This window comes from Euphorbia lathyris, chromosome 7 (genome assembly GCF_963576675.1).
Source record: "Euphorbia lathyris chromosome 7, ddEupLath1.1, whole genome shotgun sequence".
Classification (NCBI taxonomy): Eukaryota; Viridiplantae; Streptophyta; class Magnoliopsida; order Malpighiales; family Euphorbiaceae; genus Euphorbia; species Euphorbia lathyris.
In genome coordinates, this window is record NC_088916.1 from 53471605 (window position 1) to 53533465 (window position 61861).

The 61861-nt window shown below is 40.3% G+C and overlaps 3 protein-coding genes across 3 annotated transcripts; 2 read left to right on the plus strand and 1 right to left on the minus strand.

Annotated features, from left to right (window-relative positions):
- The first annotated feature begins 14758 nt into the window (after positions 1–14758).
- LOC136200403 (cytochrome P450 CYP82D47-like) lies at positions 14759–16553 on the plus strand. The gene is made up of 3 exons (XM_065990785.1): positions 14759–15676; positions 15774–16026; positions 16183–16553. The coding sequence occupies exons 1-3, from the start codon at positions 14759–14761 to the stop codon at positions 16551–16553; spliced, it is 1542 nt and encodes a 513-aa protein (XP_065846857.1).
- Positions 16554–38832: 22279 nt separating this feature from the next.
- LOC136234738 (inactive protein kinase SELMODRAFT_444075-like) lies at positions 38833–44558 on the plus strand. The gene is made up of 8 exons (XM_066024213.1): positions 38833–39161; positions 39257–39390; positions 40809–40903; positions 41732–42774; positions 42933–43093; positions 43469–43545; positions 43673–43994; positions 44101–44558. The coding sequence occupies exons 1-8, from the start codon at positions 38870–38872 to the stop codon at positions 44248–44250; spliced, it is 2274 nt and encodes a 757-aa protein (XP_065880285.1). The 5' UTR covers positions 38833–38869; the 3' UTR covers positions 44251–44558.
- A 439-nt stretch (positions 44559–44997) lies between these two features.
- Positions 44998–46850, minus strand: LOC136200835 (protein JINGUBANG). The gene is made up of 2 exons (XM_065991311.1): positions 45324–46850; positions 44998–45215 (listed from the first exon to the last, which is right to left on the minus strand). The coding sequence occupies exon 1, from the start codon at positions 46744–46746 to the stop codon at positions 45364–45366; it is 1383 nt and encodes a 460-aa protein (XP_065847383.1). The 5' UTR covers positions 46747–46850; the 3' UTR covers positions 44998–45215; positions 45324–45363.
- Positions 46851–61861: the final 15011 nt, after the last annotated feature.

Here is a 61861-nt window from a genome sequence, read left to right on the forward strand (position 1 = left end):
GGGTGTTTTCATTACAAATGCAACCATCTAGCTTAAATAAAGCACCTGGCAAAGATACATTGAATTGTTTACTGCTCAGTTTATTAACCACTGTCACCAAAGCATGCCCTTTCGGGTTTTCACACTTCAGTTATTTTAACTCTCTCCTTTTACCCCGGAATTTTCAAATAAGCGCCCCGTGGGGTTTTCACTTATTGGGGTGTCCCTTATTGTTGCATAGGCCGTCCTTTGCGGATTTTCAACCTATCGGGATTTTCTTTCTTTTTTTTTATTTTCATGAGAAGGATTCCTCGGTTCCCTCGAGATTGATTAAAGTTCTGAACTTTGTTGCCGCCTTCGGCTTCACTTGACTACGCATTTGATCTTTCTTCGTTACAGTGAGCTTTTCTCGTACATTTGATTACACATTTGCTGGGTAATGTCAACCGCTTTTGCCACCTTGACGCCTCTTGGCTGATCACGTCAGCTTTTGATTTATTTTCTTTTACTTCCGATTGACTTGACTTTGCCCCAGGGCCTTTTTAGCATCATTTTTTTCTTTTTTCTTCTTCCTTTGTTTAACTTTGAGTCATCATAGGTCTAAACCCTTTCGTTGAAAATGGAACAAAATACTTTATCGCTGATAGGTTAGTTGCCCCCGCCTCGTTCTAAATGGCGCACTCCTGTACTTGTGTCCCCCTTTGGGGGGAGAAATCTTTATCAGTGCCTCAGTGTAAGTATGGCTCTGAGGGCTTGTTTCTTGCTCCATATTTTCTTTTCTTTTTCTCTCTTTTGGACTTTGTTGATTGTCGCTCAATCTTCTTTCTGCCAAAAGCCGATGAGAACCCTTCGTTTGATGGGTCTACGCCCGACTTATCATCGTAGAGTCAGGGAATCGTTTCTCATGATTTATTTTGCTTTTTTTTCTTTTTTTACTCTCTTAATTTTCTCTCTTCAGTGGTTAAGTATTGAGCAATAAGTATATTCTAGATCTTACGTCCGTGCTATGATAGAAGCGGGAATATCTCAATTGAGTAGATATCAAATGTAAGTACATATGTTTAGGATAAATTTGCGAAAACGAAATTTCATTGAATTCAAAAGGAGGTTAATAACATCTTGTGGAATAGAAGATAAAATAAAAGACAAGGATAAAGACTACAAGTGCAATCCTCTCTCTCATACTACTTCAGGAAGCTTCAAGTTCACCTGCTTCCTAAGTGTCCTCAATCTAGAGAACTTCTTCTCTCGCTTATCCTGATCCGTGATAGACCTCACCGTTCAAGGAACAAGTCGAAGACTTCATCCGCTGAGAAGGATCTGGATCACTTATCTTCCCAGCTTCGATGAGATCTTGGATTTCATGCTTCAACTTCATGCAAGTGCTTGTTTTGTGACCATATTTCTGGTGGAAGTGGCAGTAGCCCCTGCGTTTGACTAATTCAGTGGTGTGACCTCCCGTGGTTGGTAGAGGGTGAAGTAAGTCATGCATTCGTAGACCCTCCAACACTTCAAACAAGGGTTGAGTGAAAGTGGAGAATTCCCTTCCCTCCCTTCTATACTGAGTGGGCGACGGAGGGCGAACAACCCTGGTAATCTCATGTCCTTGGTGGTGTGGATCTTGTTGTGTTCGTGAAATATGGTGTGAGACTACCCTTGGTGGAGTGAATGTTTGTGGATTAACTTGTGACGCGAGCTGGAACATAGGTTTCTCCACAGCAGCTTTCGGGATCTCCACAACCAGTGACTCACTCAGGACCTCCCTGACCAACCTTTTCAGCTCTATCTTGAATTCATCTGCAGCAAGTATCTCGGGAAGAACTCGCTCGATTTCTGCTCTGAGATTGAAATCTCCTATCATCTCTTGGGAATTTTCAACCCCCTCATGCTTAGTATTCTCCGGATCATTAAGAGCACGTTTGAACTCATCAGAAAAGATGTATTTGGCTAAAGCCCTTTGCACACGGCTCTCAAGATTGTGGTTAGAATTGCTGGACTGGGCCATGAGTTGGGTCTCTAACAAGGAAAGAGAAAGGATCGGTGAGTGGAGCTTTTTAGGCATTATGAATTTTGATGATGCACGTGCGATGCGAATGCTAAAGCTATCTACTTGTGCCTCCTATAGATGGATGTATGATTTATGCATGATTCGTGGTCTGCGCTTTATTTCTTACAACATAAACACGATTTGACTGGAGCTAAACCCCTTTTTTTCTTTTTCTTTTTTTTACCAGAGCCGTCGGCAGTACCTCGATCGTTTGTGCTAACTTACCAGTTTGGAAGTGCCGATGTCTGAAACCATTTCGACTGTTATACACACACTAGTACGAACCCTACAAGTTAACCTTGCAATGCTTTACAAGATGTACAATGTTGAATGACGCTCGACACGACTGACACTTGTAAGATTGAGACGACCCTCATGATATGTAAAATCCCCTATGACACTAGGTAAATGAGAGTGTACCCCGATGATATCCGTGACGTGTAGATACATTGGAGGGGTAGCGATATGAGTGGTGGGAATGGCATATTTGGTACATCGATACGACTCACGATCTAAAAAGAACAACCTAAGCGATCATGCCTGAGGTGTATGTGAGGGATTGCCATCCTTGGTAGTAATGACGTACTTCGAAGATACGCGGTGTTACATGGACTGATTTGATGCTCATGGTATGTCCGAGACTCAAACAGACCATGACGGAGACATGCGGGGCACTTGTCCATAGTTTACTTGGTATTGATACTGATAACAGGGAACCGTCTTTCTGGGAAACACAAGTTTCCTGAAACAGGTCGACATAGAGGATGTGTCCTAAACTAGAAGCAAGCGGGACGAGACCACCGCATATGGGGTGTGGGTCAATGGTTAGTTTAAACCCAAGACACGAATACGTAGGCGTACCAACGGAACCTTGGCGTGTTATGCAGAAAGTGGTGATGCACGGGACATGCCCTAAATAGGTTAAGGCATAGGGGAGACTCGAGTGACATATGTCATGTGCGCCAATCGTCAGCTTCTCCTGGAAAGCAACTATTACGATGATGGGTATTATCTGACGGGATAACAAACACGGAATTCCCGACACTCGAGGTACGAATAGGATGCATATGTCAACGTACGAGGTACGTGCCAATTATTAACTCCTACTTGGCTCACTAGCATCTTGACATAGTGGTTTGAAACGTGGTGCGTTCAGGAAATACGATGACGTACGTGGTATGCCTTAGAGGTAGCCAAAAGGCATGATGGGAGTCCCACTTGATGTGCCCCCACGATTGACTTATACGTAACTCACGAACGATGGGATGGCTTGATTTTGGGATTTCGACCATTGTGGGGGAAATCCAACATGCTAGGTACGAGACACGAATAGGGTACGCATATGACACACGTATTATCTGACCAACTTTGGATATAGATGAAGCACAAAGATGACTCGAGAGGTACCTTCTAACAACATTGGAGGTGTAAGCTCGACACGATACCGACACGCAGGGTGTGGTTCAAGGATTAACTTAAGCTAGGGACCCAAATACCTCGATGGATTTGCGGACATCAGTGCGTCCGGAAGAATGAGAGGTGTCCTAATCCGATCGAGGTATCAATGAGACGGAAATGAAGACTTACCTGGTACGTGTCGAAGGTCAATTTGTTTCATAGCGCAAACCCAACGAAGATATGTTTTATGAGAATCACTAAAGATCTTACGCGGATATGTCTGACGTATTCGGTCCATCATTGATAGTTGAGATACCAACGATGACACACAGGGTGGACATCCATAGTTCGACGGGAACCTATTACTATGAACAACTCGAGGAGCAACGAGGACGCGAACCAAGACCTTCAAGGTAAGTGCCAAATGTTGGACTTAGCCGCGGTATGAACAACTCGATACTACTGATACGAGTGAGACTCAAATAGCGACACATAGGGCATATGTCTCAGACTCGTGAATAAGGCAATTCGGAGTTTGGGGGCACATGGACAGCGGTACCAATGATGTAGGGAGAGCGTGTCGAGGATTTGACGATAGAAACAAACCGATGTTTGAGACGTACTCCAGATATGAGTGACAATTTACAGGGCGTACGTCAAGAGTTTGATAGGAACCTCATGACATGAACGACTCAGTGTGTCAAGGTATGGGCGGGATGCCCGAGATGTCCCATAGGGTACGTGCCTAAGGGTGTGACTTGGACTCGATGACATGAATCACTCTATATGACAGGTACGGGCCAAAAGTTCAACTTGAACTTGTCGATACAAATGACTCGACATTGGGGGTGTAAGCAAGATGCACGTGATGACATATATGAACTTGCCCCAGATTCGACTGGAACTCAATGACATGAGTGACTCGACATTTGACATGCGAACAAGACGTACCGAACCGCGTATGTGGGTGTGTGCCACAAGCTTAACCTTGACTGGATGGTATAAACGACTCAGTTTTCGACATGTGAGTAAGGTGCGAGGGATGACCTATGGAACGCGCGTCAAAGGTCGGTCCAGAATTGGATAGCCTAATGACATACTCGTGGGCTACAAATATTGACAAGGCGACATGTGGGGCACATTTTGACAAGGCCCAACGTATGACTAAAGCGCAAGTGGTGACATACGAGATACGCACCGAAAGCTGATACGTGTTCGAAGGACTAGTGTCACATGTTTGGAATACTGATGTGTTACGATATATGATGACACACCTGGTATGTCTTATATCGATTTGCCCATTTTTGAAGATGCGACAGTGTGTCTCAAGAAGGCCGAGGATGCGCGGGTTACCTTAGTACAATGACGTATCGATATACAAAGTACGATCGAGAGTACCAATGGGGGCATGAGGATGACCTACTAGCTAAGAGTTTAGTGCAATGACGGATAGATTCATTAGATGTGACGAGGTGACCTATAAGGCGCTAGCTAAAGAGCGGATATGACGCCATGACTTCGTGTGAAGCGTGCATCAGAGGGTCAATGTGAACCTGGGATCAGGACAGTGGGATGACGCAAATACGAGGGGACGCTATGACGACCCACATGGCGCACCTAAAGGTACAAATTGGAAGCGTGGGTAACACACCAGTCAAGGGTTCGTTTCAAAGTTCAGGGTATTGCCCATAATTCTGAAATACGGAGGTGCTACGTATGGACTACCTCCCCAGATGCGAATGATGACAGGTAAACGAGATTCGTGTGAAACAGTTCACTCGACCCTAAGGTTTCGATCCTACAACCACGTAACTTTGGAGTATAGATGCACGGCGCACCGACACACATGGCATGTCTTAGCATGCGAAGGTCATGATGGCAACCTATGAGGTGAGGGGCATGGATAATGCAACAACATAATTTGGAATCACTTGGGCATTGTGTATAGCGTGGCGACATCCGGGGATATGTCTTGAGATACGAAAGGGAGGTGACGACGACCCATGAGATTATGGTTCTATTTGAGATCAAGGTGCCAGTCATAATCTTGAGATGAGTTGGCTAGGGCGTAGCGACACACATGGTATGTCTTGAGGCGTAAGTAGGACGTGTATGAGACATGTGGTGAATGGTTAATTCGAGTCTCAAGGGAACCGACGCCACGACAAAAAAAAATTTTTTGAACCATCGATAAGTTGCCCGCGACATGGTGACACACATAGTATGTCTCGAGTCGACCGTGTGGAGAGTGAACGGAATTTGCCCCACGATGCGAATGTTATGACAAACGAAGTATGACCACCAAGCAGTTTGGATCTGGCAAGGATGCATATCTAACGAATAGTATTCTCAACCATGATAGAGGGAGGCGGAGTACGTCGTGACACATGGGATATGTCTCCGGATAACTTAAGCATGGTGGCAAAGACGCATGTGATATGCCACGATGCACAGGGTATACCTCCTAACGGCATAAACAAGACGATAAAGATGGGCATGGCGTATCCCACACAAAGTATAACACGACGAAGACGTAGGGAGTACCTCGAGGTCTAAAGGTGCTCCTCTGGACTAATATGTAAGACACATCACACATGCGGGGTAGAACTTTTGACGGGCATGCGAGACATGGTAATGGCATGAGATACATTGCGATATACGGGATGTGTCTTCCGTTAGGCACCTAGCAAGGCGAGGACTCAGGTCATGCTATACAGTGTATGGCTCTAGACTAGCGTATCCGACATGAAAGACGCATATGCGACCTATCGCGATGTATAACCTTGACAATACCCGGATGTACGCGATGCACGGTGGCGCATTAAGTACATGCTGTGACTAGTGTATAGTTGACGCGATGGAGAAGTACGAGACAATTCATGATATGGAAGGCGGAACGAGGCAAGGACGTATGGGATACGTCACAACCCAACTGGTATGTCTCCGTCAAACGCATATAACATGGTGAAAAAGCGCCTGATACACCATGACATGCGGGACATGAATCTCATGCCTCTCGCTTGGCGTAAGGGAAGAGGCGAAGATGTACGGGAGGCATTATGTCACACATAGTATACCTTTTGAACGGTGTGTAATGACATGGTAGAGACACCAGGAATGAGTCCCAAGAAGCGGGGCTCAACAGGGAAAAGACATATGGAATATGTCGCGACATGACAGGTATGCCTCTTGATTGGTGCCCGGACGACTAATGGAAGATGCATGGGGCGCATTACGTCCTACGGGGTACAACAAAGTGAAGATACAAGGAATATGTCACCACACGACAGGTGGGACTCCTGACGGGTGGACACATGATGACACGACGCAGCCAGGCCATAGGGGATTTGTCATGAGAGAACGGTATGCCTCTTAACCGGGCAAGGATATACAGGAGATGACGCGACATACGGGGTAAGCCAAAACCAAGGCATAGGGGATACGCCATGACATAATGGTTGTACCTTCTGATCGGTGCCTACGATACTGGACAAATGTACGAGGTATGCTACTATACGCATAGTATGCTAAGGCGAAGACGCATAGGATACGTCATGACATAATGGACATGCCTCCTAGCTAGAATACAAACGACACGGTGAAGACGCATGAGATATGCCAAGGATGCATAGGATGCGTCCCAATACATAGGTATGACAAGGCAAAGACGTATGGGATACGTCACGACATAACTAGTATGCCTCCTGAATGACACACGACGCCGGGGTCGACTCTTTCTCACATTCCTAATAAATACGTCCTAAGTCTACGAAACCTAGAATGGCTGCACGCAATTTGGTTAGCATGCAACGCTCTACATGGTATGACTGCAATGATTTGTTAAGCATAGAATGTATTATAACTTAAATTTGACTTGACTGATGTACAACAATATATAAATCTATACAAACAAACTAGTTAGCGAAAAATCGTACATAACGCGTAAGTAGATCGCAATAAGAGAAAGAAAATGTTAGATAACAATCACATTCATCACATCATCTCTCTTCCATCCTTATTTCTCCACACACTCGTTGGTCCAAGTCTCTTTCCTAGGATTTTGGTATGGGCTCACATCGTGGTCCAGGGGACGCGTGATGCCGTCGATTATTGCAGAAAAGTAAATCATCCATCAGACAATACAGTTCGTTTTGACGCATCCACGTTTAGTGACTAAGAAATCGACCAAGTTGGATTGTTCTTTCAGAATAACTCGTCTTTTGTCCTTTTGTGAGACGCATTAATTCGGGTTTTGACTCCCTTTGAGCGCATCTCAGTTTTTAGACACGGTTCGAGTTACTCTTCTAGTTCAATCGTTCGTTATCGTCTATGATTCGTTCCCTTTTATTCACGTGGATTCGTGTCTCGATTTTTGGATTACAACGGGATCTTTTTGGATCTATCGAGAGACGTAACCACGCGTTTATTTAGTGATGGAATCATTTTTGAATTTAGGGAACGGACTCATCGCATAATGTGTTTGTTTTTAGCGTCGAGGATTCGTTTGCTCCTGAAAAGACGGCGAGTCTTATTTGAGCGTACGGTAATCTTTCGGCTAACAACAATCCTTCATTCTTTCCAATTCACGGGATATATCACCTTAGTGTGGTTATAGAAAATCAACGTTTCGTTGAATCGCATGTTTATTCGAGGCGAGGATATCACCGTTCTCTTTCCTTTAGACGCGAATTTAAGCAAACACGTACATCGGGCCATATTTCTTGCAGTTTTGGTAATGGTCGAAATGATCGAGTCGTTAGTCAAAACCCGCAGTCTCGTCCATATGGTGCAATTATATGGTTTGGCTCAATTCGGCTTCGAGATTTTAAACGGGGTATATATTCGTTCGAGACACGTATTCAACGGCATTGGTTTATTTCCTTTAACTACCCTCGGTATTGATATATATCGTAGACTCGGAATGATTTTGGTCGTTTAGTTTATTTTTCTTTTCTTTTGTTTTCCTAGTCACCTTTGCGGACACATCTATTTCTCTTAAGAACGACACGAGGCATAACGTAAAAGCTCGTCTTTTATTCCGAAGGGACGGGCTACTTGTGCGAAACTTTTCACGTTACGATAGGGTCATTCAAGACAGAAATGTTCTTTGTTTTCGTTTCGTCATGATCTCGTTTTATCCCAATTTATTTAACGAATGTGAATAACGGCTACTGTTAATACAGTCTTTTGCATCGAGATGTAATTATCCTTAATACCAAACCGATTCATACTAATACATGCTTACGTCATAACGCATTTCCTGAACACGTGCCTTCGTCGGGACACTGAAAGGGACAAGGCGGGTCGCACATGTTCATTCATATGAGATGACTAAGTCGTCTTTAGTTCAAATCGTTTCGATGTTTCAGGGTAATTAGTATGTCGATTCATGAGCATATATTAACGCATCGTCTCATTTTCTTTACATAACTTAGGATTAGACACGTATCATGGCGGTTTGAAAACACGAACTGATTCATTTATCATATCAAAAATGGTAATGGGTAATCCTATGGCAACTTCTAAGGCTACTATATGCTGACACGGCTGACCGTGGGACCTCACAGGACCGCACAGATTCGCCCTTAACGAATGGATGGGGACCCTCTGGCGCCTTACTGTAAGGGGGAACTTACGCTAGCCTCTTTCGAGCGACGAATGGACTCTCGCTAGAGGTTTCGCGGAAATTACCCAAAGGGTTTGCAATAATGCACATGTATGCATACGAAAAGAAGTAAAACGATCCGTCCCCGTTAAGGGCTTAGTGCACGCCTTCCGGAATCAAATTTCTCGCTTCCCCAGCAGAGTCGCCACTTGTTAGACGACGTGCCGCGGCCTAATCTCCCGGGCGGACCGGGGGGTGGACAACCTCATGGCGACATAAGCGGTGATTAGCGCCGAAAGCAACCAATCGCGGAATCAAGCTGCTCGGTAGGACCGGAGCTCGGAGATATGGAAGAGTCGCCACCCACGAATGGGAAAATGAACACCGATCCCTTGCGGGTGACCGGTGTGGGTTCGGGAAACTTAGGTACGAGCCGAGAAGGCTAGCTCCTTTCCGGAGAAAGGCTACTAGGCACCCCGACATCGCTCGGTTATGAACCACCGGCCTCCTACTCAGCATGTTAGGCGATAACTGACTAATCGTATACTTCTTTAAGTTTAAAATTCATTTGAAACCCTTTTCTTTCTCCTTTTGGAAACCATTTTGAGCATATGATATCGAAAAGCCACATCAGTAAAGAATCACCCATTTATGTTTATACATACACAGAGAGGGGGAAGAAAGAAGTGATTTATTTACAACCGTATTTAAATGTTATGTTGTGTGTCTATTCTACATTAACTTATTTCCCCAAAACGATGTTTATTACATGGTTCGCACCTTAATCGCCGTTGGAACGATTTAGGTGCGTTTTAAAACCCCGTTTGATGAAGCTTACCCGAATCGCCGTTGGAACGACTCGAATAATTGAAAACGTTAAAGTAAAAGCCTTTTAATAAGAAAACGTGGTTAAACATACAAGTCAATTTTATTTTGTACAAATTCATTAAGAAAGCGATTCAAAATCTCCATTATTAACAAAGAAAACGATTTTGATTACAATGTTCGCTTAATCCGTCGTTGGAACGGACTAAGGTTTTAAAACGTGGTGTTTTGAAGACGATTTGAAATATCAACCAAAATGACTCTATTTATCTACATTAGAGATCTAAGAAAGCTCATTAGCTTAAATAATTTAATTGAAAACTCTCTTTTTGTGACTTATTTTCCCCACTTATTTAATGGACTCTCTAACTATTATAATTACATCAATAAACACATTTAGGCCCAAAAATTAATTTTTCCAAGTGAAGCCCATTTGAAACATGGACTTATAAATGACCAAAAGAAATAAAGAAAATAATATAGATATATATTTACACATTTTAGCCCAAAAGACATAAAATAAGAGTAAAAGAAAATATACTATCTAATACATATATAAGAAAGAATAATGAAAATAATATATTTATACTTTAAACATAAGAAAGTAGTGAATGAAATTCATAAATAAGAAAATAGCATTTATCACTCAAAATAATTTTATTTAACAATAATTAAGATAACCCAAATATACCCCAAAACTATATATATATACATAACTAATATAATCCTAATGTCAAAAAGACTATATGTTCATCCCCCAATATCTACTAATTATCTCCCAAAATGCCCAAGTAAATAACATTTAAAATAGAATTTAATGTAATTTAAATGAATAATAATAAAAAAGAAAGTAATATGTACATATACAAAAAATTAGAATAAAAATGGAATACAAATCTCCTAAAATAATTATATATGTTAAAGTTTTAAAACAATTTGAAAAGAATATATTACATAATTATATATATATATATATATATACTAAGGATTAAAAGTCTAAAAGTTAAGAAAAAGGGACTGAAATGGCATTTTTTACATTTTGGCAGATTTACCGACGGAAAATCCGTCGGTAAACAGCATTTAGTGACAGAATTGGCAAATTACAGCAGTACTCCAATATTTTCCAGATTTATTCAAAAGCTTTAAATTAAATCTAATTCAATCGTTTTGGACTTCCGAACTACCAAAGATGGATCATAGTCGAACACGGAAGTTCCTAAAACGATGTTTTTATTTTAAAACGTTATTTGGAAACCTCTTTTAAATAAAAAAAAACTTATAATTACAACATTTTCGATACCCGAACTACCTTTTTATCGGATCACGGTTCGTATTGGGATATCCAAAACGAGGTTTTTATTTTAAAACAAAACCGAATTTTATTTAACACGAAACGAAAATTAAATAAATACGTTAATTAAATAAAACGTGACAAAATAAATAAATAACTAAAGGAATAAAAACTATAGCATAAAAAAAATAAATAGAAGGAGAGAATAAATTAAATAAAATAAAGAGTCTAGTCCTCGGATAATACCTTTAATTCGGTATCTGACAGTCGAAGCCGATTGATTCCACGAACCGCGAGCTCCCGTTTTTTATGAAAAATTTAGTAAAAATTGAACTTAGGAAATTTAGAGATTTTCAATTTTAGGAAAAAAAAATGTTTTTTTCCCAAAAAATCCACTTCCTCTCTCTAGAAAAATATCTAGTGTGAGAAAGCTCTCCCAAAAAATCCTCCTCCTTCACCTTGGGATCTGTGCCCTTATATAGGGAAACGGATCCCGGAACAATGGGCGACGCCCAAAAAAAAATTGGACGTCGCCCATTGTGGTTGGGCGGTCGCCCAACCTAGTGTTGGGCGATCGCCCAACGCGAGGTTGGGCGCCCGCGCCCAACCCTCGTCGGGCGTCCGCCCGACGCGTTGGGCGTTCGTCCGACGTGGTTGGGTGCCCGCCCGGCGACCCTCGGGGCGTGCCCCGCGCCGTCGTACGCGTGCACTCCGTGGCCGCCGAGCGCGCGCTCCGCGCAGCTAGACGCTCGCACGTCGCGGCCGTCGAACGCGCGCCCCGCGCTGCCAGGCACGTGTGCTCAACGGCCCCCGAGGGCGCGCACCGCCAGCGGTCCCAGGCATTGCTCGGGCGTCGAGAGCGTGCCACTCGCGGTGTGTCCGACGGACGCCGCGCGCACGTCTCGAGCCGTCAAGCGGGCGTTCGACCATCGTCGTCCCCGTGCGGGATGCCGTTGTGTGCCCGCGTCGTGCCGTTAATTTTCGTCAGCTTATTATTCTTTATATATTTTTCAAAACTTCCGGAATCAATCGCTTCGACCGTCTTGTTTCAGGTTTTCGTCACAGGTCCTCCGACTCTCTATAAGAGGGATGGATTCCGTGTTGAGTCGCCAATATGCCCTGGTTCTGAAAATGCAGTAGTGGCTGATCTCTTTATAGCTGGTACTCGTATTTGGGATCGAGGTAAGCTTCTGCGTTTATTTTCCGCCTCCGAAGCTGAGGAGATTGGTAATCGAGTTATCCCTTTTAGACTGGTGGCTGACCAACAGATATGGCACTATACTAGATCAGGTATCTACTCTAGCAAATCTGGTTATAGAATTCTTACTGATACCCAAGCTTCTATTGCTGCTAGCAATATTGGATGGAAGCGGGTTTGGGAGACGGAATTGCCACCTAAAATCAAATCCTTCCTTTGGAAAATTGGAACGCGTTGCCTTCCTATGAGATATCGCCTTTCTACTCGTCGGGTACCTATACCAATCCATTGTCCTTTTTTCCATATGGATGTTGAATATGAGTTCCATCTCTTTGTGAATTGTGTGTATGCCCAAGAATGCTGGTTGCTAAATAATGTGGATATTGCAATCTTTACTCATGATCAGTTTAGCGATTCATTGCTGTCTGTGTTTGCTACATCTAGTATGGAAGTGAGGGTGAAGGTGGGCTTGACGTTATGGGCAATTTGGTCCCAACGTAATGCACTTATCTGGAGATCAGAAGTTATTCATCCAGGTCCTGCTGTCCGTTTTGCTGGTTTTGCTGTTCAGGAGTGGCGGCAACAGCAGCAGCGAGTTCGTCGTTCAGCAACAGAGGGTTCGGCGGTCAGCAGTAACTCGGACTCGATCAGGTGGCATCACCCTCCTTCCGGCTGGGTAAAGTGTAATTCTGATGGCGCCTTGTTCTGCCAACAGCAGCAGAGTGGTTCCAGATCAATTCTTAGAAGTTCAGATGGCTCTGTCATGGCCCTGCACAGTGAATTGTATACCTGTTACATTGAACCTCGGCTTGTCGAAGCTATGGCATTAAGGGCTGCTATTGTCTGGGTAATATCGTTAAATTGTTGCAATGTCATCTTTGAAAGTGATTCCAAAGAAGTCGTGGATAGTTTCAACAGCGCTAAGGTGGATTGGTCCGACTTTGGAGGTATTATCTTTGATTGTAAACATTTGCTAGCTAATAGGAACGATTTCTTAGTTTCGTTTTGTCCGCGTGTAGCGAACGGGGCTGCTCATGCTATTGCACGCCAGGCTCGTTCCAATGCTCACGTTTTTACATCATTTACCATCCCTAGTTGGTTAGGTGATGCGCTTTGTAATGATTCGTTTTCTTCGCCTTAATATATTTGTTCGTTAATCTCAAAAAAAAAAAATGCAAAATCGTTCAATTGTCATGCATTATTTTTATGATTTTCTTTTATAAAAAAACGTAAATTATAATGTTTCCGACTCGTAATCATCCATTTATGGGATTCTCGGTTGTTACGCATCAAATATCCCTAACGTTTTGGGTTAGGTACAATTTTACCTCTAACATCTAAAATAGTGCAATTTTACCTCTAATATTAGTAGCCAAGAGCAATTTTATCCCTAACGTTGATAAATTGGATCAGTTTCAGACAATATTATAAAATACATTCATTTTTTTCTTTATTTTGCACCAATTGCATATCAAATTTGTAATTTTGTACCAATTTTACCCCCTTTGACCCCCTCCCCCCTACATCCACCCCTATCGTCGATCCACGAGTACCTTTTGCATTTTCCTCAGTAACAGCCTCATCTCTTGGCGTACCAAGAGACAACCTACTATTGCACGATCGTCAACCGATAGCAGATACATTGTGCTCGCTCTTAGGTGATCTTCGGTTCCTATTCCTCGGCCCGTTCAATTATGGTGTGACAAGTTGGAGCAATCTACCTCACGGTCAACCCATGCTTTTATGCTCGCACCAAACATATTGAACTAGATTATTCACTTTGTTTAAGAGCAAGTTCAATCCAATTCTCTCCGTGTTCAATTCTTCAATCCGGCTATAGCATGATTTCAACTTCTCTGGTCACGTCTCATAGTGAATTCCCGCCATGGGCGGGGTGTTGGAGATAATTCCTCATTTACATCTGATTCATTTATTTACTTATTTCTATTAGAGTTTTCTTCACTGTACCACTGTTCTCAATATAAATATAATAACAGCATGACCACAGCACGAAAAGGGCTAATTCAGATGCTACGAGAAATCCAATTCACTAAGCACAAGAAGACACATATAAAAACACAAATGAATCATAGCAACTATAGATGACATATATGCAATCACAATCTTAAACAAAGTTAATCATCCTCCTCAACATCGCCCAACCTGGCTTTTTATGTTCCTGCTCCCTGCATAAATCCCAACCCCAAACTATTACTGTCGTAACATCGAAGGCGACGTTTCATTTTTCATTTTGTCTTCATCCCAAAAACATGGACACTAATCAACAAGAAATCGAATCAGACACTACTTGTCTTCTCCTTCAAAAAAAAATATGCCACTAAATATCTAAACTATAAAATAACCAATGAACTTCAATTCAATCAAGCAACACCTCTTAATTTCAAAATTGAAGCCATGGTGATCATCCCAGAAAATGACCTGATTACCATCTTCTCCATTCTCCTGTTCCTCTTCTGTTTAATTCAGATACTCAAAGCAAAAATACACAACAAAAAACTCCCCCCGCAACCAAAAGGGGCATGGCCTATCATCGGCCATCTCCGTCTCCTAGCCGGAAACCACCAGCGTCATGAAACGTTAGGGGAGTTAGCAGATAAATACGGTCCGATATATATGCTGAAGATCGGAGTTTACAAGTCTCTGATCATAAGCAGTCCGGAACTAGCTAAAGAGTGCTTCACCACCAACGACAAAATCTTCGCCGACCGTCCAAAAATTTTAGTCGGGGAGGTCTTGGGGTACAACAGTGGAATGCTCGGATTCAGCCCATACGGAACTTACTGGAGGCAAATGCGGAAGATAGCCACACTTGAACTCCTCTCGAACCATCGTCTCCAGATGGTAAGCCACATAAGAGAATCGGAGATACGAGCAGCTATAAACGGCGTCGTTGCAGCTGAAGTTCCGGTTGTGAAGATGAAGCAGTGGTTTGGGGATATAATTCTTAATGTGATATTTAGGATTATCGTAGGGAAGCGATTCGGGAACCGTGTGAGTGAAGAAGATGAAAATGGTGGGAGTGAGAAGTGGCGAGAGGCTGTGATGAAATGGTTCGTGTTGGCTGGGAAAGGAGTGGTGTGTGATGCGATGCCGTTTTTGAGGTTTTTGGATTTGGGTGGACATGAGAAGAACATGAAGAAAACAGCTATGGAGTTGGATGTTATTGTTCAAGGTTGGTTAGATGAGCATAAGGAGAAAAGGAAGTCGGTGAAAGGAGATGAAGATTTCATGGATGCGATGGTTTCCATTCTTGAAGATGAAAAAGAGCTTCCTACACAAGATGCTGATACCATCAACAAAGCTATGTGTTTGGTATAGTTTTTCTTGTATTTATTGCACCGGAAGTATAATAGAATTTCGATAAGTGAATCTACTTAATATTCTAATCCCATCGTATAAACGTTTTTAGGGTTTTATAATAGCGGCATCAGATACAACAAAATTCACATTGATATGGGCTTTAGCGTTAATGCTGAAGAATCCGAACACTCTGAAGAAGGCGCAACAGGAACTAGACACCAACGTTGGCAGTGAAAGGCACGTGCAAGAATCAGACATGAACAACTTAGTATATCTTCAAGCAATTTTAAAGGAAACGCTTCGTTTAAACCCACCAGCAGCATTGTCAGTGCCACATGAGTCGATGGAAGAGTGTACCGTAGGTATACCTACTAGTTTTGATAGGATAAAACAATTTATAGAGATGATCTGCTTGACATTATATATTTGACACGATTAAGATTTTTGTATCATTTATATTGTATAAACCCATGTTGCATATATAGATTGCATGACACGGTTATCTGTTTTGACACTAGGTGGGTATTTTATACCAAAAGGCACAAGGCTTATGGTTAACCTGTGGAAGATGCAACGTGATCCTCGTATATGGGAAGAGCCTTGCGAGTTCCGACCAGAAAGATTTCTCACAACCCACAAGCATGTTGATGTTAGAGGCCACAATTTTGAATTGTTGCCATTCGGAAGCGGTAGAAGAATGTGCCCGGGTGTATCGTTTAGCCTTCAAGTTATGCAACTTACATTGGCTAACTTGATTCATGCCTTCGATATTTCCATTCCACCCGGTGAACAAATTGATTTAGACGGGGCATTTAGAATCAATAATCAGGAAAATACCGAAATAAAAGTCCTCCTCAATCCACGACTTCCTGCTCATCTGTATCAATAAGAGTTTTTACCATACTACAAGAGTAATATATTCAACCAATTAAAAATGAATGCATACATTAGATATGAGATGATTAATGTTAAGAAATAAGTATATATCAATAACATCAATTGATTGATTAAATGTATTGCTCTCAATAAAAATTTATTATGTACCAATTATTAGTACCCACTAAAGAATTAAAAGAGTTAAATGGTCAAAAGCTTCTTCTAGAATTTAGAATCTATATAATAAGATTTTTTTACATTTGTGATCTTTTATTTAATAGTTGGATACAGGTTTATGATAACGATATGAATGATGCACGTGTTTAAGATTGTTGTTTCTATCAAATATCTTATTGTATTGGTTTCTATTCATAATACTCGGTGTATTATTTACTAGTCCTAATTGGTGTCTTCCTCTCCTCAAAATAGTTCTATCAGTGACAGTTCAGTCAATAGTAGTGGTCCGACCGGTCTGAACACTAATAACAACTCTCATAGGGTCGCATCAATATTTTCCAATTCCATTTTCTGAAAAGCTTATCCAGTTAGCTTAGAATTAAACCAACATCATCCTTTTTTTTTTATTGTGGAGAACTTAAATCATGTCGCTATTCTCTTGTGGTCTCAAAGGCCATATTGAATCTATCATTTCTCTTACGTCTAGTGAATTGAATCCCGAATTGGCTTCCTAGTGATGACGTGATCAAGAAGTGCTCATTACATTATAAATTGTCTATTGCAACCATAACGGGGAAATCGTTGCTAAAAAAACACTACATTTACTAATATTAGATGATATTTACTATTCAGGTATATGTAATGAACTAATTTTGTAAAAGTTTTACTTTAGATGTATATTCAGGGTTTTTTTTTTCTTTTTTGTGATAAAAAAATATAACAATTACAACTATTGTTACTTTATTTGACTTCAGAGTTAGCTAAAGCAACTATATATAACAACTATATCATTGCTTCCATTTAATAAAATATATAACTATACCTAATTTTTATAGTTAAAAATTAGAAAAATTAACTAAATCATATTCCCTTTTTTTCAAAATAATTATTGGATGGAGAATTTTTTGTATTGTTCCATAATATTTGCTGTTGGGTGTGACTCAAGAGCTCGATGGATGACTTGTTCTTTAGATGTTGACCTGTGATTGGTCTCTAGGTACACTCTGATACAAAAGTCAGTAAGATTATCAAGAAAATGTACTGAAAAAGAATGTAGAACCTCTCCTAAAAGATGTGAATTTATATTTTTATAAGGGTTCCAAAGGGTGAGATTACCTGTTGTCCCCAAGTGAGGCGATAGAATGTAAGTCGTCGTGGTTATCAAAAGGGCTTCTAGATCCACTGTTGGACAAGCCTCTTAATAGTTATAGGCTCATTTGGGCTTGGACCTTTACTATATTAATTCTGCAATAGATTTTTTCCCCTTCCCCCAATGGGTCGTTTCGAATCATTGCATGTGAAATATCAATTTAATGCTCGTTGTTCAATGCATGCTTTCCAAAGTGCAACCCCCAGTTTTTGGGCAATTTGACGGTTGTGATTTGATGGAGTTAATAATAGCTTGGCAACAAAAAGGTATATAGTTCTAGACCGAGTGAGGAGAAACCTTTTCACGTTCAAAGGCGATTCAAGAACTCGGGTTATAGAGAATTTTATTAACCTCCTTTTCGATGAGGCTACAAAGTAGTTTAGTTTCTTATTTGTGTCTTTTTTATCTTTATATCTTTCTTTCATCTGCCTTATGTTGTATGCCTACTTGAGTGTGAGCCTTTAGTTACGATTTCTTTGGTAAAAAGCGCCTAAATTTTCCTCCGATTTGAATATTTCTTGGTCTAGTGATTACAATGAAGGTAGTGAGTGTTCTACTATTGAGAATCTTATGAAACTCGAGATCAGGACCGGTCCTGATAATTTATGGGCCCTAAGCGGAATAATAAATAAAGGCTCTTTTAATATAAAAAATCTACGTAAAAAAAATTAAAATATATTTTAATACATGATAAACAAAAAAAGTATTTCATTAATTCCTTATTTATCTACATATTAAATCTATTTGCTAAAAAATTAAATCAGTTGCCACATGTATATATCACGTGTCAAAAATTGTGTTATTTGGCAACAAATTTAACAAATAGATCGATTAATTTTTATCTATTCCTAAAATAAAAAGGCAATTTAAATAAGGGTATATTTAGTAAAACATCAATTAATGTATATAGATTGAATCAAAACGTCAAACCTTATGGAACAAAAAAATTTCTCTAGAAAGACAAATATTATAGAACAGGTGGAGTATATTCTAGACCCTTAATTTATAAGACTAATAAAAAAATTCTCTAGAAAGATAAATATTATAGAACAGATAGAGTATATTTTAGACCTTTAATTTATAAGCCTTAATTTTTAAATATATTTAAAATAATGATTTTATTAGTTTGAAATTAAAATATCATTTGACTTTAAAAGTGAATTTTTATGTAAATTTTTTAATATTAATATATATATATATATATATATATTTTTTTTTTTTTTTTTTTTTGAGAAAGCCACACATTTGTATAATTTTTTTCAAAAAAGGCTTTAATAGTAAAGCACCTTTAAATGTTACCACAATGATCTCGCAAATCATTACTTAATATATAATTTATTTAATTATAAATATTGTCAACCAATAGTGAAATGAGAGATAAAGTCATCAAAAAGGTGAACCAATAATTTCAAGTAAATCAAATTTTTTTATATTAAAAAATGTTTGGCAACTTGAAGGAAGGTTGTCAAAAATTGACAACTTTTAGCACCCAATATCACTCCAATAGTAGGCACCTTAAAAATATATGCTTTCTGAGGGAGTCGAAACATAGACCCCTTCTATAAGTCATATTCTTAACCACTGAGACACTCATTCATTTTAATATAAATTATGTTTTACACCATATATATACACTACTTATAATTAAAAAAAAAATAGGCCTTCCTACAGCCCTGAACCCTAGGCTAGAGCCAGTGGCGAATCCAGGATTTGAGGGAGCGAGGGGCAAAATTCTACGTAAAAAAAAATTAGACAAAAAATATAAAATTGTTCAATTTTTTATGACAAAAAATGCAAAATTGTTCAATTTTTGGTGACGAAAAAATCGTTCAATTGTCATGCATTATTTTCATTATTTTTTTGATAAAAAACGTAAATTATAATGTTTCCGACTCGTAATTATCCATTTACGGGATTCTCGGGTTGTTACGCATCAAATATCCCTAACGTTTTGGGTCAGGTATAATTTTACCCCTAACATCTAAAATTGTACAATTTTACCCCCCTACATCCGCCCCTGGCTAGAGCACTCCTTTCCCATTATGGACCGTTATACAAAAGAGTTGTTCAGACATTCAGATTTTATGAAGGTCGATCCCACCGGCAACGATCTGTATGAAGAGGCTAGGTGTCAATTGATAATTTAGAAATCGGTAGGATTTCAACCGATTTCTTTGCAAATTGAAACCGGTAGAGATCCCTAATAAATTTACCCTGCTATATGAATAAAACTAACGGTGTCCGAACTTTTGCTTTGATTTTGCTCACGTTATTAATTTTGAAAAAAAAAACTCTTAACAGATGTCAATTTATGAATTCATAAACTATATGAATTTTTTTTAATTAAAGCTTTTTTTTATAGATCAAGGGCTAATAATGCTTTGTGCCAAAAATCAAAAACTTAATTAATGAAAATTGAAAGTATGATGAGTTAATGATGCTTTTTTGGTAATTACATATAAGAAAAAGTGATGGGAGTGACAGCTCTTCTCAATTTAAATTTTGTCGATAAACAGTTGCATGGGCGTTGCTGTCATTGGTCCACTTCACCCACCATCTTCCCTGCATGCCCCGTCTCCCAGTGTAAGGTTATTCCTGTCATTTTAACATTTAATTATTGTTCCATTCGTATCAAAATAAATAAATATAGCAGTACTCTATTATTTATCGGATCTGGAGAAATCTGCTGATAATTAATTGGGCACTCCCTTCTAATTTCATCACACATATTTTTAGTTTCAACTCTCAAGACGCTGATCTAAAAGTAGCTATGCATCCTTTTTAAGGATTAGATAAATTAAGATATGCTTAATATATTAAGGAATAAGGTACCAAAATAGGTCTAAGGTTTTTAGGAAAGTACTTAAAATAGCATCAATATATATTTAACATTTACAATATAATATCAATTTAGGCTTAACGTACAATATAGCATCAATTTAGGCCTCACGTACAAAATAGCATCAATATAGGCTTAACGTTTACAAAATAATACGAATTTAAGTTTAACGTTTACAAAATATATCCAATTTAAGCTAAACGTCACAATTAAATTAAACATATTATATTCTTTTCTTATTAACTTTATATGTTATCTTTTTATTTAGTTCTATTTTCTTATTTATTATAATACAATTAATTAGTATTCTTGCCCATTAAAACCTTATATTTGTGTTTCATCAACCATTCCATGACTCCTAAATTCCATGACTCATGTAATATATGTAAACTAAAAGTAATTGAATATCTACAATATTTCGAATACTAGTTAATTAGGGAATGTCCTACAGTGATTCGGGTTGCCTTCGAGGAACCTTGCGTTCCTTGGTTCTCCTCCCTGCGCGGGGAGCAGTCCCTGCGAACACTCCGACGATCAAGACAGTTAGATATTCGAGAGGATTACTAAATCAAAGATAATCGAAGAGCTTAGAGGATACCCGACTTAGTAGTGATTGAAAAAGAGAGAGAGAGACCCCCTCTACCTTCCCATGACCAGGGTATTTATAGTGAGCTGGGGTAGCCTTATGGGCCTAGCTTCTTGGGCCCTTGGGCCCTGCCTTGGGCCTTATGATATTCCGAATCAAGTAGTCCCCCCCGCGAACAGGTATGGCGAGTATTCTATGCGATTGGCGAATTAAGTGCCCTAAATCAATGTGATCGATTTAGCGAAATGGGAGCAGCGGACAGCTGACCGCTTTGAATCTGAAGAGGCACCTTAACTTCTGCGCCTTTTACTTTAGGGGCTACTGTTGTAGCATTAAATGCAATATTTATTGTCTTCTGCACGCTCCGCCAGACGTATTGGAAAGAGTGCTTTGCCGGCTTCTTTACTTTATGCCTTATTATAAATATTGGAGAATTGATTTCTTCTTCTCCTTCCTTGTTTGCGATTTTTCTTAGTGAGTTTTCTTGCACCTGGAACGTCATCTTTGCGAAAGTTGGTTTGCCGTACTGTGGAGTTCGTCCGTTCGTAATTTGGAGGTGTCCGGCAGCTTAGTGCTTCTCGTGCCGTTTGGTGGAGCTCGGTCTAGCCGTGTCTTGTTTTGCTTTTCTCGAAGGTCAGTTATACCTTGCTATTTCTGCTTTTTTGCTTTTCTATTTTCTTTGGGGAGAGGGAGTATGTCAGAGGGTTCTTCCCGGGGAGCCTTCAGACGTTTGCCGCCTGTTACTCCGGGTGACTTTACGCTTCGTGACGCATCGCGGACTCGTTCGTCGAAGCGGAAGAGGCGGACCGAATCGGAAGGGGAAAGTAGCTCTCCTGCTGTAAAGGCGAAGAAAAAGAAAGTGGTTGTTGTTAGGGTTGTCCCGAGTGCGCCCTGGTGTTCTCGAGGTTGTGGTAGTTGTTCCGGACAATTTAATAACACTGACACGCCACTTGGGTACTTTGTACGAAGATATGAGGTCCAAGTTATGGACGAGGCAGGCGGGTGCCGCGGGGATCGATGGCAGGCGTTTCGAGCGAGCGGAGCGCCCGAGGAGGCCTGAGTCGTTTGCTGTTGAGGACGCCCATAGTATAATTATGTCTGCAGACCTGGCCTCGATCTCCGCGGTGTATCGGATAGGTCAGCCATACGAACTAGCTGCTTTGGACAAGGATGACCGCGCTCATCATGCTGGTGGGGCTAATGAGCTGATGGTTTACGAGGAGCAGTTTGAATTGGGAATGCGGCTCCCCCTTCTTCCTTTCTTTGTGGAGGTCTTGAAGGAATATGACCTTTGTCCTGGTCAGATTCACCCGAATGGATGGCGGATGATGGTCGCTTTTTACTCGTTGTGTCGGTCCGCGGGATTTTGAGCAACTGGTCTTGTATTCCGCCAGTTCTTCCGGCCGAATAAAGGACCGAGATCAAAATATGTCACTTTCTCCCACCAAAAATTCAAAGTCATCGGGGGGCTCAAAGACAAAGTCAACGAGTTTAGGCATCGGTTCTTACTTGTTCGGAAACTGGACGGGGACTTCCCATTTCGAGTGGTATGGAATGGTGACCCTATGGATTCTGGTCGATGGTTGAGGCCGTAAGAGATGTTGGAATCAGAGGTTCAGTTGGTGAAATACTTGAAGAAATTATCGGCGGGAAAAGATCAGAAGCAGGATGTGGACGAACTTATTGGGCACTTTCTTGCTTCTGGATATTATATTTGGAATCAGTGGCGGATGGCTCAGCTGCGGGGATGGGTGGCGTCGGACTTTGAGAAGTGGAAGAGAGGGTACAACTTTTCCGCCGGCGAGCTTGCTGAACTGGAGGCTATAACTGTGAATATTGCTGTAGTAGGTGAGGAGTCTAGTTGTGAATGTGATTTTTGCTCCTCGTTTGAAATTGTGTTAAGTTCTTGATCTTTTTGATGTATTTGCAGGTGCTGGGAATCCTCGGGTGAGCATGGACTTTGATCCGGATGAGTTCGGCGTAGGCATCGAGAACACCAAGGAAGCTTTTGCTGGTGCTTCCGCCTCTCTGGCTTCATTCTCGTCCCTCGAGGATGCGAATCAAGTGATTCAGAGTATGGGCGGGGTGCTCTCCGTAGATGACGATGGGGATATGGCTGCAGAGGTCCCCGAGGGGCTTCTTGTGAAAGAAAATGAGCTAGTCAAGGTGGGGGAGCAGCTCGAGATCGTTCCTGATGATAGCTTGATGGATGAGGGTCAGATTGAGGCTGCATCGTCGTGGAAGCGAAAAATAAGGAAGGGAAAATAAGTAATGGGGAGCGAGAAGGAAGGGTCGGCTGCTCCCGACAGTTCTGGTGGTGATAGCGAGAGTTCAAAGAGAACACGCGCCGAGGAGGCCGAAATGATGGCAGAACTGGTCGACAGGGTGGGCGACCATCCAGATATGGTAAAGAGGATGGATATGAAACTGGCGAAGTATTGCGAGTTTATTATGGGGTTGTCGGTGCATTCAGATATGACGACGTCGGACCTATCCCGGGAGATGGCCCGGGTTGCCAGGATCCCAGGAGAGTTATTATGGATGGATGGTGCTTCGAAGATGAATCTGGGGTTGGAGACTTTGTCGGCCCTTGGTGTGGTAAGTTTCGCTTAATAAGTTGGTTACTTTCTTGAAGACTAGAGTCTTATTGTGTTGTTTTGTTCGCAGGCTATCGCGAATGCAAACATGGTATTTGACATGTGCGTGAATGATGAAAAAGTGTTTCGGGAGATGGAGCAGGGTTTACGAGGTGCTGTGGCTGAGCTAGAGATGGTGAAGGCAAAGTCGGCTCACGCCAATGAGTTGCTCGAGCGTCGTGATGCTCAGATTGCTAGCCTGTCCAGCCAGCTGGCGGAGGAAAAGAAGAAAAATACCGAGCTGCTGCAGGGGTTGTGCCGCGATGCCGAAGAGCTGAGGCGTCGTAAGTTGCTGTTGAGGTTGGCCGTGCCTTAGACTCGCCGCCTGAAATAGAATTTATCGGATAAGACCCGTCAGCTTGTGATGTCAGTCGAGGAGAAAGTAGGTGCTCAGACGGAGAACGAGAGACTCCGGCGGGAACTTGAGTTGGCGCGGAAAGAGGCGACTGATCTACGCGCCTTTGCCAGGCAGCGCGAAGAGAAACTTGTCAAGATGGATCGGATGATGTTGATTGCTGCTGCTCATGGTGCTGGATATGCGGTTCCTCCCGAGGTGATATTTTTGCCGGATGTCTTCGACAAAGAGGCTCAGGCCAAAGCTGTTGAATTTTGCGGGCGCTTCAAGAAGAAAAAATAAACAAAGATAGTTTATCCCTTTGTTATTTCTCCTTTGTAATGATGTAATCGTACTTTTTTGGATCTTGGAAGATCTTTTTGAATTCTATCATTACATTTCTGTCATTGATCTGATGCCTACTTTTATTGAATTGTCTTTCATGTCTCGTCTTCCCTGGCTATAAATGGAAGCCGATTTTGCGTTTAATTTGGGTGTTTCTTTCTGCTGAGATTTATTCTTTGTTGTTTTGTGACTTGTTCTGCTTCCCTCATGTCTCTTCGGGATATTGTCGATCCTGCCAGGGTGCTTGAAGTGCAGAAGGCGATATCGGCGATGCCACACCCTTACGTGTACTATCCGCCGAATGAGGATCATGATCTGGAATGGAAAGATCGATATGCCTCCCCGGTATAGATGAGGCGGGGTGCTAACTCTCAAAAAAGAACTATGGAGAGTGAGAGTTCTATGCCTTATACTGGGTCGGTGACGGATTCCTGCGAAGTGGCTGTAAGTGCGTTTTCTTCCACTGAGAAGAAAATTTGGTCGCAAGATGGTATTGGCTATCTTAATCCCGATGAGACAGTTGCTCCTGTTTTGAATCCTCATCCTTCATGGATTAAGAGGCTTCTCGCCGACGAGCTAGAGAGGGTAATGAATCTTCCTCATGAAACGGAGTATCGACGAGTGGGGCGCCATGCTTCACCGTCTCGTCTGTATGGCCCGATGTTTGTCGATCCTTTGAAGCCTCGAAGCGTAGTGTTTCTTGAGTTTGCTAGGCAAGGTTACCTTGGGCCTGTACCGGCCAATCCAAATCATCGCGTCACCCACGGTGGTAAGGCATGCTTGTATCACAGGCAGAACGGACATAATACCGACGAGTGTGTGGACTGGCGAGCAGTGCATCAAGATTTGATGGACGACGAGGCCATCCCTAACCCTGGTCGTGTTAATGTGCAGCTCGAATGAATGTTTGTTTTAAATTCCTGTATTTGTGTGATTGCCTTTGATGTGATGTATCACCCTTTGTTTTATGAACTTTGTGACGCTTTTCTCTATCTTCAAAATGTATACTGGTTAATAGTTTATCTTCAAAATCTATACTTGGTCACGCGTTTTAAGAGGTGTTTGAGATGCTCGATAGGCCTTGGGATACCATTTGGCATTATTAGCGCGGACCCTATCGGGGAGCTCGCGTTTTGGACAATCGGTAACAACATGGGGTTGGTTATGCGATTGTTAAGAGGCGTTCGAGATGCTCGATAGGCCTTGGAGTAACGTTCGACATTATTGAGCGAGGACCCTATCAGGTAGCTCGTGTTTTGTGTAATCGGTAACAACATGGGGTTGGTCACGCGATTGTTTAAGAGGCGTTCGAGATGCTCGACAGGCCTTGGAATAACGTTCAGCGTTATTGAGCGAGGACCCTATCGGGTAACTCGCGTTCTGGGCAATCGGTAACAACATGGGGTTGGTTACGCGATTGTTAAGAGGCGTTCGAGATGCTCGAACATGCCTTGGAGTAACGTTCGACGTTATTGAGCGAGGACCCTATCAGGTAGCTCACGTTTTGTGTAATCGGTAACAACATGGGGTTGGTCACGCGATTGTTAAGAGGCGTTTGAGATGCTCGAGAAGCCTTGGAATAACGTTCGTCGTTATTGAGCGAGGACCCTATCGGGTAGCTCGCGTTCTGGGCAATCGGTAACAAAATGGGGTTGGTTACGCGATTGTTAAGAGGCGTTCGAGATGCTCAAGAAGCCTTGGAATAACGTTCGGCGTTATTAAGCGAGGACCCTATCGGGTAGCTCGCGTTCTGGGCAATCGGTAACAATATGGGGTTTTTATTAACAAGCAAACGATTTGATTTATCACTGATGGATTACATGAGCTATTGATAATATTTCTTCAATGTTTGGACATTCCAACTGTTGTCGAAAACCACCCCATCTAAGGAGGCGATTCTATAGGCCCCGTTGTGTAGGACCGTGTCAACCTTGTAAGGCCCTTCCCATGTCTGTCCAAGCTTTCCCTTGGCGAGTGGGGATTGAGTGGAGGCCGCATCCCAAAGCACAAAGTCCCCTACTTGGAACGTGCGGGGCCGTACCCGCTTGTTGTGATATCGTGCCAAGTTTTGCTTATGGGCTGTGATGTGGAGCAGTGCATTAAGGTGCTCTTCCTCTAGTCGCTCGCCGGCCTCAGCAAGCTCCGCGTTGTTGTTAGCTTGTTCGAAAGTGATTTGTCGAGGAGAATAAAGGATGACTTCGAAGGGTGCCATTGCTTTTGCTCCATAGGCTAGGAAGAAAGGAGTTCGTCCTATGTCGGAGTGCGGGGTTGTGCGATATGACCATAATACCGCCGGGATGTGGTCGGGCCATGCTTGTCCTTTATCAAAAAGGCGTGCTTTTATTCCTCGCATGATTGTTCGGTTGCTTACTTCAGTGCGTCCGTTACTTTGAGGATGTGCAACTGAGGTGTAGCGACCTCTGATGCCCCATTCAGTGCAGAATTCGTGGAATTGACTGTAGTCAAACTGTCGCCCGTTATCTGTGATGAAAGAATGAGGGACTCCGAATCGGTATATTATGGTTCGTTTGAGGAAGCTTATAACATTGTCGGCGGTTATCTTGGCGATAGCTTCTGCCTCGATCTATTTTGTGAAGTGATCGACTGCTACTACCACGAAACGCTTCTGTGCTAAGGCTATCGGAAAGGGGCCGAGCAGATCAACCCCCCATACGGCGAAAGGCCAGGGTGTGACGATGCTTTTGAGGGGAGCCACCAGCGCATGATGAGTATTTGCATGTACTTGACATGCCTGGCATTTTCGTACTAGTCTCACCGCATCGGAGTCCATGGTCTGACAGTAAAGTCCCTGTAGCCGGGCCTTCTTCACAATTGATCGAGCCCCCTGATGCGAGCTGCATACACCCTAGTGTATCTCTTTTAGACAGTGATCTCCCTCCTCCTCGGAGATGCAACGTAACCAAGGGTGTCCTGACGACTTCTGATAAAGGAGGTCGTCATGCATTGCGTACCGCCAGGATCGTCGAACCACGAGGGATGCCTGTGTCTTGTTCTCCGGCAGGGTTCCATTTTCTAGGTACCTGATTATCTGACTTCTCCAACCGTTTGCTGCTGCGTCTGCCGTGTCGATCTGCAAAGAGCATTGCGCACTAATGGCTGGAGCCGCAGCGGTTTCTATAAGGGTATGCGGGTCACTAGACTGCTCGCCTGCTGCGAGAGCGGCAATGGCATCTGCCTCTTCATTCTCTTCTCGCGGTACGAGTGTAAGGGTGAAGGTTACTCCCTTGCTCTTGAGATCCTCGAGCAGGGACTTGGCGAGCTCCAAGTATTGACACATTGTTGGGTCTTTCGCTTTGTAAGTGCCACTGACGTGGCTGACGACGAGTTTGGAGTCAGAGTACATTGTTAGGTGACCTGTTACCATTGTTTTGGCTAACCGGAGGGCCGCGATCAGGGCCTCATACTCCGCTTGATTGTTTGTGGTTGGAAAATCAAGTCGGACGGCGTATCGTAAGCGGAGGTTGTTAGGCCCCTGAATGGCGATGCCTGTGCCTGCCCGTCCCGGGCCACAGGATCCGTCCACACTCAAGGTCCACAGGTCGCTATTGTGAGCTTTTACCTGGGTGGGGTCGTCGGTTGATGACCCAGTGAATTCGATAATGAAATCGGATAACACTTGAGCTTTGATCGTAGTGCGTGGTTCAAAGCGTACATCAAACTGCGACAGTCGGACCGACCAGTTGGTGATGCGACCGGAGACCTCCGGTTTCTGGACTGCCTTCTTTAGAGGATAATTGGTCTTGACGACAACCGTATGTGCTTGGAAATATGGCCGTAGGCGCTCGGACGCTTGTGTAATGGCGAAAAGAGCCTTCTCAACCTCGGAGTACCGGATTTCTGCTCCTTTGAGCACCTTGCTCAAGAAGTATATTGGATAGAGCTCCGTACCTTCGTCTTGAGTGAAAACCACTGCCACGGTTTCATCGGTGATGGTGAAGTACAGTTGGATGTCCCGGTCCTGCTTCGGTACTGACAGTAGGGGTGGCGTGGCGAGGAAAGTCTTGATGGCGTTGAATACTGCCTGACAGTCCGTAGACCATTTAAAGGGATGCTCCTTTTTTATTGCTTTGTAAAAAGGCAAGCAATGCTATGCCGAGCAGGAGATGAACCGCCCCAAGGCGTCCGTTGATTCTCTGAACCCCCTGTAAATTATGTGGTGCTTTCATTTCTAAAATTGCCTCGATCTTCGCAGGATTAGGCTCAATACCCTTCTCTGAAACCACGCAACCAAGGAACTTGCCGCTACGAATTCCGAAGAAACATTTCTCCGGGTTTAGTTTAAGGTTATAATCCCTGAAAATTTTAAACGCCTCCACCAGGTCACGCGGGTGATCGCTTTCATCCGTGCTTAGGATGACCATATCGTCGATGTATACTTGTACCGTCTTGCCGATGAGGTGAGAAAACATCTTGTCTATCAGTCGCTGATATGTGACCCATGAATTCTTCAAGCCAAAAGGCATTACGTTGTAGCAATATGTGCCTTCATGTGTTATGAAGGATGTCTTCTCAGCGTCGGCTGGGTCCAGAGGTATTTGCTGAAAGCCAGCTATGGCATCAAACTGCGACAGGATTTTGCGACTGGCTGTTTGGTCGAGAAGCTGATCTATGTTAGGCAGCGGGTAAGAATCTTTGGGGCATGCTTTATTAACATCGGTAAAGTCTACACACATGCGGTACTTTCCACTGGCTTTCTTTACAAGTACAACATTAGAAAGCCAATCCGGATAGTGAACCTCGCGAATAAATTTTATAGCTAAAAGCTTCTCGATCTCGGCCTTGACAGCTGCCTACTTGTCCTTTGCTTGCACCCGCTTTTTCTGCTTTAGAGGCTCGACAGAAGGGTCGATATTCAACTTGTGGGTTGCTTGCTCGGGCGAAACGCCTGTGATATCTTTGGTGCACCAAGCGAATATGTCCGAATGCTTAGCTAGAACGACCTTTATTTCATCGGCCAGCTGAGTCTGGAGCTTGGTCCCGATCTTCAATGTCTTTCTCTCCCCGACCGGGCAGTCGTCGACTGGCTCAATTGGCGTGGGATTGTACCCCCTCATATCCATCAGGCCGTCCTCAAGATAGAGGGCCGTCCGAGGTTGAGTTGCCTCCCATTGCAGTTTCTTGGCCAAGATGCGGTCTCCATGGATGGTGATTTTACCGATCCTATGTGGTAAGGTCAGGCATAGGTCTGAGATGTCAATCACAGCCTTGAGGCCAGCCAGCAGAGGTCTTCCGATGATGGCGTTATAGGATAAGGGGATGTCCACCACTACCCATTCGGCGGTGTCTTCTATTTGCTCATCGCCTTCAGCGAGGAACATTGGAAGAGAGATGATCCCCTTTACGGGGACTTCTATTTTGGAAAATCCAACCAGGGGAAAGGTTCCTACATGAAGGGCCGTGTGAGTATTTTTCATAGCGCGGAGCGCTTTCCAGGTAAGCAAATTTACCGAGCTTCCCGTGTCCACTAGCACCCGGTGCACCCTAAAGCTGGCGATGTTGATAGTGACCACGAGGGCCTCCGAGTGGCTAGTTCGGAGTGGTGGCTGTAGTGTCAGGGTCTGATCAGCTATTTTTCTCTTCCGGGAGCTCTCCGGATGGGGACAGAGCGCCGGCGCTCCCTCTCTTATGATATGGATTTCCCCGTGGAACTTTGGTCGCTTTGTTTCCTCCGTTCGGACAGCGTCACGTTGCTTCGGGCTTTGCTCTCTCTGCCTAATGGGTCTTGGCGGGGCACCTTATTGTGTTATTCGCTCGATTTCCTTCTGCAGTTGATAACAGTTCTCCGTGGAGTGTCCAGAGGATTTGTGGTATTTGCAGTATTCCTTCTCGATGCGTGTCTTCCCGTTGTCCGACAGCGGAGTCAAGTGTGTGTATCGCCGAGCCTGGTTCTGAGTAACATAGTGCACCTCCTTTCCTCGGGACCGGTCTCCCCTGCGCTCTGAGCTCGTCTGTTCTACTCGTGCAGGAAAAGGTATGGGGGCCTCCCTGCGTGTCCGTCCTCCGTCTTGTGCTTCTCCGGTCAGCCTGCTTTTCTCTTCTTTCCGCGAGTCTCCTCTGGCTTTATCCTTTTCTGATTCTTCGTACCCTGCTGGCCGATCACAGTCATCGTACCGAAAGAAGGTCTGTGCCATGGTCATGAGCTCCTCGAAAGATCGGGGCATCTTCCTGAAGCACTTTTGTTTAAGGGGCTCGCATGATGTGCCTTTTGCGAGGGCGTCGTGGGCCACTTCTAGATTGAGGCCTTTGACCTGAGAGGCCATGTGGTGGAACCTGGAGAGGAAATTGCGTAGTGGCTCGGTTGTCCGCTGTTTGAGCCTATTGAGGTCCGAGCTCATCTTCCTTACCTTTGCTACTGCGGTAAATCTAGAGAGAAAGAGATCTTTTAATAGGTCGAAGGAATCGATGGACTCAGGAGCCAGTCCCCGATACCACTCCTGTGCACTCGCGGAAAGTGTAGTGGGGAAAACTTTGCACGTGATGTCCTCATCTTTAGAGTAGAGGTTGATGGTGCTCATAAAAGAAGCTACGTGATCATTCGGGTCCTCGGTTCCCGAATATTGGGATAATTGCGGGGCTTTCCAGTCACGAGGGAACCTCGTTTCAATGATCCTTTGTACTAGCGGAGTTTTGCTGGAGGTGACGCTCCCCCCCATCACTCCCCCGAGCGCCCTCTTATCCAGAAATCGCTGGATTTTCTGCTCTAGTAGGTCCTCATCGCCGACGGTTGCAGGTCCCCCGGGCGTCGCGCCTCTTGCACCTAATGCAGCGGCGGAGGGCTCGGGTTGTCTCTCGGGGAGCGCCTCCGGGGCCGCTGATCTGCTCGCGACAGTGCCTGTTTGCTGTGGCGTTGTGGCCTCCTTGAGTTATTGCCATATTTTAGCGTTCTCCTCCTGCAGGTTTTGTTGCTGCTCCATGACCTTCATCTGAGCCGCCGTGTGAATGGCCTGGGTCGTCTGAAAACCCCGTATGGCACTGAGGAGTTGTGCAGTGTTGTATGCTCCTTCGTCCTTGGGATCCACCTCCTCCATCAGTGGAGCCAGGTTCCTGGGAGAAATTGGGGTGGCCAGCGCAAGACGCGCTTCGCCGGTCATGGAACTGGTTGCTGCGGCGCTTGGCACTCCGGCTGGTGTGAGCTTAGTTGGTGTCTGCATCTTGCTGAATACTTCAAAAAATCACTCGTAGTCCACGATCACCGCACCAAATAATTAGGGAATGTCCTACAGTGATTCGGGTTGCCTTCGAGGATCCTTACGCTCCTTGGTTCTCGTCCCTGCGCGGGGAGCGGTCCCTGCGAACACTCCGATGATCAAGATAGTTAGATGTTCGAGAGGATGACTAAATCAAAGTTAATCGAAGAGCTTAGAGGATACCCGACTTAGTAGTGATTGAAAAAGAGAGAGAGAGAGACCCTCTACCTTTCCATGGTCAGGGTATTTATAGGGAGCTGGGGTGGCCTCATGGGCCTAGCTTCTTGGGCCCTTGGGCCCTGTCTTGGGCCTTATGATATTCCGAATCACTAGTTAAAATAATATTGATATAATAAATAAGATTTTAATGGGCAAGAATATAAGATCTACTATTGATGAAAAACAAATATAAGATCTTAGTAGACAAGAATACTAATTAATTGTATTATAATAAATAAGAAAATAAAACCAAATAAAAAGATAACATATAAAATTAACAGGAAAAGAATATAATATGGTTAATTTAATTGTGACGTTGAGCTTAAATTATATATATTTTGTAAACGTTAAGCTTAAATTCATATTATTTTGTAAACGTTAAGCCTATATTGGTGCTATTTTGTACGTGAGGCCTAAATTGATTCTATATTCTAAACGTTAAGCCTAAATTTATATTATGTTGTAAACGTTACTCCTATCTTAGTGCTATTTTGAACGTTAAGCCTAAATTGGTATTTCCCCAAAAACCTTAGGCCTATTTTGGTAGGGTATTACTATATACCGCAACTTTTTTTCATCCACCGCACCCTTTGACATTTTTGCCCTTCTCATTATTTTTTTTCAAAAACTCAAATTTTTTTTCTCTCTTTCTCTCCCAAGCCTAAAAACCCGAATTTGATGAAAATGGACCCGAGCATTCCCGAAGACCATGATTTCGAACACGAGGTAATCCTACGATATAAATTTAAATTAATATTTCGTTTTTTAAATTTTGAATTTTTTTTTTAGGATTTGGCCTAAATGGGCGGCGCATGCCGCTCGTCCGCAGGCTACCCGTTTAGGCCTAATGTGGCATATTTTTTGCTTTTTAACGGGGCAGCCGATCCGTTTAGCCTATACGAGGCCCGAACAAGCTCGGAAGTGTAATTTTTAACGTGCAGGCTGCCCGAATAAGCCCTAAATTTATATTTTTTTTAATTTTTACGCGTATTGTTACTACCTATTATTATGCACCCGAATGCCATTTTTGGATAACAAACAGTTACAGTTTTGACTCAGTTTTGTTCAGTCGAGTTACAGGTTGTGTCTGTATCGAGTCTGTATTGATTCTGTAATATTCTGGATTGATCCAGTTAGCTTTATATATGTTACAGGTTGATACTGATTGAATTCTGATTGATTCTGGATAACAAACAGTTACAGTTTTCACTCAGTTTCATTCAGTCGAGTTACAGGTTGTGTCTGTATTATGTCTGTATTGAGTCTGTATTTATTCTATAATGTTCTGGATTGATCCAGTTAGCTTTATATATGTTACAGGTTGATTCTGGTTGAATTTGATTGATTCTGGATAACAAACAGTTACAGGTTTGACTTAGTTTTGTTCAGTCGAGTTACAGGTTGTGTCTGTATTGAGTATGTATTGAGTCTGTAATGTTCTGGATTGATCCAGTTAGCTTTATATATGTTATAGGTTGATTCTGATTGAATTCTGATTGAATTCTGTTTGATTCTGGATAACGAATGGTAATAAACATCGTACTTATAAAATTAAAGTACTAAAATACCAAGTACATAATAAAGATATTATCCAAATGCCAACGTCCATATACTTATAATAAAAAGTACTAAAAACACAACCACAAGTCACTTAGCCGAATGCCAAGCATCCAAAATCTGGTCGTACGACTGTCTCCACTCAACCGCAACATCCTCATCGAGAAGGTTCATCGCGTCCAATGCACCTTCTCCCCAGTTAGCGAAACGGCTAACCCACTGGCAAAAAAAAACCCAAAATGAATAAATATCATTTCATTTAATATAATTTGATAATTGTAAATAAATTGATTAAAACTTAAATTACTTACCACTTCGCTATTCGAGCGAGTATGAATAATCGGTCCGGGTGCAGGCATATCCGGCAATAGCTGAGGGTGTGAATGCAGGTAGTACCACGGTATGTACTGCTCCTCACAGTCTGAAGGACTCCGTGCTAGAGTGAACCGAGACAGTATAAGCATGGCCCCCTTGGGAAACGAGGTCCAAATATCCTCCGCCATGTCTGCGAGCACTTCTACCCGATACTTCAAGCTGGACCAAGGACGTACGGACTTCAACGGCCTCAAGATCGGTCAAGGTATGGTCTGCACATAACCTAGCTGGCGAAGGCATCTCCCCGGCATGTACGGCTTGATCACATCCCTGTAACGTGTCCATCCGACGTATGTCATCCTAGGGGTATGTGTAATGGCATCAGGACCATACGGCATCCACATCACTTACAGACGTATACAACAACATTAACATACAAGTAATACAAGTAAATGATTTTGGTTTATTTAATTAAATTGAAATTGTACCTCATCAGCAGTCAATCTATCAAGCCGGACGCGATATGATCTCAGATGATCCCCCACTCTTCTCCAATGGTATAGATGGCCAAATGCAAGCCATCGGAAGCGCCAGATCCAATGTGACTCCCTCCCGCTAAGGCCTGAAGCACGGGAAGTACTCATAAATCCATGCCTGAAGCAGTATCAGACAACCCGTGATCTGCCCGCAGTCTCCTCTACTACCTAGATGACGGTATAGATATGCTAGTGCAGCTGAGCCCCACGAGAGTCCAATAGCTCCAGCTACCGAGTCTTGTACCTCTAACAGACAGGAAGGTCGAATGCGGTCCCACTCTTGTCCACGAACAATGTGCAACCGAGCATAAGAAACATCCAAGCTGTAGCCTGTGCATCAGGAATCCGATCTCCTTGACAATACTCCAGGACGGAACCCGCTCGTATACCGCCATTAAAGTAGTGACCCTTTTGTAACTCCTCCCGATTCATACCAAACAACTCCATCACACAAGACCGAAGCTCCTCAATACTCGCATCAGCAGTCACCATAGCCCCATCGATGGGGATGCGCAAAATCTGCCACACATCATGCAACATAATGCCTATCTCACCAAACGGCATGTGAAATGATGACGTGTCTGGCTGCCACCGCTCCACAAAAGCTGCAATCAGGGGTGTATCGATGTGGCCATACATGATATTGGGTAAATGGGACAATCTAGATGACTCTATACGCGTCTGGATCTGCTTAGAAGCACCATTGTACCATACACACAGCTTCCCACAATATATTGAGCGTGTCTGACACCTGAGGAGGCCCCTATCCTGCCCGCTCCAGATAGCATGGGCAATATGTCCCAAGAAGCTCGGGATCACAAGACCGTCAGATGGACCCCCAGGAACCGGGGTCTTCACGATCCAGTCATCCTCTCCATCACTCCTCGAGCGCTTGCTGCTACCTGAAATTACAGTAAACTCATTTCAGAATATTCATATATTTTCTAATAATCATGAATAAATCACATAATAATAACTAAATTTAAATTTCTCACCCGAAGACGACCCTGCTGTAGAAGCAAAACGTCCGTCACGACCCCTCGGTATGGTCTTAGCAGGTACTCGCACAGAGGACGAACTCTGAGGAGGCATAGAGTCATCTCCGTCCATCTCCACAGCATCCGCCATCTCCTCAGTCTGTGCCCTCTGGGCATCCCCCATCAATATCTGCTCCGTCCGTTGCCTCCGGGCAGAGGCAGTCACATCACGTGACCTTGTATGTCTCTGTCCAGAACGGGCCTCAGCAATATCAGCCTGTAAAACCAAAAAAAAATTACATATATAAGCAAATAACGCATTTTTTTAATATACTAAATTTCTCGTTTTTTCGGTTTTTTTTAATAATTTGAGCTTGCCAACGGGCGGGCCGAATGAATTTATTTTTAAAAAAAAATAATTTCGGGACCCATTTTGCCTAAACAGAGCGCCGCAACCGTTCGGCCGCTGGGCCGAAACGGTTGCGGCGCTCGGGTCGGTCACAGGGCCGACCTGGGCGCCGCACCCTTTCCACCGTATGGTGGAACGGGCAGCGGGCTCCGTTTGGCCGTAAGGCCAAACGGATGCGCCGCTCATTCCACCTTATGGTGGAACGAACGTGCTGCCCGTTCCACCTTACGGTGGAAAGGGTGCGCCTCTCGTTCCACCATAAGAAAGGTAAAGAAACATAATGTAAGTTCAGTAGGTCAATCAATCTTTTTAGACAAGTTCATGAGACAACTAATCTATTAAGCCATTAAGTTACCTTTTATATTTTGTCTAAAAATGTTTTTGATTCTAAATAAGATACCAAAAATATTTGATAATTTTTTTAAAACAGTTAAGTAATATCTATCTATTAGTAACATCAAACTGCAAATGCAAACAATAAATACAAACAAGTCAACCAAACAAGTTCTAAAACCGAATCTCATGTTGATTAACTATATTTTTGATTAGGATGATGATTAGTTAAACTAAAAACAACTACTCTGTAGTCTTGATGTTAATGGTAGTAATTAACATAGCATTCATATGTATATAAATCCTACGTACAAATTATTGAAAGGAATGAGATTATAGTCCTGGAATACTACTCAATTATGCGGTGATGACGTGGCAATGATTAAAAACTGGAAAAGACAAAGTTCACATACCAGAAAAATGGGGATCTTCCATTTATTAAAAGCAAAAGTGAAAATGCTTCCAATATTTTCAGCACTTTATTGCTTACTTTTTGTTATTTATATATTAAGTTGGATGGGGTTTAGAGGGGTATGGTTAGTAAGAGTTGATAGAAATCCATGTTTGGAACGTAAAAAAAAAAAAATTAGAAGGACAAGGGTTTCGAAGGGTTTTTTTTAAGAAATTTCATCCAATTTTCAACCCCCAATTTGGTGGGTTTGGAATTGTTAGAAATTACCCTCTTTCCTCTTCCTTCCCCCTTCCTTACCTTTGTCTACCATTCCTTTATTTACAATTCTCTACCATTCATCAAATCCTAATTGATCATATTATTAAATCTTTTATATAAATGAATGCGGAAGATAAAATGATTTTTTTTCTTATAATATATGAGGACCGTCTGAATTTGGTTAGGGAAAAATTGATTTGCCTATAAATTTATAAAACGTTCTATTAATTTTTTAAACTTAATTAAAATGGCTTCTTTTGCTAAAACTTAATTAAAATGAAGTTTTAATTATTCAGTATCTATATATTTTACAGATCTCTATATCTGTCTGAATTGTATTTGCTCAAAATCATTCTTTTATTTATATCTTTTTCGGCTTTAGCAAGTATGAAAACGATTTATTTTATACGTGGATCAATAGATCTATATGGTTGCAACAAAAGAAATAACTATAATCCGAATATTCGAAAAGGTATAAATGATGAAGATCAGATTGCTGCAGTTGCTCTTCTACGGATTTTGATTTCCAAGAAGTATATGTTTCATTGTTTTTTGTGTTTTTTTATACCTTTTATGGGTTTTTCATGCTCTTTGTAGTCAATTTCGTCCCTTTGTGGTTTTGTTAGGATTTTATTTCTTGTAGTTTTCTGATTGTGTTTGTACTATTTTCATCGAATGAAGTAAGTATGTTTATAAAAAAAAATGAAAATTTTAATGTTAAATTAAAATATCGGTTATGTTTAAGCAACTTGAAGGAGTTAGTAATTTTTTTTAAACGGCTTTTATATATTAATCCCTTTTTATAATATATAGTTATAAACACATTATAATGTAATTTCACATACATATAAAAAGATATTTTTTTTTTCTAATTAGATTCAAAGTTTGTGGACCTATATGTCCCTGTTTATTGTTTGTTATTGTTAATAAATGGTAGATGTTAGTTGATTTTTTTTTTTTATTAAAAACAGTTATTTCAAAATTTTACCAAATATTTTTGTGATAATTAAAACCTTAATATATGCATTTATTTTTTAATTTAAACTACAAAGTATTTTCCTTGAAATAATTATATTCATGAATTAACCACACTTAAAACTCCCCACTCATTAATTAAAATTGACTTGAATGATTGAAGATCAAATCGTTTAAATTAGATCTTGAATTCAAGTTTTATTATAGGATTAAGGTGCAAAAATACCCCTAACGTTTTGGGTCAGGAGCAATTGTACCCCTAACGTCTAAAATGGTACAATTTTGCCTCTAACGTTGGAAGTTAAAGAGCAATTTTACTCATAACATTAATAAATTGGGTCAATTTCAGACACTATTATAAAACACAGATATTTTTGTTCCTTATTCAGCACCAATTGCATAACAATTCGTTCTGAAAAAAGGATTTCATGTTTTTTATAATTTAATAATAGAATTTGAGATTAATATTTATAAATTTGGTGAATTTTTTGAATTTATTTTGTCTAATTCGTACAAAAAGACAGTACATTTTTTTTATTTTTTTTTCACATCTCAACGTATGTTTATGATTTGTTACTGATAAAATGACACACGTATGAATTGTAGATGACAAGATTCATGACCGAGAAGACAGTTTGATGAATTATTTCTCAAATTGATCTAATTTATTAACGTTAGGAGTAAAATTGATCTTGGCTTCCAACGTTAGGGGTAAAATTGCCCAATTTTAGACATTAGAGGTAAAATTGCTCATGACACAAAACGTTAGAGGTATTTTTACACCTTAACCCATTATTATACGTAGAAAAACTTTAATTTAAAGATAATTCACCAAAATGAGTGGACAAACTAAATAAACTCGTCGCCGATTTAATATGCACATTTTATAATTGATAAACAACTTAATATATTAATTACAAATAAAAATAATAATAAAAAATATCAAGAGCTTAAAATGTTTTTCTTGAAAAAGATATGGCGTCCCACTAACTATAGTCAAGAAACCATGATATTGAATTCCAAAAGTGCCCTTGGGTTTGAACTCCTCTAACGAAATAAACATATGTGTACAGTATACGCGATACCATATATGAAAAATGGAGCCAAAAAGTTCATACTCAAATTAAAGGTTCCTAAAGTTTCCCGGCAACTGCAGCCCAGCGACCCAATGTTTCCGGCGGAATTTGAACCCCGCGTTACCCGACGGTCCGCCTTCGCTGAAGCTGACAAAGTGATAGTTGCTGTTAAAGCAGAGAAAGTGATCTCCAAAACTGCGCTTGCTTGGGCTCTGACTCACGTTGTCCATACCGGAGATTGTATAACATTGCTTGCCATATTTTCTAACTCCAAAACAGGTCATTCCTCGATTCTAATTGGCGATTATGTCCGATTTGTATGCGTTTCTTTCTTTTTCGGAATTTTCAACTGACGCATACAACGTGTTTTTTAGTTAAGAGATTCTGGAGCTTTCCGAGATTGACCGGCGATTGCGGGAGCAGTCACCGGGAAAATTTGCCGGATCGCATTTGCCAAATCTCGGAATCTTGTTCTCAGATGGTGCTTCAGTTTCATAACCAAGTTGAGGTGAGCTCGTAATTTTACTCATTTGCCCTCGTAAATGTCTTTGTTCTACAGTTCTATTTGATTATCAGCGGACTATTTAGTCTTTTGGAGTATATATAGTGTATCCTTAGTAAGTGATATATAGAACACTCGCTCTGGGTGTTATTATATTGACTTATTAAGAAGTTTCGTGGATCTAAACTACTTGATGGATTTCTTTGTTTTTAGTTGTAGAGTGGGGGATAAAAATAGAGTTTAGGATTTGATTGGGTAAAAGAACATTGTAAGATCGGGCTGTTATGATTATATTGTATGTTACTGGTCACGACCTAAAAAAAGGCTTTAATTAAAAAAAGCTGCTGCCAGATACAAACAAGTTAAGTCAATGTTGGTGGGGGTAAGGCATGTGCTCTGGAAATTGCTTGATTAAAGATCAACTAGGGGCCCGGCCGGGCGGGAATCTTCAGATGCATTAGGGCTCTTAGAGCATTATTACTTGGGTATTAAATATATTTTTCTCATCCCTTGGTTAATGTTGACAACTAAGCATACTATTACTCTTCATAAATAGTCCATGTGAGAATTAAAAATAAATTATTGAAAGTTGGCATACAATGTGGGGTTCGGACTCATGTTGTTTAGTTTCGTGTTTGGGCTGATAAGGCTCTATGGAAGCAAAAATTAATTAGACGCAATAATACTGGTGTGATTGCTACAGAAAAATTTATTACAAAGCGATTGAGCAATTCTACTGGTTGCTACAGCAATTTTTTTTCATACCCATTAGTGTTTCAAAATGGTTGAAATGCAAGAAAAAATAACAATAAACTCTCAACAGGTAAAGGAAGGGCATTTCGGGATGGTGGTCCTCTGTTGTTACTTTTATGCGCATTTGAGTTGAGTTTTATGTGGTTGTCCTATGATTTGTAATACTCCTTTGGTTCCACATAAATAGTACATTTCTAGTTTTAGTTCTCCATTATTGAGTATAAGTAAGTTTCCAGTTCCAAAATGTTCCGGTATTGCATATACATATTAGTAACAAAGTAGAGAATTATTAATTCTACTTGAAATTAAAATTAACCAATAGTCATTTATTAAGATAGGAGATATTTTCCTAATTAATTAAGATTAGGGAAATCCTTGGAAAACAAGGAATTGTGTTGTATTTAAGAAAAAGATTTTCTAGTTGTTAAAGGAGTATTTTGTCTTATATATAGGCTTATATTTTACCCTGTTGTGATCAAGTTTCTCATTGAGAAATATTCCATGTGAAATTTATCATTGAATGTAAGTAAGGGGAATAGGTTATTTATGTGAAAGATTTTGTGTTTTAATCAAGTAACATCATTTTTTTAACAGCATGAAAAATAACAGTGTACTATGAATGAACTATTTTATTCATAACTTTTTGGTTAATGATTGTCCATTGATTGTAGGTGGGAGTGAGGATTAAGGTTGTGTCAGGTACATCTGGCAATGTTGTTGCAGCAGAAGCAAAGCGCAATGGCGCCAACTGGGTGATACTGGACAAGTAATTATACATTAAAAAAAGTATTATTTCTTATTTCATAGCTATCAATAGTATTTCCTATGACAATCTATCATTTATGCCTTTCCGATGTTAGTTTTTATTAACAGTCACTCCCTATAATAGGAGCATTACTTAATTATTAAAGGTTCAGCAAAATGCTGCTGGGCTAAGTGGAGAGAGTGATATATATAAGATGTTCTTCTTAACAGGAATTGCACAAAGACATCCAATATCTAAAGCCTACCTTCTTATCTCTAGAGTTCAGGTCCTCTAGGTTGTGCTACTGAAACAGATAGCAGAAGTTCCCCTAATCCGGGCCTCTTACTCTTCCTACTGAGGACTACTAGGAATTTTGTATAAAGTAGTAAACCATGCTAGACTTGGAAGTTAACATCGTTTACAATAGCCTAAGTAACCTTGAACTAAATCAAGGATGCATTCGCATCTAACAGAAACTGATATTTTTTATTGTCTCCTTCATCAGATTGTATCTAATACTTATAATGTTTTGTAATTGGTATTATTCATGTAATGGATAACCTCATTTGGCTGCCTTCTGGTTTTTCTTTGAGTTTCAATGATAGTTCTGCTGAATTGCTCTAATTTTCTTGACTAGCTGTGTAGTAACTTCCTCTTGTCTTATATGCAACATAAGTGCTGAATCTTCAAATTAGTGGTCATTAAACTCTTGCATCTAGGTTTGATTGTTAGTTCATGCTACCTACTCGTACAGGATCTAAAAAATCCATCTTTCTTTTTTTCCTAACATGATGAAAAAGGTTTCTAATGTCAGCATTTGATGCTCCATAAATTATTGCACTGGAACAGAAAATTAAAGCAAGAGTTGAGGAATTGCATGGAGGAACTTCGCTGCAACGTTGTGGTGATGAAAGGCTCTCAAGCAAAAGTTGTGAGGCTTAATTTAGCACGCTCAGATGAAGTCCAAACTCCATTTTATTCTGCTGCCTCTTCCCCATACAACAATAGTGAAGGACACAGGATGAAGCATTCTACTCCTATGAGTAGTCCTGAGGAGTCAAGTTCCTACTCAAGAACTAGGGAAGGCTCGTTATCAAGTTATGGCTCAACAACTCCCCTTTTTCTCGTTTATGAAGAAAATCCACTTTTTGAAGGACTAAATAAAGGAAAATACTCACCCTTTCAAGATCAAAATCACTCTGATGACCCACTGTCACCAATTTATCCAGATGAGAGGGTCATCACTTTGTCAGCAAATCCAACATCACCTATAGCTAGTAACGACAAGAGTGTATTTTGGATTCCACAAAACCACATATTTGATAAAAAGAGCCCAACAAGCCAGAACACAAACTACGGAAATACCCACAGCAATAGATCCCCAACTTCCAAATCTCTACGTGATAAATTCGTGCAATATGACCAAGATGTTAAAGTTGGTAGAAATGGGTTCAGCCAGAGCCATCAGAATCACTACAATGCAAGCTCAAGTATTAGAAATGCAATTCCTTTAGGTAGAACATCCTCAATGCCTCCTCCTCTATGCTCATTATGTCAACACAAGGCACCCCTTTTTGGGAAACCCCCAAGACAATTCTCTTACAAGGAGCTGGAGGAAGCTACAGAAGGATTCTCAGACATGAATTTCTTAGCACAAGGAGGCTTTGGCCATGTTTACAGAGGGGTATTAAAGGACGGCCAGGTGGTTGCAGTGAAGCTGTTGAAGTCTGGTGGATCTGAAGCAGATGCTGATTTCTGCAGGGAAGTGAGGGTATTGAGCTGCGCCCAACACAGGAATGTGGTGTTGTTGATTGGTTTTTGCTTTGATGGCAAGAAGAGAATATTGGTGTATGAGTACATATGCAATGAGTCCTTGGACTTCCATCTGCACGGTAGTCCCTATTTCTCGCGTCTTTTTTTCATTTTTAGTATAAAGATCCATGTACAAGTACTTTTGAGATGGTTTGTAATGTTCTGTGTTAGCATTGAATAATTCTGACTCCTTTAACTTGGACGGTCTTTTTTTTTTTCTTTTTACTTTGATTAACAGGATACAGAAAGGTACCCCTAGACTGGCAATCGCGGCTGAAAATAGCAATAGGGACAGCAAGAGGCTTAAGATATCTTCATGAAGATTGTAGAGTGGGATGTATAGTACACAGAGACATGAGGCCCAATAACATCCTTCTAACACATGATTTCGAACCTCTGGTAGAACATTTAAACTCAAAATCTTTATTTTTCAAGAAGCCTGAGATTTTACCCCATTTTGGTTAGTAGAATTTTTAATCCATCCAGAAATGTGCTACCGTGTACTCTTTCAAATACTTTGAACTTCATGGTGCAGCTTTAGGTGCTGAACTATAAAAAAATCCTAAAAACAATACATTTTAAATAGAATACCTGTTGCACAGCTACTTTTGAATGCCAAATGCCTTGTATATTCTGTTCTGTATTCTATGACAGACTAAATTTAAAACACAAAATACTATTCAATAAAATGTCAGCCTCATTATCATGAAAATGCACTCTCACTGATAACACTGATGGAATTTTTTCCCATGGTTTGTTGATCCATTATTTTAGGTTGCTGATTTTGGGCTTGCTAGGTGGCACTCTGAATGGAATGTCAGTGCAGAAGAGCAACTGATAGGAACTTTAGGGTACTAATGTGTCCTGCATTTCTTTTATAAACCTACTGCTAAGTTTCCCAAATTGATTTTTCCCTGCAATTAAGAATTATTGATATGTTGAACTGGCGATTAATTTTCTTAAATTGTCTAAATCCAGATACCTTGCCCCAGAATATGTGGATGCTGGAAAAGTCACAGAGAAAGTTGATGTTTATGCATATGGAGTGGTTTTGTTAGAATTATTGGCAGGAAAACGAATCAGCGAACTAGGACTTTATAAGATACAGCATTTCTTATCTGACTGGTTTCATCCTCTAGCTGCACCATCACCAGGCCATGTCCTGGCAAACATATGCCAACTACTAGATCCATGCTTGGAAGTGGACGTCCATGAATATGCATCTCAACTAAAGGCAATGGGCCAAGCTGCTGCTTTGTGCCTCCATCCAGATCCAGAAACCAGACCTGCTATGTCAAAGGTCAGCGCACAAAATTCTAATAGGATCTCATCTCTCTACTACATTCTTGTTTCCTTAATCACCAATTAATGAATCAATTATACATTTCATATATGTAAACTGGCAGGTACTTAGAATACTTGAAGGAGGAGATATGGCAGTTCCTTTGAGCTTGGACTTGAATTCAATTGGCAATAGAAGTGGTCATTTACGGGGCCTCAGCCTATACCAAGAGGAGAAAATAACAAAGAGCCACTCTCGTAAGCTCTCACACTGATATTTAATTATGCAATAACTAGGCTATATATATACTCAATATGTATAGGTGAGGGGTCTTGTGTTGTGTGTTTTGTATAGTGGTGTAGTGCTTATTTCGTTTCATAGAATAATTGCATCTCAGTTGCAGCTATGTTAGCTGTTCACATGGTTGATTTTCTTCCTCCTAGCTTGATTCAATTTTTTACTTCTTGTACCATCTGCAGTTCTTATAGGTTAAAATGACCATTGATTCTTTGATGTCACAAATAAAGAAAGTGTAAACCAATAAAACAAGTGTTATTGTATTCGTCTCATTTCTACGCTGCAACTATCTTTTATGTTTAGTGATCGTTTTGGTTCTTTTTGCAATTCTTTTCTTATTTTTTCACTTCAAATGATAGAATAGAAGTGTTTGGTTATGATTGAAAAACATAGTTACATAGTTATATATTTAGTACTATTGGTTGAATTTTCTTTGTCTAGCTATTGGGTTAAACAACCACACTCCAAAGGGGAATAGTTTAGCTCTATTTCTTAAATTTAACTATCTATCTATATATAAAGCTTAAAATATAAAATATTTGTTAACATGTGGCAAAGAGAAATGTTAAAGTTTGGCTTATGATGTGAATTAAAGAGTAATTAAATATTAGGGATTTAATAACAGGATAACTAAAATTGTGTCAAATAATATAACAAAATTAAATCAAAAGCAATGATTAATGATTTTAATTATAATAAATACAATCATAAGAGGGAAGCAATATTAAAATAAAATTTCTGAGATGATAGTTGACATCAAAATTACATAAATACAATAGTATAAAGTACATTACAAATAAATCCGTGCTTAGGATAGCTCGGATTTATATATATAAAAAAAAAGTTTATAAAATGACTTGTTACACACAATATCCACCTTCTCAATTGCAATGAAATTACATATAGCAGGAGGAGAAAATTTGAAGTTGGTAAACCTTCCATCTGAAGAATCAAAAGTATATGTAGTAATATTAGTAACAAATCCAATAAATATCTTCCCACCACGTCACCATTCTCTATAATGATAAAGTTAATGACACGTGGCATTACCAGATTTATGAAGACCCAGAGTTGACGGGTTTAGGACACCCTACTGGTCATCTGATGTAGTAGCCTCCCCATCAGAGGTTGGCTGTTGTGGCACCATAGCCATCTGATTACCATCAGGAGCCGATTCTATTACGCTCCACACTTTAACAGACTTATCCAAGCTCCCACTATAAACCACCCATCGTATACCTCCAAGTTTTGCTTGTTCCTCATCTGACTCCACAGCTAAGCATTTGACGGGCCCAGTATGCCCAGTCAGCACAGAAAGACACGTGTGTATAGTTCCATCCCTTCTCCAAACGCAGATTGTTTTATCCGCTGATCCGCTGAACACCAAATTCCCTGCAGCCGCAAGGCACAGAACCGCTAATTTATGACCCTTGAGTGTTCCACCGTGAGCTAACTGCTTTTCACGTTCCCAAAAATTCACCACTCCGTCACTGGAACCACAGTACAGCATCGAACCGGAGGTGTTCACTGATAACGCCGTAACTGCACATTCTTGTTTCAGCAACGTCTGAACCATTGTATGCTTAGTAGTTTTCCCTTGAACTTCCCTTTTCCACACTTTCACCGTTCCGTCAGCTGATCCCGTAAACACCGCCGCCTCAGTGGTGGCCACGACGGAGTTCACCGCGTCGTCGTGAGCGCTAACAGATTCGAGACATTTCGAGTCGGAGATTCTCCAGACTTTAAATGTCCGGTCCCAGGAAGCAGAATACAGAAGAGTATGATCTTCGTTGAAGCTCAAGCATGAAACGGCGTCGGAATGTTTGATCCAGAGAGCAGTACGGTGGTTCCGAACTTGCACATAGTTGCTCGGTTTAATAGAGCTTTTGAAGATATCCTTCAATGTAGGTAAAGTACCAGAACGTTTATGAATACTTAAATTCTTAGGATTAACTTTCCAAACTCGAATTTTTCCGTCTTGATGACCGGTGAAAATCTTCTCACCGGAGATTATAATCGCCTTGACTAAACCACTGCTGGATTTAAATCCAGAAAACTCTTTCAGATTCTTCCAAACACGAATGTTCTTGCTATCAGATCCAGTGTAAAGAAGATCCTTAGTTGCAGCCAAAGAATAAATATGACCTTCTTCCCGGACAAGAGATCCGATGAGTCCATTCTGATGCTGATTATCCTCAAACGGAGTCCAAGAAGACTTGTTAGATCCATTAGTGGTATTATTCCAGGGCGACATAGTCATCGGAGAACCTTCACAGCTCAACCTATTAGGATCAAACAAGCCAGGAGTAACGGTGGAAACGCTACTGTTCCGGGTGGGAAAGTCTTCGATATTTTCATGGACAGTAGTAGACATATTGGGATCGGAATGCATGGCGTTACCAAATTTAGATCGGGGAATACTGTTACCGGTGTCTACAAATTTAGTGCAATCTCCTGCAGCTCCATCCCTCATTCTCAAACTGGAATAGTTGTTAAAAGAGAAAGAGGAATGGCGGGGGGGAAGGGAATATGAAATGCAAAACGGAGAGAGAGATAATAGAGATGGAAAATGAAGGATATGCAGTGCAGAAAATAAAGGCGGGAGAAGAGAAAGGAATGATTACAAATAAATAGGAAGAGAAGGAATTGAAAATGTGACAGGTGTCCGGTTAAGACGTCAGCATGTCGTGTACAAGAGGAGAATCCGGGGTTGGATACTAATTATATGAAGGGTGGTGGTTTTATTAGTTTGTTTCGGTTTGTTTTAATTCCATGGCTGTTAGGATTTTACCTGCATTTCCCTCTAGGTCTTCATTTGCTGTTTGAGCTTTACTATTTTTGCTCTTTTTCTTTTTGGCATTTTAATAATTCTGTTTTATTGGTTTCAAAACAAAAAAAAATCTGTTTTATTAGTATGGTCGTGGTAAATAATGTACCGCAGATTATTTCGGTTTTGATAAATTAAGTTTTTAATTCTTTATTTCAATAAATAAGAATAAATATAATTCATTTTAGCAGAAATATATTTCATTCATAAAAGAAAGGTTAATTTTTTTTTTAAGAAAAATACTTATATACGTTTTTATAGATCGGCATCTGTGATTTTTTTACCTAAAAAATAACCATATAGTTTGTGTCATTAACAAAATAAGAATATTGCATTGACATCTTAAAAATTTAAGGGTATTTTTGGTAAAAAAATTCATCTTTTGACTTTAGTCAAAATTCATATCTAAACATAAGATTTTTTTGGTTTTCTAACGTTTTTTTTACAAAAATACTCGTGTCATGTTAGCAATATAATAGTGTTATGTTAAAATCCTTAATTTTACTAACTGCATAAACTACATAATTATTTTTAGGCAAAAAAAAATCATAAATACCAACCTGTGAAAACATAAAACTACGTGATTTTTTTTTTAAATTAACCCTATAAAAATAGTACACATCGAAATAAGTAATTAAAAAACTTACAATCTGAAAGTACATCCGAAAAATTTGAATCCGCATCTTCAATATCATAAATTATGATAGAGCAAAACTAGACAGTGTTTGAACCTGTTTTTAACACAATGACGAGTCATAGCATCCGAAATGTTATACAAGGAGTGATATGGAAATATATAAATAGTAAAGGAGTCAATAGCATCCTAACGAGCCACATGTCACTATGATGGGATATGAGGTGGATGTGGCCGTATCCCCCAACTCATGGGATACACTAAGACGGATGAGCTAAGGTTCGCTGTTACGCCTCATATATTAGTTATGATGAAGAATACAAGGGTGTAACTGAATAAAATGGATAATAAAGGCACACATGTTCATCTTCACCCCTATGAATGTTACAGGTTACAAAAACCTGTATAAGTACCCCAACTTTCTGGGATCAAGGGTACACTTACTAGCTTTAGAGAACTTTTGATATTATTACTCTTATTGCATTCTCAAATAACATACGGACTTTGGCATTGGAGTGTTCCCCGCCAATTCCAACGGCACCTCATATGGAAGGAATTCCTACCAAATGAGATTTAACAAGTTATCAACTGGTGCGGTGAGTTTGAAACTCTCAGATATTTAGAGTTTTCCACGAGCAAATATGACCATAGATGGATTACCACCCACTACTGGGGTCACTTACAGTAACACCACCACTGGAGTTACTCCGGGCACGGGTACCTTAAATAGACCGATTTCACCTTTTTGCGTTAATGATCCCATCATACAAATACAAGATGTACATGATTCGACTCTGCAATCATTATTGCATGATGTCAGAATAGCCGTAGCAACTCACTTGGGCCAAGAATCTAACGATCGTGTGATGCAGATGTTGAGAAACGTATCGAAAGCATCAACATTAGAGCACGATCAACATCCAAGTAATCCCCCAAGAGGAAATGTACTCAATAGATCTGGAAGTACCAACCTAAGGGAATGAAAAATCGTACCACCATTACACCTACACTTTTATAAGATGGTTCAATTCTGGGGTCATCTACGTATCATAGCTCCTTCATGCCCTTGGGCATTAAATCCTCCCGCAACTCATAACGTAAATCCGACGGTTATCACTCATGAAGGAAGGAATCCCCGACGAGTCCTCTTTGGGGAACCAGATAGATCTGAAGTGCCAAGAGAGCAATGGCAATTTGATCCAGTTTCTAGACAAAGAATATCCCAGTATAGGGATCGCCCAAATCCTTATGTGATGATCCTATAAGTGGCAGAACCGAATATTTCACCCTCCACATCGGAGGGAAAGAGGCATAGAAGATGAAATACGCCATCGAGTATTGGAAACCTTGGAGCAACAAGAATATTCAACTACCAGGCAAGGATCCACTAACAGGGATTCGCTATTTACTGCACGGATCCTTAGTTATGAGAAGGACAGAAGGTTCAAAGCTCCCACATTACCACAATACAAGGGTGAAGGTAATCCGGAAGCCTATGCACGACAATACAAGGAGCGAATGGAGTTTCTCAAGTTGCAACTTTAGGAGATGTTCGATATGCCAACAATATGTTCATTAGTTCATCCGCCCAACTTTTCTTTTTATCGCCCAATCTCTACTTTATTCATTTTACGATGGTTCGGTTGGTAACTTCCATCATTCCGTTTGATTGAGGGTAGCATACAAATGCGAACCTATTTTTCATGCCCCAACCCTCACAAAAGTTTTTGAATTCGACACAATTGAATTGGGTTCCGTTGTCAGTGATGATGGTGTGGGGTATCCCTAATCGTGATATAATGCATTCCATCACGAAGTCAGTGATTCTATCCGTCGTTATGGTGGATACTGCTTCCGCCTCAACCCATTTCGTGAAGTGATCCACTGCTAGAATTACAAATTTCCTTTGTTTCGTTGTAGTTGGGAAGAGTCCCACAATATCAATCTCCCATGTGGCGAACAACCATCCCTCCAAGATAGGTCTTTAAAGAGATTTAGGCTTATGACTGTTGTTTGCATAGATTTGACAGTTATTGCATACTTCGACTATCTTTCACGCATCCTGCTCTGCATTTGGCCAGAAATATCCCATCAATCGCGTCTTTCTAAAGATAGTGGCAGACGCCTCATGTGCTCCACAGACTCCATCATATAATTCTTGCAACATGTATTGACCTTCCTCATTGGAGATACATTTTAACCATGGCTGACTGGAGGATTTTCTGTATAAAAGGCCATTTATAATTGCGTATTGGGCAACAATTTTCACTAAACTTCGAGCATCTTTTTTATTCACGGGTAAATTATCGGCCTTTAGATATTGGAGGATAGGGGTATGCCAATCCTGATCATCCGTCTCCATGAGTGCCACAACTTATTTGGTGCAGGCTGGTTTAGATTTTATCTCAAAAGGGCACGTGAGTGTTTTCAAATACATTCTCATTACATATTCCACTTAATTGCGATAATGAAGCAACTATATATATATATATATATATATATATATATATATATATATATATATATATATATATATATATATATTACTACAAACCAATCTTTGAAAAGAAAAATAAGCATGTCGATATCGATAGCCATATCAGGGAATATATAACGTCATGTTTGATCTGTACTCCTTTTGTTTCCATATATTATCAATTGGCTGATTTGTTCATGGTTGTTAAAACCGGACCGGTCAAAGAACCGAAAAAGACAAAGAGTTAAGGGTTTAAGGTTTAACCGGGGTCCAACCGAGGTTTAACCGGTATTCAAAAATCATATGAAAATTATAATTCTATTCGTATTTAATTTTATAACATAGTATAATATTAACTGTATTCATAAAAGTTATACTAATAATATTTATTTAATATCATAACAAATAAATATAAAAATCAAAAAATGTACTTTTAAAATTAATAGTATTTATTTTTATTAATAACTAACATGTAAATATGCTAATAGGATATGTATTTTATAATTCAACTTCAATCTTAATTTATTAGATTTTTAAAATTTATCTGTATATATTTAAAATTTAATACTAATTAAACTTCTTCAAAAAAATATTAATTAAACTTTGTTAATATTGAAAAAATAAAATAGTTTTTTAATGATATTTATCTAAATAGAAAAATAATACTAAATCATATTTTAATTATTTAACTTGTAACATTATTATTTATTCTTAAATAGTTAATTATAAACATAAGTTAAATGATAGTGTAGTGGTAAGCATTAAAGTTTACATGCTAAAGGTTAAAGGTTCAAATCCTACCTTTGTAAAAATTTATATTTTTTTTAAAGTAAACATGTCTAAAATCAAACCAGATCAAACTGTATAACCGGCACTGGGTCAATCGGTTTGTGGTTGAACCAGCCGGTTTGAACGGTTTTAAACGGTTCTCAAAGATTTAATAACCGGACTACCTCCAACCCGGAACTGTGACCGGTTCCGGTCGAACCGGCCGGCCGGTCCGGGTTTGATAACCTTGGATTTGTTCACTAACACTCACGCCACAAATCAAATGTTTAAACTGTTTTATCAAAGATGCACATATATACAAATTTGAGGGGAGGATGTTAAGTGTGTAGATATGTTCAACACTCACGCCACAAATCAAATGTTTAAACTGTTTTATCAAAGATGCACATATATACAAATTTGAGGGGAGGATGTTAAGTGTGTAGATATGTTCATATGTTAGATCGGATTGGGTCTAATTGGGTTTTCTAACGAGCTCGTACTGTATCTATATCGAATTCGAACTGAGTTGGGTTGGGCTAGGCTAGAAAAATATATTCCCAAGCCCGGTCCAACCCAACCCACCTAATATACTTATATTAAAAAGCAAATTAAAAGTTACTAATACCTCTATTTATATTACAACAGAAGGAAATCAATTAATTTTTTTATAAATACAAAGTGAAATGGTAAATATAGTTAAATAGTACAATATTTTTTTTATATGGAGGGTCCGCCGAGTTGGAATTGGGTTTTGTGTCAAATCTTTATACCAACCCATTTTATCTTTAGGTTTTTGTGAGCTTAGATTAGACTGGGTTAAGTGTTAAATATGTATGTACAAATTCAACCATAAAAAACAGATTTATATGGATTGGACGAACCAACAGATTCATGAACATGTCTAATATCAAATGAAAAAAAAAAGGTAAATTTCAAAAAAAAACCCTGTGGTTTCACTTTTTTGCCAAAAAAGGATTATGGTTTTTTTCGTTTCAAATACAGGACTGTGGTTTATTCCGTTACACTATTTACGGATTTGGTGAAGATGCCGTTAATTTGCTGACGTGGCTGAAGGGCAATTATGGGTTTTTAAAAAAATTAGGGTAAATTTAAAAAAAAAAACCTGTGGTTTCACTTTTTTGCAGAAAAGGACTATGGTTTTTTTTCTTTTCAAATACAGGACTGTGATTTATTCTTTACACTATTTACGGATTTGGTGAAGATGTCGTTTATTTGCTAACGTGGCTGAAGAGTAAATATGGATTTTTAAAAAAATTGATCAATAAATTTTTTATAACTATTTTGGGTCTACAATATTTACCGATGAATTTTTTATAACTATTTTGTGGCTACAATATTGACTATAAAATCTCACATGAGCGCAATCTCACATGGTTGTTCAATGCCTTTTATAGTCAATTTTTTTAAAAAACTCATATTTGCCCTTCAGCCACGTCTGCAAATAAACGACATCTTCACCAAATCCGTAAATAGTGTAATGGAATAAATCACAGTCCTGTATTTGAAAAGAAAAAAACCACAATCCTTTTTCTGCAAAAAAGTGAAACCACAGGGTTTTTTTAAAAAAAATTTATCCCAATTTTTTTAAAAACCCATAATTGCCCTTCAGCCACGTCAGCAAATTAACGGCATCTTCACCAAATCCGTAAATAGTGTAACGGAATAAACCACAGTCCTGTATTTGAAACGAAAAAACCACAGTCCTTTTTTGGCAAAAAAGTGAAACCACATGGGTTTTTTTTTGAAATTTACCCAAAAAAAATGAAATGAGTTTAAACAGGTGACATGAGGTAGTTTCCTTTGACGGATTCTAAGAAAAAGTTGAGATGGTGAGTTTAGTTAGCGCTATGTTACTGTTATTATGGTACTTATCTCAAATTTTCTTTTCGAGATCATTTAGATATTATTTGGTTAGGAGAGAGAATGAATATTTAGAGATAGAAAGCTCCAAAAATGTGATTTTGAAAAATAAAAAATATGGTTTCATAGTAAATGTCGTTCTGAACAACTTTAATTATTGAATATTTTCATTTTGAAATCATTAACAGATATTTTGAGGAGTTAGTTAAAGTTATGTGTCTACCGGTATTAAAAATTGTGAAATTCAGTAGTTATATTGTTAAAAATTGAAGTTCAATGGCCATAATGCGTAAAGTTCAATCGCCATGGGTGTAATTTACCCTACAAAATAGTGGCATTATTTATGGTGCTAGATATAGGTGAGTGATGTTGTTAAAATAGAATGTCACCAACCATGCATTTCCCTATTGTTGAAAAGATTCAGAAAAATGCTACTTTTGATGAATGTGGTTGTCTCATCATTTCTAAGAAACCTACCCATGAAATGAAACTACTCTAAATTCATCATCAAAATAAATCAAATATTATAGACTAAATATATTTTTTTTGTCTCAAATTTTCGCATCTAGTTCATTTTCACCATTGGATTAATTTTATACTCCATCATCCAATGGTGAAAACCACACCAAGTAACGGTACTTTGTAAAAAACAAAGTAACCATAACGGGCACCATATATATATATATATAATTGCTGATTTTCAATAATTAATATACATATATTAAAGATAAAATTGCTCTTAATTATTATTATTTTTTTTATCTTATCTCTCTATATATATAAATTAAAATTTTTTTTATCTTATCTCTCTATATATATAAATTAAAAGAAAGAATTGAAGGATGAAAGCTCTACAAGTAACCCCACTCCAAAGAAAAAAAAATCAAGCAAATCTATACTTTAACAAAAAATTTTTTAGCAAATTCATTGTTCTTTTGATTTCTTTCTAATTCATTTTTTCTTTATTTTTTTTTTCTCTTAGGCTCTATATACGGTCATTTCAACTTTTGTTTCAAATTGCAATCACTCTTAATTTATATTTTGTAGGATAAAGAAAAAATTTGATCTCAACGTTTTTTATGCGGGCATCTTTCCACTGGCCACGATCCCGAGGCCAAAAGGACGAGGAGCTTAGTGTCAAAACTAACAAGGGCTATGGAGAGCCATCCAAGGAGGAGGGAAGCAGCAGTAGTCATCAAGACACGCGGAGCGTGTTTATCACTATGCGGAGCGTGCCGAACCCAATCCGGGAAGAGAGTCCCGAAGGTCAACCACGAGGGGCGTGTCTCCGAGGCGCGGAGCGTGGAGCGAGCTTCCGAAGTGAGTTCTGGCCAGGAGGACAAGTACGTGGGGCGTACTTCCGGGGACGCCACGCGTGAAGCCTGTCGACGAAGAGCCTCGAAGTTCAGAAGCTTAAACACGCGGGGCGTGATTACAGGGACGCCACGCGTGAAGCCCATCCTCGAAGAGCCTCAAAGTTCAGAAGCTTAAACACGCGGGGCGTAGCAAGGTCCACGCGGAGCGTGCCCCATCTGGAGAAGACTTCCTCACCAAGTTCTTCATGCTATGGACCACTTCTTATTTACAGGACTGCCACCCCTTTATACTTACTCCCAATTCTACCCCTAGCTTTACTCTTTCTATTAATTATGTAGGTTATCCTTTTATGTAATTTGTCCTAGGGTTTTAGATGATATAAATTCATCTCTTTCTATTGTAATCTTTAACTTTTTATCAATCAAATATAATTCTTCTTCAAGAAGCTTTGTTAAGGTTCTACCTTCAACAATGGGGATTTTATTATTCCTATTGATTTAGTCCATGAAATTGGGATTCACTCCTTCTAGTTTAGCTAGAGAATAACATCTTTGTTAGTTTACGATTAAAACTAACACGTCACGAATTCAGTGAAATCCACGCTGCATCAGTTGGTATCAGAGCCGATTGTTTTTCTTGAACGGAGACTTCTTTCGACAATGATTCAACCGCGTTATTCACAAGACTTAAAGGAACGTCTTGAAGCAGAGGCAAGGAAGATGGAGCTCCACTGTGCCGAAATTACAAGATGGATAAGAGAGAGCTTGGAGCAAGAAGAGATAAAAAGACTCCAAAGGGAAACCACTATTTTGCCTCCTAAGGATTCATCCCAAATCTGTCCCATTTTACACAAGGAGGAGGTAAATCCAAAACTTTCAAATCTTGATGTGGAAGTTGTAGGTATGCCTATTATTAGTGATGATTTGGTTGTTTGTGATGTTGAAGTAGATTTAAGTTCTCATTGTGGATTTATTGTTAATGAAATTGTTGATGAGAATTTAAATGTATGTGTGAATGAGGAGGAGTGGGGATTGAGAGGTGGAAGTTTTGAGGAAACCCATGTTGAGAAGGGTACTCCCCAAGTGTTTGATGAAATGCCCCTTAGGCATAGGCACATATATATGCTTAGGGACATTGGGGATATTTGTTTCGAAGAGGGGGAGAAGGAGTTTGGGCTTGTTAATCTCTTTGGGAAGAATGATGAAATTCCATTATGTGTGGAGATTGATGGCTATGGAGATGGGAGAGACATTGGTGGTTCAACCATATTGGGTGGTTGCATGTCTTGTGATTCAAGCGGCTTGGCACGTGAGTTGGTCGGCTTGAACTATAGGGAGAAGTGGAAGGAAACGAAAGGTCATGGGAAAAGACGGATCATGGATGAAGAGGGAAATGAATTTGAGCATGATCATGAAGAAGAGGAGTTAGAAGAGGAGATTGATGAAGAGGAGGACCAATCCGAGAATGAGCTAGTAAGACATGAGGAGTGTGATTATTATGAAGGCGAATCCGAGGATGAGGTTGAAGAGAGAGAGCACGCTTCCGAATATGAAATCTGTGAGGATGGTGAACTTTGTCATAGTGCATATGAGTTTGATTATGATGAAGATGGTAGAGTTTACCATGAGGAGGATGAACATCAAAGAGTTGAGTGGAACCAATATGGGGCCGCTCATGAGGAAGACGAAGATGGGGTCTACTATGATAAGAATGGGCATCGGCGTGTTGAGTGGGATCGACACGAGGCTACTTATGAAGATAATGAAAGTAGATTCTATTGTGATGATGAGTTGGAGGATGTTGAACGGAACTACCATGAAGATATCTATGAGTATGATGGAGGTAGATTCCATCATGATGATGAGTCGAGAAATATTGGGTGGAACCGAAATAAACACACTTATGAGTATGATGAAGGTCGATTCCGAGATGACTATGAGACGAGAAATGTAGTGTGAGACCGAAATGAAGATGCTTGTTATGATGAAGAGAATCGGTTCCAAGATGAGGAAGAGTCGGGAAGTGTTGAGTATGAAGACACCTATGAAGTTGATGATGATAGCAATGAGCATAATGTGTATTTGGTGACGAGGGTGCCAATGCCTAGTGAAGAGGAGTCTAGCCAACGTCATCGATTATTTAGAACTCGATGCTTAGTTCTTTGGAAGAAGTGTGAGATGGTGATCGATGGAGGAAGCCAAGTGAATCTCATTAGTCGGTCCACCATGATCAAGTTTGGGTTGGTTCCCGAGCCACATCCTAGACCTTACCGCCTTGGTTGGGTCAACGAGGTGGAGAAGCTTGACGTTGCTCATTGGTGTAAAGTTCCTTTCACTATTGGAGCTTGTGGGGATGAAGCCATGTGTGATGTTGTGGAGATGGGTGCTTGTGACGTGCTACTTGATAGGCCATGGCAATTTGATTGTGATGCCTCACATGCGGGAAGAAGCAACACCTACACCATACGCAAAGGCGGAATCCGATATGTCCTTACACCCTTGAAGAGTTCTCTTAGAATAAAACGGAGACCACTTTGGAAGATTGTCCAACTCGGGAGTTGAATGTGAATGGTTGCATTGGTGGAACGATTGAGACATTAAATCATTTTGACTTGGGTTCCATGGGTGAGTTAACTAGCCTCTCTCCTAATGAAGTCACATCCAAAGGGGAGCATGAGGTTGAGAAGGAGGAGAGCGAAGTTGGAAGTGAAGAAGTTGAGCCGATGTCCGAGTGTGACAAGTACGTGTCTTCCAATGAGCCACCTAAAGGGCTTCTTAAAGGGCTTCCACCTTTAAGGAAGCTATCACATGCCATAGCATGGGATCCGGGAGATAGTGCACCTAGCTCTACATATGGTGAGTTGAACTCAAGAGGGGAAGATGAAGGTTGCTCCATGATGCCTATCGATAGCACCAAAACGCCTAGCACATGCCATATGCAAAGGAATCAAGTCTCTTACTCGGTAAAATCTAAACTTATTCCTTTTGGCTTTTTTGAAATATTTGGGTTGGAATGTTGGGTATGCATGTTGAGGGAGGACCTTTCCTATGGTGAACCCATGAGTGGTGGTCTTGTTGTGAGAAGGGTGAGCTTTATGTTGAGGAAGAACCTTCCCTATGGTGGGACCATGAGGGTTGATCTTGTTGTGGGCTTTGGTGATTGCTTATTGAAGGGGGATGGCTTCCCGGGGAACATAGAATAGATGGGAGGAAGTCAAGGCTTGGAAAACTCGGAATTTATTATTTTGTGCTTAGTTGACATGTATGTGTGGGGGAATATGTGGTGCTTGTTTGGGAAGTATCAACCATATGGGGAGTCGTTGAGAAGTAAGTTTGTGGTGAAGAGAATGGGTTTCATAAAGCCTTTGACGAATGGGGATAGCCGCCCGAAAGGTATTGAGGAGATTGAAGAAATTCAAGACTTGGGAAGTAATGACAAAGTTAGTAACGTGACAAGTCTTGAAGTTCCGGGATTGTTAACCCAAGGTGAGGGAAGAGCTATTATATGTGTGCTTGGGTTCACTATGATGTGGGTTGACCAGTGTCGTCGGGATATTCTGTTTGATGTGGGCCATGGGCAAGGAGAGATTGAGCATTGTAGCCGGGTTAGTGGAATGAGTGATAGCAAAGTCCGGGCATATTCAAGTCAAAATCATGTTTGGGTTGTGAAGAGTACTCAAGGGATCGCTCCAATTTGGGTTGATATATGGTGCCGGGACATGTCACTTGAGGTTGGCTATAAGCGAGTGGAGGTTGAGCCTAGTATCCGGGTTGATGGCGTGAGGTATATTGAGGTCCGAGCATATTCGACTCAAGACCATGTTGGGATTTTAAAAGGTGCTTATGGGATGGATCCTAGTTGGAATGATACGTGTCGTCGGGACATTCCATTCAAGGTAGGCCATGAGCGGAAGAAGGTTGTGTTGATTCCTCAAGTTCGTAATGGGGAGATCAAGAGGATTCGTGGGTGGTCCTTTCAATGAAGTGAGGGGCGTTGGAAGATCATCCAAGCATTTATTGGGAAGTGGTTTGACAAGCTTCGCCAAGACATACCATTCGATGTTGGTAGAGCATCCGATATTGGTGGAGATTGGGAGATGAGCACCATGGAATATGAAGTCTGGGGTGAGGCACTTGTGGAGATATGGGGAAAAGATCGTGAGGAGAAGGTGATTCCCGCAACATTTGGAGTGGATTCCTTGAATTCATCTCGAACAACACCGTTCGATTTGAGGGCTTGGGTCCGTTCACAACGAACACATCTCATCAATACGTGGCAAGAAACTTGGGGTCAAGTTCTTTTTAAGAGGGAGTGTATGATGCGGACATCTTTCCACTGGCCACGATCCCGAGGCCAAGAGGATGAGGAGCTTAGTGTCAAAGCTAACAAGGGCTATGGAGAGCCATCCAAGGAGGAGGGAAGCAGCAGTAGTTATCAAGACATGCGGAGCGTGTCTATCACTATGCGGAGCGTGCCGAACCCAATCCGGGAAGAGAGTCCCGAAGGTCATCCACGCAGGGCGTGTCTCCGAGGTGCAGAGCGTGGAGCGAGCTTCCGAAGTGAGTTCTGGCCAGGAGGACAAGTACGTGGGGCATACTTCCGGGGACGCCACGCGTGAAGCCCGTCGATAAAGAACCTCGAAGTTCAGAAGCTTAAACACGCGGGGCGTGATTACAGGGACGCCACGCGTGAAGCCCATCCTCGAAGAGCCTCGAAGTTCAGAAGCTTAAACACGCGGGGCGTAGCAAGGTCCACGCGGAGCGTGCCCTATCTGGAGAAGACTTCCTCACCAAGTTCTTCATGCTATGGACCACTTCTTATTTACAGGACTGCCACCCCTTTATACTTACTCCCAATTCTACCCCTAGCTTTACTCTTTCTATTAATTATGTAGGTTATCCTTTTATGTAATTTGTCCTAGGGTTTTAGATGATATAAATTCATCTCTTTCTATTGTAATCTTTAACTTTTTATCAATCAAATATAATTCTTCTTCAAGAAGCTTTGTTAAGGTTCTACCTTCAACAATGGGGATTTTATTATTCCTATGGATTTAGTCCATGAAATTGGGATTCACTCCTTCTAGTTTAGCTAGAGAATAACATCTTTGTTAGTTTACGATTAAAACTAACACGTCACGAATTCAGTGAAATCCACGCTGCATCAGTTTTCGCGAAGTGTACTTTTGATCCTAACATATGAAATGGTCTAAATTTAATCTTAATGTTTTCAAAGAAGATCAAGTTAGTTCTACATTACGAAAATTTTGAAAAAACTAGTTTGATTATCTGTCAACACAGACTTTCTAAATATCAATTATGTTTAAAATATTTAATGTCACTGATATAATTACCAAACAAAATTAAAAGGCTAGCAACTAAGTCTGTCATATACGAACAAGAAATTTAGGTAAATGTATGTTTACTCACTCATAAGATAAAGGCAAATCACATATCTCAATAAAGCAAGTGCTAAATTTTAACAAATAGGAAATCAAACCTCAAACCTAAAAAAACAGAGATTCAATGCATTACCACTTGGACCAACCTTAATTTGCGAGAATTATGATCCATTTACTTTACCTGTTGTTTGTTTGTTATTGTTGTTTACTGTTTGTTGCTAAAAAAAATAGGAGTTCGCTGTTTTTGTAAAAAGCTACTTTTCATATATGAAAATACAAACAACAGCTCATAGCCAAATATCTAAAACTCTCATTTTTAATATAAAAAGGCAAACGGAAATGAAGCAAACAAAACCTCGTTATTAATAGGGAAAATTATAAAACTGGATCAAATGGGAGGCCCATTTACATATTAAACCCATTTACTAATTCTACTACATATCTAGACTGATTTTGTGTGACTTTCCAAAAATACCCTCAATATTTACGCGGGGCTCGCCCCATCCCGTATGACTTCGCATATTCACCCATATGCGAAGCCTGCGAAGTTAATGTTTGAATTGACTTAATGAATTTAGTTCGCATATGCGAAGCCTGCGAAGCTGAAGTTTGTTTTGCTTGATGAATTTAGTTCACATATGCGAATGCTGGATATGATTTGAAGCTAATACGTGAAGTGGTATATAACAAAAATTGGCAAACAACAATGGATTCGAACATTAAAATCATAACATTATCAAAATTTACAACAAGATTGCCACAATGAACTCTACTAACCAATCATTTTAAAGTGCAACTAACTAATCTGGTACCAATTTTGAAACGAATGAGTAATCTTGGTGTGCACCATGTGACACATCCATCCCAAAAGGTCTGGACGTGTCACACGGTGCACACCAAGATTACTCATCCGCTTCAAAATTGGCACCGGATTAAGTTAGGTCCACTTTGAAGATTGACACCATGGGATGGACGTGTCCCATGGTGCACCCCGAGATTGACACAACCTCTCCTAACGAATCATTTTAGGAGTGAATGTGTCAATCTTGGGGAAGTTCATCCCTATACAGGAAGAAAAATCATCTCCCCTGCAGCCCAGTACGCCGCCTTCCAGAAAGGGATGTTACGTATTCAACCATCTACAGAAAAAATTAACCGTGTTAGTTATGAAAAAGGATGATTTTGGCTTCACGAAATGAAAATTAGCGAAGCATGCGAATGTAAATGTGCATGGGAAGAGGTGATTTTACTTCGCATATCGATTTTTTCGCGAAGTCTGCGAGGTCTGAAATGTGACTATCTACGTCGCATATCGATGCTTTCGCGAAATCATCAATTCACGAAGTAGATCATCACTTTCCAGGCTCGTTCTCTTCGTAAAGCTTAGCGAAACCATCGATTGCGAAGTTAATTCATGAAAAAACGCAGAAAAAAAAACAGATACTTACATTTTTCGCCCCTTTCACCCCCAAAAGCGACAATAACAATATGATAACATGGGAAGAACGAAGAAAATAAAGTAGAAAAACCATTTCTTTGATGGTAAGAAGAAGAAAGAAACCAAGCAACGAACAGGAAGATGAAAAACCATTTACTCGTATTCTAGGGTTGGGAAGTTGCAGAATCAAGAGATGAAGAGATGAAAAAGAGAAATTCATTATGATTTTGACTAAATGGTGCAGATTTCGTGCAATTTAAAGGAAGAAAGGAAGATCAAAAGTCTTGAAATCATTAATGCTGGAGCAACTTTTCGCATAGCCAAGGAGATAGAGGGAGCGGCGATTCGCAAGTGGTGGAAGTGGGAAGGTTAGGGGTATTTTTGAAAAGTCACACAAAATCAGTCTAGATATGTAGTAGAATTAGTAAATGAGTTTAATATGTAAATGGACCTCCCATTTGACCCAGTTTTATAATTTTCCCATATTAATATTGTCCAAAGCTTAATTGGGCTTCACCCCTAATATTAAAGTTAAAGTTGATTATAAGATAAATTGCATTCATGGTCCCTAAAATTTATACTTACTTTCAGTATAGTTCTTAAATTTCAAAACAGAATATTATACTTTTAAACTTTATACTTTACTAATATAATGATCATTTTTTTACGTTGACCACGTCAAAATGATCAATAATGATGATTTCAAAAAAGAGAAAATTCAAAACCATATTTCCCACCGAATTATTGTTTTCAATTTTTCAAATCACAATTTTTAAATATTTTTGTTTTTAAACAATCAATTTCTCTTTCTTAAACAAATAATAAATAAATGATATGAAAACC

Bases quoted from the DNA above. Each gene is read 5' to 3' on its own strand.
- LOC136200403 (XM_065990785.1), top strand. From the start codon at position 14,759: ATGGTGATCATCCCAGAAAATGACCTGATTACCATCTTCTCCATTCTC. The intron at 15,677-15,773 runs GTATAGTTTTTC...AAACGTTTTTAG, and splicing joins TCAACAAAGCTATGTGTTTG to GGTTTTATAATAGCGGCATC. The intron at 16,027-16,182 runs GTATACCTACTA...TTTTGACACTAG, and splicing joins GATGGAAGAGTGTACCGTAG to GTGGGTATTTTATACCAAAA.
- LOC136234738 (XM_066024213.1), top strand. From the start codon at position 38,870: ATGTGTACAGTATACGCGATACCATATATGAAAAATGGAGCCAAAAAG. The intron at 39,391-40,808 runs GTGAGCTCGTAA...CATTGATTGTAG, and splicing joins AGTTTCATAACCAAGTTGAG to GTGGGAGTGAGGATTAAGGT. The intron at 42,775-42,932 runs GTAGTCCCTATT...TTTGATTAACAG, and splicing joins CTTGGACTTCCATCTGCACG to GATACAGAAAGGTACCCCTA.
- LOC136200835 (XM_065991311.1), bottom strand. From the start codon at position 46,746: ATGAGGGATGGAGCTGCAGGAGATTGCACTAAATTTGTAGACACCGGT.